Genomic DNA, 54,842 nt, shown 5'->3' with positions numbered 1-54,842 from the left:
CTGTAAGACATGTGTGTCTGTCTGTCTGATGTGCGTGTCCATCTAGCTGGGTGTCCTGCTATGTCTGTCTGTGTGTGCCTGTACCTGTCTATATGTATGCGCAGGTATGTGCCTGTGTGTGTCTTTCTATGGGTGTGTCTATATCTCTGTATATGCAAATCCATCTGCCTCTGTGTGTGTGTGCATCCATCGTTGCCATTTGTTTCTGTCTGTATCTCTCTGTGTGTCCCTCTGTCTGTCTTTCTGTGCGTATATCCTGCTGCCTAGCTCCGTCTGTCGGTGCGCCTGTGTTTGCCTCTCCCTCTGTGTGTGTGTGAGTGTCATTCTGTGCATGTGTGTCCTTCTGTGTGTCTCCTTCATGCTCGCATGCATTCCCTCCCGAATCCCAGCCTCTCGGGTTTGGAAGGATCCCAGCCCCTCTTTGGGGTTCTATTTTCTTTCCCTCCCATTTTCAGCTCACTTTTATTCTGTTTATCTTTGGGGGCGGGGTGGGGGGGGAGTTAGTGGCCACAGAAGTTATTTTAATTTTTTCAGGATATTAAATAAACGCTCTGGCGGAGGGGGTTGCAGGAGGGGGCCTGCATTCCTGATCCATTACACAGAGAAGATGGTTTGATAGGAGCCGGCGATTTGGACGGCGCCTCTTGCTGGAAGACATCAGAACCACCACAGGCCTGGCTCGGCCCTGACGGCTTCCCCCCCCACCTTGGACACAGACCCACAGGCAAAATCCTGCTTGGAACTGCATGTGGGGAAGAGAAACAGGCAGTGCCTGAGGTTCCCACTTCCCTCTGCCAAGGGGTCCCCAGGTCAGCCTTATGGGGTGATAAAGATCTGCTCGCACCAAAAGAGTCCCCAGATTGGGAAGTTTCCCGCCAAGGATCCAAGCATTCCCCTTGGGTTTCTGCCACACTAATATCATCTCTTCACTGTACCATTTGGAGCCAGTGAAGTCAGCTGGAGTCTTTCCATTGAGTTCAGTGGGCCATTGGCCTGGGCCAATCCACAGCATGAGACACTACCGCATTGGCTTTGGTAACCCCAGCGATCAGCTTGGGCTCGGCAAAGAAAGAGGTTCATTAAAAGAGACATTCTCCAGATTAAAAAAGAAATACAAATCATCTCTCGAGGGCAACATACAGGGAGTGTCTGTTAAATGGCTGGCTGGGTCCCAGGCCAGCGACCTTGGAGGCAATTGTTAGCATCAGTAAATGGAAAAAGCTGAGAGTAGAACTCACAATCTACTTCCCTAGGTCAAAGGAGAAGCAGCAGCAGCAGCAGCATATGATGCTCTAGCTCTGTGCCTGGGAGCCTGCTCAGTGTTCAGAGATTTTTAGGAGCAAGCTTTACTGAGAATGGGCAAATGGTGATTTTCAGAAGATTACAACTCAGCCAACTCTAGCAGTATTTTCCTGTGGACAATAAAGGCACCTCTGTGACTACAGGACTATACTCCTCCCAAATTTCAACATCCTGCTTCAAACTATGGTGGTGCTAATGCTCTTCAAAGAAACGGTAGGAAAAATTGCTTAACGTTAGGAAAACAGCCTATTATTTTCCTTAATTTCATTCTCAGATGGACCATTTTTTGCTGAAGATCTCCCAGAAACAGAAAATTCAGCCTGAGGTGGAGAGCAACCAAGGGATAATTCAGCCCAAATTGTTTAAGTCTGGCAAAGTTATACCTGAAGACAGGGACTTATAATGGAAACGTATTAGGTAACCTTAGCTCTAGGGTGTGCTATCAGCTCTGCCTATAATATCTATGGTTCCCAGACCCCGACCACCACTCAGTGCTTACCAACTAATCTACAAACAGCACACGTGGGTTGTTTTGCCTGCCATGGAGATGTGGATGCTTCTGAGATAAACCCACAACAGCTGTTTACCAGCATGCAGCACACAATAGTTTAGGACAGGCAGAGAAGAATTCCTTATCCGCCTGCAGGTGGAATTGGAATCCAGCTGCAGGGGAAAGATTAGGGAAGCAGGATATTATCTGAGCAGGGATTTAGCCAGACTACCAGGGTTAACATCCCTATTGACCAGTGGTTGGGGCACTAGCCTAGGTCTTAGAAGCGCTGGGTTCACATCCCTGCTCCTCCACAGTCTTTATGTGTGGAGCATCTGTGTGTGTTAAACAGGGGGCCTGGGGCAAAGCTGGGGAGCAGCGGCGCTTGTACTCATCTCGCTGCGGTCCAGGTCTTCGGCGGCATGTTGGCAGCCGGGGGACCCTTCAGTCGCTCCACGTCTTCAGCAGCACTGAAGGACCCCCTGCCGCCGAAATGCCGCCGAAGACCCACAGCGACTGAAGGGCCCCCTGCCGCTGAAGACCTGGACCGCCGCTGGGCCAGGGCTCACGGGGCCCGGGGCCTGGGGCAAATTGCCCCACTTGCCCCCCCCCCAGGTGGCCCTGGTGTTAGATTTCCATTGCGATCAAACACCCATTGATTTCAACAGAAGTTTGGAGCCCAAATACCGCTGAAGATCCAGGGTTTCTACATATCTCAGTTCCCTAGTGAAGATAATAGCTCTACCCTGTCGGGTGTTGGGAGGACAATTACATTAAAGATTGCGAGGTGCCCAGATACTACGGTGATGGGCTCTGTGTATGTGCTTTGGATGGATGAAAAGCGCTAGGTGAGACTGATTGACCGTGGTGGGTCAGGTCTTGCCCTGTACCCTCCTCCTTTCTCTCCCCAGCAGCATTCCCAGTGTATCTACCCACGCCAATCACTAGGGGGCAGGCTTGTATGGATGCTATAAATGGCCACGTGCAGCAGATCTGTGCATCACTCCCTACCTTGTGATATCCGCATCACATAAGCCATTGTCACAGGGGCTGCAGCCCCCTCTCCTGCATTCCCAGAAGGCTCCCTCCAGGGGGCAATTCAGAACATGCCTTGTCCCTCTACCCCAGGCAGGATCTGCCTGTTCTGGATAGAATAAGCAGGCATCATTCTCCAGAGCCAAATTCGCTTAGGAAACATATTCTGGTGCTGCCTGCAGGTGGTGCTCACACCTCGCCTTCTCTGATTTCCGTCCCCAAGATCAGCACTGTGGTCACTGTCCCAAGGCCAGCTGCAATGGAAGGGGTGGCTAGGTAACACAGCTGCCCCTGCAGCTGTCTGTCCCATGGCATGCTCAGTGTGGACACGGTACCAGGAAGGTGGGCGAGGTCTGGTCATCACAGCATTTGCAATGGGCAGCCCTCTGCATGAGAGAGAGTCCAATCCAGCCACCGGTTCTAGGCTGGTTCCTCCCTGATTCCAAGCTCAGGGGTCCACTGTGATCTGTAGCGCTGCCCTCAGGGCTACCCAGTCTTGTGCTTCCCCGCTGTTTCCTATGGGGCTTGTTGGGAGTCCCTGGGTAATGCCCCCCACCCCCTCCTCCTTCAGCGCATCCTCATGCTGCTCATGACATGTGGCCAAGGTGTCCCATGCTGGGATTGCACTGGGGCAGAGAGCTGGTGGGACCTGCTCTGCCCCTAGCAGCGAGGCCTCCTGTACCAAGGGATCTAGGGTTAATGCCCTGCCCGACAGCCCGTTTGCTTTGGCATCCGCAACTCTGGATCTGGCCTGATAGCGTGTGAATGTGAGCTGGACCGTGAGGGCCAGATTCTGATCTGTGTCTCAGAGAAGGTGCAGCCCATTCTGGGGTGGGGGTGGAAGTGGCTTATGTCAGAGCACTGTGTGCTTTTGTCATGCCCCTGCTCAGCACCTAAAGCCAGGAGCTAGGCTGGCAGAGCAGAGCTGGCTCAATGTCCAGTCATGGAGAACCCCACACACCGTAAGTCCCCTGCACTAGCAATCTACTTCTTGTGTATGTGGATGTGCATGTCATTGCCCTCTACTGGATGGAACAAACACAGACCATCTGTGTGTCACGGCCCCCATTCTGTCAGCAGCTTGATGGAGATTCTCCTCTAGCTCAGGAAGGAAGAGACTCGAGCTTTGAGAGCAGGGGAATAGAGAGCTAACCCTGCAGTGAAGTTGGAGTGGGTGCAGAAGGCAGCAAATTGGCCACACAGAGTCCTGGCAATGAAGGATTTGTTACTGTCGTTTCACAACATTGCAACACCTCAACCGTGGCATTTTGGCTGCGGTATCACAACATCACACTGCTGGGTCAATACCACATGACGCCCTTGCGCTGTGACACAGCCGGGTCTGGAGGTCGTTCCTAGCCCCAAGCACATCCTGCTAGTCAGGCTGATGGGTCCTGGGACCATCCCACCAAAATCAACCTCTCCTGGAAAGCATGCATCAAGTGATCATCCTGGGGCTGCTTCCCACCCCCAACCCTTCTGTTGCCTCTGCCCCTGCAAAGGGCCTTCTCAGGGAGAGACTCACGCCTGTTCCCTTGCCCCCTCTGCCAGCAGTTTCCCAAGGGCGTGCAGCAGGGCAGCAGGGCGGATAGGGAGGATTTCAGCCTTCCAAAGCCCCCGTGGCTATTGCAAACAGCTCCCCCTGCCCTGCCTGCCCGTCCCCACTCCCCCCCCAACACACACACACAGTCCTCATTGAGAGCAGAGGAATTCCAGCCACCCGGCCTGCCTCATCCACAGACCAACCGGAGCAGCTCCCCGCCTTGACCCACAAGGGAAAACCACTTCACAGGAAGCCGCTTGGACTTTGTAGGGACCTCCCCCTCTCCCACCCCACCACATCCCGGCGGCTGTTCAGGCCCGTCTGTGGTTTGTATCAGGACCATGAAACGCACCAAAGCTGATGGTGGCTGCGACCTCCCTGAAAGCACTCGGCACCGTCCCCATGAAACGGGCGGCCGTGCTCAGAGAATTTAACAGGCTCCGGAGACCTGAATGTAGAGCCCAGCATCACTGGAGCTCGCTGGCTTCTGGAAAAAACTGGCTCACCTCAGCTTTCCAGCTCGGAGCTCCAGTCGTGAGCCTGGTCCCAGGTTTCTTTCACCTTAGTCCGGTCCTTATAGAGTGTGTGTGTGTTTGGGGATGGCCGGTGGGGGGGAGAGAGGGAATTGTGCAAAGGGACAGAAGCCCTCCTTTGGGGTGTTATGGCCTATCCTGCATGCACACTTCCCAGAGGTCATGTTAGCCCCTGATGAGGGCCACTAGCCTACACCCCTGCTTGTGCGGGCCAGCTCATGCGACTAGCACCACGGGGGTTGTGTTAACAGCAACAACTGAGCTACAATGTGCAGCCACTTTGCAGGGAAGACAAGGCCGCTCTCTGAATGCAGGAGCACCCGGAGGGCCCAACCGAGATCAGGGTCAGGCACTGCATAGGCACAGAGCTAAATAGACAGAAAGTGAGTGGAGAAACTGAGGCACAAAGCATAACTGTCACTTGCCCAAAGTCGCCCAGTAGGCCAGTAGCAGAATGGGGAATAGAACCCAGGTCTCCTGAGTCCCCAGCACTAGCCACTAGGTCACACTGCATCAACAAAGACTGCTGCACATCCAGCCTCTGCCCATCCACACTGTCTCAATTCATAACCCACGTGGGGTTTCAGCCTCAGGCACTGCTGAGGGGAAGCTCACAGCACTGGGGTCCCCGGATGGGCACTGCTGTCAGGAAACACACAGCCAAGGACCCAGATGGGAGAAGCTCATGCTCCAGGATCCCTGCCCAGTGGACATTCTCTGGGCACTGCTGGGTGGGGAAATTCACAAAATACACCCCCTTTCTCCTTCCTCACCCTCCTCCCCTGTCTCTTTAATTCATGCTGACTCTGACTGATGTCACTCTCTCTCTCAATGCATCTCCTGGGGAGTAGATAGCTGGGACTCCCTCCTCCAGCACATTAACCATTTGCACATGTCCGAGGCAGTGGCTCTGAGCTCCCTCCCCTCTGTTTGTCCTGGCAGAGGGATGCCAATGGATGGGAGGCCTTTTTTTTTAATCTTTCAGCAAACCAAAAAAGCCCCAAACTGAGACGCCCAGAGATGAAAGGCCTGGCTGGAGCCCAAGGCGCTGGGAAAAGCTGGCTACGCCTGGCACCCCCAGAGCCATGCAACCACCCACTGCCACCTGCTCAGCTCCGGAGGCCCCCAGCTACTGGGTGGGGGGGAGGCTAAGGGAACCCCAGAGGCTCTTCTGTGTGCAGCTCTAGTCCTCTGTCAGCTCAGAGGGAGTGCTACAGGGGAGGCCAGTGGGTTTCCGGGAGGGGAGAGGTGTGGGGGTGTTTAGGGAAGGGGCGTGGGGGGGTGGGAATTAGCAGCTCAGCCTGCCAAGGGATTAGGTGTAATTTCCTCCCCGCTGGAAGGCACCCTGCACCTGCTCTCAGCTAGGCTAAGGACAATCCTGATGCCCTATTAACCCTTTTCAGGCATGGCCAAGAGGCCCCGAACCCGTGAGCATTTTGAGCTACAAGAGCTGGCCTGGGGAGGGAGTGAGAGCGGGACTCCTCGCCCCCTCGTGTGTGATCACAGTGTGGGGTTCTTTGCCTGGTAGCTCTTCAGGACCAGAAGCGCCCCTTCTGCTCTGTCTGGAAAGCATTTAAGGTGATGTGGGGGAAGAGAGGCAATATGGTGAAGTGGGAGGAGCTCGGGACTGGGACATAGGACACCGGGGTTCCATTCTCAGTCTGGGTGACCTTGAGCAAGTTAGTGCCCCGTTCTGTGCCTCAGTTCTCCCCCTCCCCCCACCACTCTTTGTCTGTTCAGACTGTGAGCTCTCTGGAGCCGGGGCTGTCTGTGCAGCACCTGGCACAGCGGGACCCTGATCTCAGATGCGATCGGACAGTGACACCAGAGCAAAACTCAGAGTAGTAATAATAATGGGGGTGCTACAGAAAATCAATCCAATTTGGTTGGGCCAGGACAGAGCACCAGGCAAGCTGGAAGAAGGGAACAAGGCTCTGCGGCTGCTTTGGTGACCCCTGGGGTGGGGGGGTGTCCCAGTGGACTTGACACACGTCTATGTACAAACATCGGCAGGCACATGCATTGACACACGTGCACACACATCCCATGCATCTGCACACACCCACACTCACAATCCTTGCACGCCAATGATCCAGCAGGGCCTCACTGGCTCCTGCTCCAGTTCCTGGCCTGCCACAAGGCAATGGAGGAAATTCCTCTGCATCTCCACTGCTGGGGCCAAACCCCACTCCTGCTTCAGATCACTCCAGATCATCCGGGCACCAGCCAGCCTGGTTCCTGCTGCGTAAGCCATGGAAGGGGCGGGGGCGGGAGGTGGGGGAGTGGGAGGGGCTGGCTCATCTAGACCATGGCCCCCCTGCCAGCCAAGGGGCAGCTTTTTCCAGTCACAGCTCACCTGAAGATCATGGAAGTTCATTGCAAGATGCAGCCCCCTGCCCCCCGACCACCTTGGAAACCCACCCCCTCATGCAAACTGCAGGATGAGGCTGCTGGAAGTTGACCCCCCCCCAGGGAAGGGAGAGGAAGACGGGGAGGGGCTTGGGCACCACAGAGACTCTGGGCTTCGGGGCCACGCCGGGCGCGTGGGTTGGCGTCGGCCAGAAGGAGAGCAGATGTGCTTACCCAGCTGTGCAGCTACTGTGCGCCTGACGGTGTGTGGTCCACCAAGGGCCTTCACGTGCCCCAGGCTGGAGAGATTAACTCCGTGGGAGCCTTTCCTGGGTGGGGGGCAGTGCCCTCCTTCTCCCGCCCCCCCCACCAGATGCCCCACTCTGGGGCTTTCTTTCCCGGAGGAGTAGGAGAGACCGTTGGCGACGTAGCTGGGCAGCTTCCAGGCGTCAGACCCTGCAGCGAGGAAGCTGTGGGGAAGTGAGCCCAGCAGGTCCCCGGCTCTAGGGCAGTCAGGGCCCGGAGCTTTGCTGGGTGTGGGCGACTGCATTGTCAGTGCTGGAAGGAATCTCAAGGCTGTTTGTGTCTCCTGCTGCTTTGGGAGAGAGCAGGGGCAGGCATAGGGTGGGGCAGGCCCCCCCAGAGCAGGGTTGGAGGCAAGGTTGGGGAGGTCTCCCCAGGGCAGAGGTGGAGGGGTAGGGTGGGGGGTCTTCCCCCCCAGGAAGGGGTGGGGGGTAGGGTGGGGGAGGTCTCAGAGCAGGAGTGGAGGGAGGTTCTCCCCAGAGCAGGAGGAGAAGGGTAGGATTGGAGGTCTCCCCAGACCTGGTGGGGGTGGGATGGGGGAGGTCTCCCCAGAGCAGGAGTGGAGGGGAGGGTTAGAGAGGTCCCCCCAGAGCAGGGGGAGAGGAGTAGGGTTGGGGAGGTCTCCCCAGAGCAGAGGGGGAGGGGTGGGGGAGGTCCCTCCAAAGCTGGGGTGGGGTGTAGGGTGGAGGAGGACTCCCCAGAGCTGGGCTGGGGGGTAGGGTGAAGGAGATCTCCCCAGGGCAGAGGTGGAGGGCAGGATGGGGAAAGTCTCCCCAGAGCAGGGGTGGAGGGGACAGTGGGGGAGGTCCCCCCCAGAACAGTGGTGGAGAGGACAGTGGGGGATGGCTCCCCAGAGCAGGGATGGGGGAGATCTCCCCAGAGGCAGATTCGCTGGCTGAGGTGTTCAGGTGTTAGTTGTGGATGCTCCTGTCACTGTGGTGCTCAGGGGACCCAGCAGTAGTTTCCGAGGAAATCTCTCCCTGATGCCGCCCCTGGTGCACTCGGGGCCCGATTCAGGCAAGCACTTCAGCACATAAGTGGTCCCGTGGAAGCCAACATACTGTGACAGACCCAGGCCAGTGGGGTACAGGAGTCTGGTAGAGGGCAAATATACTGGTCACTGGGTGAGTAGTTTTCTGTTCCCTGAGTGACCAGAGCAGGGGCTGCACTAGAGTAATCAGGAACCTGCTAGAGCCAATTAAGGCAGCCAGGCTGATTAGAACACCTGCAGCCAATCAAGGCAGGCTAATCAGGGCACCTGGGTTTAAAAAGGAGCTCACTCCAGTCAGGGAGAGGGGAGTCAGAGGAGAAAGGTGCAAGGAGCTGAGAGTAAGAGGCTGTGCTGCTGGAGGACTGAGGAGTACAAGCGTTATCAGACACCAGGAGGCAGGTCCTGTGGTGAGGATAAAGAAGGTGTTTGGAGGAGGCCATGGGGAAGTAGCCTACGGAGTTGTAGCTGTCATGCAGCTGTTACAGGAGGCACTATAGACAGCTGCAAACCACAGGGCTGGAACCTGGAGTAGAGGGCAGGCCTGGGTTCCCCCCAAACCTCCCAACTCCTGATCAGACACAGGAGAAGTTGACCCAGACTGTGGGGAAGATCACTGAGGTGAGCAAATCTGCCAAATAAGTGCAGGACCCACCAAGGTAGAGGAGGAACTTTGTCACAATACATATCTCCATGGGTACTCACAGGTACACATGCATTGACATGTACAGGTGCATGTGTGTCTGTGCACATTTGTGTGTGTACAAATGCACGCACCTGTACAAATGCATGCACATGCACATATGCAAATAAACACCCACCCACACACAAATGTGTTCATACACAAATGCATGCACATGCTCACACATGAATGTATACAAATGCACACACATACAAATGGCTATGCATGCACACACATATGGACATACACAACGGCACACTCACATTTCACCACCATGTCCCCAGGCCTGCTGTCAGACATGATGGCGGTAGCAACACCAGCCTCTTGTCTGTACTAGTGCTCTGCTGCCCACAAGAGGAGGTGCACAAGGGCTAGTGCAACAGTGGGAAACACAACCATAGAAACCACCTTTCACCTCCCTCAAAAGCAGTTTTAGCTGTGGGTTTATAACAGCCCCAGCTTCTCCCAGCAGGGGTGCTCTAGAGAATGAGGCAGGAGCACTGGCAGTGAGGGGAATTCCTGGCTACTCCAGTCCTGGCCTCTCAGCAGGGGGTGCTGTAAGCAGTGGGGCAGGAGCTCTGACTATAAGGGGAACTCCTGGCTACTCAGTCCTGACCTCTCCCAGCAGGGGGTGCTGTTACACCAGGTTGAGTTTGCCCTAGCATTGCAGTGTGGGGTCAGGACCCAGGGCAGCAGTGCTCAGTCAGGACAGGGGACGACTCAGCGAGGGCTCTAGAGTCACATTCCTCAGGGCTCCTTTGGGATCGGTCTGGCCAGCATCTCACAAGCCAAGGAGTTAACGCCAGGGCCGTCTGGCGTGGCCGCAGTGTTGGCGGTAATCTCCGTCCCTGCCGACGGGAGCCCGTCTCCCTACAAAGCCCCATTGTGTGCTTGTGGGCTGCACAGAAGCCCTTTTGTTCCACAGGGGCTGGGAGCTTCGCTGGTGATGATTTCCCTAACAACAACTCAGGGGCTTTGTGATGGTTACTGCAGTCCTGGGGAAGGTGGAGAGCAATTCCCTCCCTTCGCCCGCCCCACCACCACGCCTGCTTGGCCTCTCACTGACCTCTGGAGCCGGCTCTACTCCACCTCAGGTTCACCAGCAGGCAGAGCCTGGCATGGGGGAGACCCAGCAATGACACAGGAAGACCCTGGCACAGGGGAGGCAGAAGGGCCTCTGCCCTTGAGATGCTCCCTGCCTCGTTTTCCAGGTCCGTCAGCTGTGCACTCCACTGGGTCTGAGGTGCCCGGCTCGTCCCATCAGGGTTTGACACCCATCTCGTGTCAGGGGCCCATTGTGCCAGGTGCTGCATGGACACAGAGCAAGAGACAGTCCCTGCCCCCAAAAGCTCACAGTCTGAATAGATAAGGGGTGGGAGGGGAAACTGAGGCACAAAAAGGCAGTTTGGCACCCACCTTGTGGGTGAGATAATGTGGGACAGCCAGGCCTGGAGTAGAATACAGAGGGCTCTAGCGCATGGCAAGATCTATGGTGTACAGAGCAGCACCACAAGCTAGGGGGCACTGTGGGCTAGTGGGTAGAGTACTGGCTGGCTCTGGACATGTGGGCTGTATTTCTGGCTCTGCTAATGACCTGCTGGGTGACCTTGGGCAAGTCATGTCCCCTTCTCATGACTCAGTTTCCCTTCCCACTCCTTGTCTATTCAGACTGCGAGTTCTTTAGGGTGGGGACTGTCTGACTCTGTGTCTGTGCAGCACATGGCACAATGGGGCCCTGAGCTTGGCTGGGGGCTCTAGGGGTTACTAAAGCCAGAAGACGACTAGCTGAGGGCATTGGGGACCCCAGAATCCCAATATCTATACACCCCTAGCAGCTCTGACCTAGCTCCAAAGGTCTTGCCTAGGTTTGCTTTGAGCTCATGCAAATTTCAGCTCCCTGTGGATGTAGGAGCCCAGCCCTATTAGGGGCTGGTGTTACCCCCAGCACGTACCCTTCCCCCCGACTCAGAGCCAGACGCTGGGCAGCAGGGCATCTAACGATTTAGGTACCGTGTGGTGCCTAATCAGGCCTGCAGCTGGCCTCCACAGGAACTGGTATCTCCTATCATTTCACTTCTTCTTAGGCACGGCCCTCTTAACCGTCACTGTTTTGGGTTTCGTCGGCTTCACCTTGGGCTTCACCGCTTTGGCTTTAGCCGGGTTCTTGGCTACCTGGTGCCGGGCAGACACCTCAGCTTCCTGCAGTACCAGGGAGCCACTGAGCAAATTAAGAGCCATTAACATCTCATGGGTGGGCAGGTCTCTCGCTGTCCTCGGCCTCCTCCCTCTTGCTCTCATTCCATCCTTAGAGGTTTTTAAGGCCCGGCTTGACAAAGCCCTGGCTGGGATGATTTAGTTGGGGTTAGTCCTGCTTTGAGCAGGGGGTTAGACTAAATGACCTCCTGGGGTGTCTTCCAACCCTGATATTCTATGATTCTATCATGATTCGATAGTCTCCCCATTCCTTACTTTCCTTCTTGCAGAGGGTGACTTTTCCTCTTGGTGATTTCAGGAGTGGGGGGAGGAAAATATTTCATTTGTTTGGTTTATTTACCTGCCTTGTGCCCTGTGGGGCTGGGGGTGGGGTTCCTGCCTGGATATCTTTCTGGAAGATCCTTAGTCAGAGCCGCCTTAATGGCTCAATACAGGAGGAAGTGAGAGAAATTCTCTGGCTGGTGTTAGGAGGTCAGACAAGAGGACTTAATGAATCCTTCTGCCCTTAAAATTGATGAGTCAATGAATGATCTCAGGTGTATCAAGCTGGGAAGGCAGCAAAGAATCCTGTGGCACCTTTATAGACTAACAGACGTTTTGGAGCATGAGCTTTCGTGGGTGAATACCCACTTCGAAGTGGGTATTCACCCACGAAAGCCCATGCTCCAAAACGTCTGTTAGTCTATAAGGTGCCACAGGATTCTTTGCTGCTTTTACAGATCCAGACTAACACGGCTACCCCTCTGAAGCTGGGAAGGAACGCATCTCAAAGACGTGCCATTGGCGACAGTGGTCGGAAACGGTAATCTTGTTTCTCATTTGCAGCCTGTGCTACAGGGCCGTTAGGGAGCACACAGACTGTGCTGAAATATTGCTAGCCTGCAAAGGAGAGGACAGATGGCCTGGGGGATCTATCTAGGTGCCTACGTGGACCTTGTCACTGTAGTATCTGAGCGTCTCATGCATTTCACAGCCCTTTGTGAAGGAGGAAAATATTAGCCCCATGTTAGAGAAGGGGAAAATAGAGACAGCATGGTCTACTGGCTAGTGCACTGCGCTGAGCCTCAGGAAACCTGGGTTCTATTCTTAATTCCACCAATGGCCCGCTGGGTGAGCTTGCAAGTCATGTCTGTCCCCCTGCCTCAGTTTCCCCATCTGTAAAATGGCACCGGCACTAAGAACTTTGGGATCTGAAGTGCCGAGCCCTGGATGAGAGCTAGGCACTATCATGAAGTGATGGCCCAGGATCAGTGACAGAGCTGGGAATGCAGGCCAGGTCCACCAAGTCCCGCTCGGCTGCCCTGGAGCGAAGCTTCTCAGCAGGGCAGCACCTTTAGTCAAACTAAAAAAAGCCCTTCATGAACAGCCCTTATGTTGACTGTGAAAAATGTGCCAGTGATGCCGCTGTGTGTTTGAGAGGCAGAGGACACGTGACCTGTCAGGGCAGGGGAATAGGAGAGTGAGGTTTTCTTCGCTTTCTGTTGCATTTTGCAGCTCAGTGGAACTCGAAAGCCGTGTCTCTCTCACCGACAGATGTCGGTCCATTAAAAGAGATTCTCACCCACCTTCTCCCTCCTAGATTGCATGGAGATTTTTAATGTCTGGTGACCCATCCCACACATGCACCCCACCCCCTCCCAGCTTCGTGAGATATGCCATCCTAGCACACCCTCCCTAGCCTCAAAGATATGGATAAAGCACTGGCGTGGGAGTCAGGAGAAATAGGTTCAAGTCCCACCTCTACTACAGACTCCTTGTGTGTCCATGAGAGTTGTGTGCTTACATACCTTTGAGCGTCTGGGCCTCAGATCCCCACCCGTTAAATTGAAATGACAATACTTCCTTTCTTCCTCCCTGCTTTTTTTTCTCTGCCTTGTCTCCAGGACCGAGTCTGTCCCTCCCAATGTGTTTGTACAGCTCCCCACACAACGGGGCCCGCCTGATTATTGGCTAATGAATCCTATAAGCTCATTTCAGACACGGTCTTCTCTAGCTCGCTCTTTCCCGCCCGCCAGATACGCTGGATCTTTTAACAAAGTCACGATCGCAAGGATCCAACGTAGCTCATCTTTTATTACTTAAATTAAAACCAACAAAACCAAAATCCAAACAATTCCATTCCAAATCAGACGGCGGTGAGGAGCATTGTGGGAGGTGAGGAGTGAGGTTTAAAGACACCGTCTTTTTCCCTCTGATGCCAGTGGCGTCGACATCTGCTTATGTCACGGCTCCCACCTTGGGCACAGGCACCAGGGATAGAACTGGGGACTGAAAAGCATCAGCATCCCTAGCTGGAGCTGTAACAAACTCTGTGGAGTGGGCGCGGCTGCACATCTGTGATATACCCTCCCCAGTCAGTTACACTTAGAGCAAAGCTGATTTTTGCCCCATATATTTTTTGCTTGGGGGCAGGCATGGGGGAAGTGTGTTAAAAGTTGAAGGGGGTTGAAATCAGGGAAGCTACTGCAACTGACACCAGCTAAGTCTTTGGTCCACCATGTTACCCTACATGGAGAGAATTAACAGATGCTTGGAGTGTTCAGCTGAATACTTCTGTCAGCTACCTGCTGTCCTCCACTCCATCCCTGACTCTGTGTGTGTTTGTGTGTACGCACAAGCACATAAGTGTGTGCGTGTGTGTCTGAGCAAGTGTGCATACGTGGGCGTGGTGAGTGTCACTTAGCTGAAAAGGGGCACATCATTTTCATCCTCCGAACCCCAATGGCTGGTTCCCTCTGGCTCCCATGTCTCCTAGGGGGGACAGGAAGAGAGATGCACGTCTCACACCGCTCCCCAATTAACAGTCACACATATGGAGCCCTCCTCACTACCTGCAAGCCCCAATGACGAAGCAATCCCTGTTGAGAATCCCCCAGGCTTTTGCCAGAGAACCCACTTCAAACGAAGCGATGCTCCTTAATTAAACGCCTCCTCAATTAGCGCACAGAGATGTCCCTGCCATTAACAGAGGTGCCCTTCCTTTAGGGTGACCTGCAAGGGGGAAGAATGGGCTCCTGCCCCTTTATGATGGATGAGGCCAGAAAAGCTTTAAAAAAACAAAAAAGAAGAAATGTTTTCTGCTTGTTTTTTACATTAAAAAAAATCATCATATTACTATTATTGGTATGAGGTAGCACCCATAGGCCCAGGCAGAACTGCAGCCCCATTGTGCAGGGCGCTGCCCAGCTACAAAGCAAAAGCTAATCCCTGTCCTAACGTGTTTACAGTCTGGAGTTGTCAGGTGAGGCAGTGGGAGCAAACACCCTAACTAGTTTTAAGATGGTGCTTAATTCGTGTATGAAGGGGATTATCTGCCAGGATTGCCTGTGAAAATAGGAGACTGGACTTGATGACCTAGGAGGTCTGTTTCAGTCCTACCTCCCTAATTCAGGTCCTGTCTAGGCTGGAAGACTCTATGGTGACTGGAGAGTTGGTGAAACAGTGACATCACAAGAGCTGAGCAATTAAATAGGTAGGGATTTTCTTAGACAGACTGTGAAAACTCTTGTCTTTGTCAGCACCTGTTTGACTCTGATGCCTAACTAACATTCTGGAGAAAGGAATTCTTTGTTAATAAACCACCCCTTTAACTTTATTCCTGCTCACAGTACACATCCCTGAGACCTCCCAAAGGTCACCTAGCAAAAAATAACACCACGGAAGATCAGACTTTATGACTGAAATTTACAAAAGAGCTCAATTCTTATTTAGGCACTTAAACGTATAGGGCAGGTTGGGTGCTGAGGACTTTACTTATGTGCCTATACCTGTATGGGTGCTGAGCTCCTTTGTTAATCTGGCCTGGATTGTGCATGCTGAAGAACTGGAAATCTGTCCCTGAGCTATTTTTAAAATTCCTGATATTAATAGGGTAAACTAAGGAGAATTTTTTTAAAAAAGGTTTTTAAGAGAGGGAAGGGGGGAATATTCAGGGTTGTTGTATTTTCCCTCCATCATAAAGAAGCAAAAACCAAAAAGAGCCCAAGGCTAAATGCAGGTCAACTTTATCACAGAGGCCCTGTCAAGAGAGACGACTGATTAACAGGGAGCCCCTCGTTAAAAGACGACCCCTCCTGTGTTTTAAACACAAAGGTCTCTTGAATCCCCCCCACCCTGCTCCCTTAACTCATCATCATAATTTAAGACATAAATATAATTCTTACATTTCTAGATTAAATACACTGGGGGAAGGGGAGAGGGGAAGGTGGAAGCTCCTCTTGGTATCTCTGCAGAGTGACTGGTGGCCCTCCTTTGTAAAGTGGGTGGAGGACGACATGGGTTATTTGTATCCTCCCCTGCCCCCTCTGACCTGAGGCCAAAGGTTCTGATGCACCATTTAGGGCCAGATCCTGGTAGGGGCTGAGTTCCAGGGCCCCAATCCATCCATGCACCCGCTGAACACCAAACTCATGAGTAGTCCCATCGGCTTTGCAGGATCAGGTTCCCAGAGCCCAGGATCAAGCCCTCACTGGGTTACCCCAACTGGGAGATGATCCCTCCCACACACAGCTTGGTCAACCTTGAGTAACTTCTCAGGAAGACGGTGCCAGTGGCTTTGTGAGAGATCCCAGCCAGGTAGGACAAAAGGCTCAGTAGGCCTATTCATGGCAAAGAACACAACATGACCTGGGGACTAGGTTCAAATCCCAGCCCCTGCTCCACGTGACTTTGCATCACCGTCATTTAACTCTCCCATGCCTGGGTGGAGCAGAAAGCAGGGGTTCCAAGAGAATCCTGTCCAAGAACCCAGTAGGTGTCTGCATCTGAGCTGCCACTTCCCCCCAGGAAATAAATTATCTCAGTGAGAGGGGGAACTAAACAGGAGGAAGAAGAAGAGGAGGCTGGAGGAGAAGCTCCACCCCAGCTTAGATCTCCAACAAGCTGCTTTGCTCAGGGCTGGTGGTATCTTTGTCGTCGTTGGCGAGCCCGTCCTGCAAGGCCGTGCCTGGAGAGCCACCGCCAGTGGCCGTCTCCTCCCTCTCGGCTTCGCCCTCGGCGGGCTTGGCTGCCCCCATCTCGGTGTGGGTCTTCTGGTGCTTGCTGAGGTGGTCGCTGCGGGTGAACCTCTTGTTGCAGAGCAGGCAGGTGAACTTCTTCTCCCTGGTGTGGGTGCGGACGTGACGCTCCAGCTCGTCTGAGCGGGTGAAGCGCTTGCCACAGAAGAGCCAGTTGCAGACGAAGGGACGCTCTCCTGTGTGCCACCGCAGGTGGGCCTTGAGGTGAGAGGCCTTGCCATAGACCTTCCCGCAGCCTGGGATGTGGCAGCTGTGGATGGGCTTCTTCCGCAGGCTGGCAGCTGAGGCCCCGAGCCGCTCCAACTCCTGGCAGTTGGGGCAATCGCACGTCGAACGACCGGTGGTGCTGCTGAAGGTGCCGCCACGCGGGGCCTTCAGTCCAATCCCACCTTCCATCAGGGAGTTGTTGGCCACGGGCTTGGGCTTGTACATCTCCTGGGACAGCATGTGTTGGCCAGAAGGGAGGAGGTGAGAGGAGGAGGTGATGCCCACGGCCGGGTATGGGGCAGGGTTCAAGGTGGTGAAATCGGAGCTGTAGCTTGGCAGCTGAGGGCTCAGGGATGTCTGGGCCGGCACAGGCTGAAGGGAGCCCTGGAGGCCGTCCGACTGGGGCTGGGCACTCAGCCAGTTGGTATTGGAATGCACGTCCCACCAGGAGGCTGTGGCATTGCTGGAGCTGCTGGAAATCCCAGGATGGATCCCGGCTTTGTACCAGGAGCCGTAAGGGTGCGCCATATCCAAGGAGGTGTAGACGCTGGGAAGGCACTCGGCCGAGGGGTGCCCCTTGGACACTAAAAGGGATGAGGGGTCCTGAGAGCCGGAGGAAGCTGGAAAGGAGTGAGAGAAGGGGCTGTAGTCGTTGCCGTAGGTGGTGGAGGCTTGGGGGCTGGCGGAGGGGGACATCAGCCCGTTCCCACTGGGGAAGGCGGCCGTGTAGGAATCTCCCATGACCTCGGAGCTGCGGAGCTTGGGGCTGGACTGCTCAGCTCCTAGCTGGTACAGCTTCTTCCCCAAAGGGTTCCCCGCTTTCCCAGGCGTGGCCGAATCCCGGATTGGGCTGGAGCCTCCAAATTTATTGCAGGTGGCCGTTAGCATAGCCAAGGGGCTGGAGCCATAGCGAGCGTCTTCCTGCAGGGAGGGAGAAAGGAGGGCAAGGCGTCAGCAAAGGGAGACAGGACCGGCTGATCACGCGCGTTGGCATGGATTCAGTGAGGCCTTCAGCAGCTGGGTTTGTACAGGGCCAGGCTGATTCAGGGGCGTCCTAAGAGCAGGGGCTAGGACATGAAGCAATACAAATGCAGTACTATAGAGAGAGTCTCCCACTGAGAACAATGGAGACTCTCCCCCACCCCACTGAGAACAACAGAGAATCACCCTGCATCCCCAAGATCTGCATTCACCTGACCTACTGCAGTGCCACGTGGGAGTTGTAATTCGGTGCCTCCTGCCCCCATTCTCTATTATGAACTGCCCTCCACAGAGACACTACATCTCCCATGATGCCTTGAGGTCATGGGATTCCCATGATGCATCATAGTAGCTCACAAAGACGACTGAGGTTTTCAATGGGAATTGAGCTAAGCACTCAATTCCCACTGAATTTCAACAGGAATTGGGCAGTTATAGTGTTGTCAACTCTCATGATATTAATCACAAATCACAAGATATTTGCTTTTTATCCTAAAGCCCCAGCTCCTGGAGTCATGTGATTAGGTAGGAATCTCAGATACATCTAAATCCCTTACCCTCCTTTGAAAATCCCAACCTTAGAAAATATATAGTGTGACTCATAGATTCATACATTTTAAGGCCAACATGCATCATTAGATCACCTCCAACCTCCTGTATGTCACAGGCCAGAGAATTTCACCCAGCCCTCTTCATATTGAGCACAATAACTTGCATTTGACTAAAACACAATCCTACAGAGGCAGAGAAAAAATGAAGAGGTAGAAACCAAGGAGAGTCTGTGATGAGGACAGACACAAGGAGACTGCTCCAAGCAGCAGGAGCAAAATGGCATAAGGAGAATGGGGGACAGGAGGCTAATGCTAACTGAGCAGAGGGGCTGAGAACTAGAGTCAGGCAGGTTTTCCCATGTTACGAGAGTTTCTGAGATTTCCAAATGTTTTTCCATTCTGAACCAGGATGAAAAGCTGAAATCTCAAACATTTTTTGGCAAAACAATTACCTGAAAAAATTTCAGATCAGGTCAACTGAAACATTTCATTTTGGTAAGTTTGAAACATTGCAGGTTGATTTTGACCTTTTATTAACCTTTTACTTTTTTTGAAGTATAAATGCACCAACATTTTGAAGTGAAAAGTTGTTTTGAACTGAAAAGCAAAACTTTTCTGTTCAAAAATGTCAATGCTTCTTTTTTCCATTTTTTTTTTCGATTTGGAAGATTTGTCATAATCAATCCTTTCCCATGAGCAGATTTGGTTTTGACAAATCAGCATTTTCTGATGAAAAAACGTTCCCAATCAGCGCTAGTGAAAACAGAAGAAGTGAGATGTGGACAGGGCTCGAATTGGGCAGGTACGTGGCAATACAGCATACTTGTAGCTATCCCAAATTGCCATCCTGCTCTCAAGAATCTTACATTTTCAGTGCAGTTACCATATGTAACTGACACAGCGACATCTGCCTGAATTTGCAGAGAGCCTGAAACAATAGCTGGGTGAGGTGTGAACTCTCTGAATAATATCAGAGGGGTAACCGTGTTAGTCTGGATCTGTAAAAGCAGCAAAGAGTCCTGTGGCACCTTATAGACTAACAGACGTTTTGGAGCATGAGCTTTTGTGGGTGAATTCCCACTTCATCGGATGCATGTAATAATAGTTCTGAGAGGTGTGGGCCAAGCCTATCATGGGAGTGGAACTTGGAAAATTCCCATCAATTTTTCTCTTACTCTCATGTAGCCACTGGATGTCGGGTCAGATATTCAAGGGCTCACCAGAGGTGTCAATCTAAGAGGTGTGACTCCATAATCAGGACCAGATTTCCCATAGAGCTCAGCCCTCAATTTGCACCCGAGCGGCTGAGATCTTTGGTGCCGAAATGGGAGCTGAGATGTCTTGGAAATCTGGTCTAGAAAGTGTGGCAGGATGACTAGGGGTTAATTGGGAACTGGAGCCTAACTGAATGGGGCGGATCTGCTTGTCAGTTTCTTCAGATCTGGGTCTCACCGAGTAGCTTGACTAATTGGCATCACCGTGCCTCGCATCCAGTCCCTGTTCTCGCTCTGGGTGGCGCGGTCCTTCTGATCTTAAAAAACTGCTTCTCGCAAAGAGGGGCTCGGCCAAAGGAACTGATCTGAGCAGCTGCACAAGAGGCTGTGGTTCTGCCCCTAGTCTGGAACGCGACCCCTCTGCTGTTCCAGCCCTGGATTACTCTCCCTGTGCACAGCTCTGCTGATGCCCATCGATCCCTATGGTTTGCTATGGGGCCTTCTGCACACACGCTCCTTAGTCCTGGCTTTCTTCTCCCCACTGCTCTTCCATACCTGGGGCCACCCTCGACACACAGCTCTGCTGGTACAAATCATTGCTTAGTCCAGTCCTGATCCTGAGATAGCTCAGAAGTTAGTAAACAAACCAGAGCTGTCATTTCACTCCTGTGGCCTTACCCAGCCAATCTCCCAGCACGCGCATAGCCTCATGCCTCTGTCCAAGCCCCATTTCAACCATTAGCAAGTTCTACGAATTGACGTTATCCTTGTAAATGAATAACATTCTAGCCAATGTATATTGAGTTTCTGTCGTGTCTTTGACTCCCAAAAGATTCCAAATCGCTTGACACACTTTGCTGCTGCCTAACTTCTGTGTATATCTATGGCTGACTTTACCCCCCCATTAAAATACAGCCACCTCTGGGGTGAGATGTGCCAGGTGTTTACCTACGGACAGAAACACTCATGATAATTTGGGTCAGGAAATGAAAAATACTATGTCCGTTTGAAACTGCAGGTGGAAATTAGGGCAGGAGCTAGCAAAGCAGCTATCACAACAGCTGTTGCTATGCACATGATAAATTAAATATGATTATTATTAATATTGACCTGAGGACCTGACCCAAAATTGGAATCTGAGCAGGACATTAGAGTAACATCTCAGACTTACAGAAAGCGATGTGCTCTGACCATGCAAAGAGTTAATTTTAAGCCATCAGTAGGGTTATTCCTATGCTTGGAGTTGGAAAAGTTCTTAAATCTTGTCAAAATCAGTCTTCATGGCCACCTGCAGTCAGGATCGCTCTTGGATGTCTCATGTGTAATCTGAATCAGAAGGGATGTGTGGTTTGGTTTACATAGTACTCATGGAAGAGTCACTAACAATATAATATATAGAGATATACTTATCTTATGGAACTGGCAGGACCAAGTACTGATTTTGCCCCAGACTCCTAAGTGGCCCCATCAAGGATTGAACTCACAACTCTCAGTTTAGGAGGCCAATGCTCAAACCACTGAGCTATCCCTCCCCCCAGCACTCATGAGTGGACCATGCACCATTTTGGAATGTTCACTACTGTGTGCAATTTCACACCCTGCAATAAGTGTGACTTTTTTTGGAAAAGGGCTATTTTCACATTTATAAAACTATGTGTCTTATAGCTCCCCTAGGAAGCTCTTTGGGAAAGGGACTTTTTGTCTGGTGTTTGTACAGCTCTGAGCACAAGGGGGTCCTGGTCCGTGGCTGGCATTCCCAGATGCTATAACAAATAATACATAACAACAGGTGGCAATGCATTTTGCATGGCGGATGGGGCTCTGAGAGAAGATGAGCTCTTTATGTTTTTGTTTTTGTTTTTACTGGAAAAATTAATGCACCTGACCAAAATTTGCCATGGAAATGGTCCCCTTTCTGGAGTTCAGAACAAAATGTGAAAAGACTTGAAATTCAAGAAGCATTGCATTTTTGTTCCAGATATTTCGCAAACCACTGCTTGTAGCACTGCGGCCAGAGGTGAAATCCAAATCTACTGCAACTGCAAGGAAAATTACCTTTCCCATGACATATAGTAACATACAATCCCAGCTGCCACCCCTCATGGTCTGGGAGGATTTCATTGCCAGTTGTATGTCTGACTCCAATATAGTGGCCTGCTCTGAAACTCTGGTGCTTTTTGGTTTCTGTGCCCCGTCTCTTTATGTTTCTACTGGAGTTGGCTGGAAAATGGAGGGTTTCATGGAAAATTTCAACCTTGTGGGTGAAAAATAAAAATTCAAAAGTTTTCATCCAAAACCCAAACATTATTCAGAAATGTTGCCGTGGTGCCTCATGGGAGTTGTAGTTTCGATGCCTTCTACCCTCTGGGCTGGGCTCCCTGACTGGACTACATCTCCCATGATACACCATACTCACCCTCTTGCTGAGCTGCCACGATGCATCATGGGTGCTGCATAGTTATGGTGTAACATGGGAGATGTTGTCTTGCTGTTGATGGCACAAAGCACCCAAGCTACAACTTCCATAAAGTGCCATTACATCGCTTCCAAATATAAATTTTGGGGGTTGGGTATTTTTTTCAATGAACAGTTGAAAATCTCTGCAGAAAGCAGACACTTTTAGTGAAAATATTTGTTTAATCAAAACCCCAATTTTCTATCTTAAAACAGTTTCAATAGGATATTTTTGAGCAGCCCTAATTTCTACCTTTCTTGTCATTAACAGAACCTAATGAGAAAAAATTGAATAGTCTGAGGAGAGAATTCTGGCTGTTTGCTCAGCCATTTTGTTCTGACTATTGTTGCAGCCTGTCATAGAGGAGCTACACACACAGTGTGCTCTCCAAGCAACTTTACTCTTTAACTTTTCCTGTTGCATTCCCCCCCCCCCCTTAATCTAAAGATACATCACTTTACCCTCAAAGCATCTGGTTGATCCTGATGGATCTGTGCAACACCTTGCTGCAAGACCCAGCATTGCCATGCATGTCATAAAGCTGCATTGTCACAGATAGGCTGCAACCTGCATGAAATCTGGGGAATTTCCTTCACATTGTTCTTTGCATCAAGGTAGCACCTAGAGATTTCAGTGGAGATCAATGCCACATCATGCTACATGTACATAACTTGAACAACAGGGTCTTGATCTCAGTCATGAGTGAGACAGAGAAAGGCAGGATTATTATGCCCATTTTACAGGTGGAGAACTGAGGCACACACCTATTGTGAGTGTTAGGTGTCTGAATACCTTTGATGATCTGGGCCAGAAAGTCTAAGTAACTTGCCCAAGGTCACACACAATCACACCCACCCTCACGTAAATCAGTTTAGCTTTGATTTAGGTTGAGTCAACTGATGCAAGGGGAAAACCGAATTAAGCGTGGGTGAACAACTGAATCTTCTGGGGCTCGGATCAGCTCTCCTCCTGCTGCCTGCAGAGTGAGCACGGTGGCAGCTGTGTGCCCCACTCCGCCGGCTACTGCCACCTCGCTGTGCTGCGTGTGCTGCAGAGTGAACGTGCCGGGAGTCCCAGCTTCTCTCGCTCCATAACACACATGACCCAGCAAGGTGGGGCGGCCGGTGGGCAGGTCAGGGTTGGGTTGGGTGGGTTTGCGTCCAGCCTGGGCTTAAAATTAGGCCTGAGAGGCCTCTACTCTCGAGTTCCAGCTTAGTCACAAAACCACCCTTCTTCTAAGCCCATGTGATGTGACCAAGCCCAGCCCAGGGCTGGAGGCTTGAGAACTCGGGCCCCAATTCAGGAAAGCATTTAAGCACATGCTTAACTAATCCAGCGTTCAAAAAACTCCTGAGTCGGGCCCTCAAAGATCATCATATTTAAGCAAAAAGAAGTGTGATTGATGTTCTTTTTATTGGCTCTCTGGGAGAGGGTTTGGTGGGACGGCCACCTTTTTTCAGCTTTGCTCTGCAGCCACAAGGGCTAGCCACCTCTGGGGCTATTAGCCAGATGGTCAGGGACGCTGCCCCATGCTCCAGGCATCCCTAAGCCTCTGATTGCTGGAAGCTGGGACAACAGGGGGTGGATCACTCGATAATTGCCCTGTTCTGTTAATTCCCTTTGAAGCATCTGGTATTGGCCACTGTTGGAAGACAGGACACTGGGCTAGATGGTCCATTGGTCTGACCCAGTACAGCCGTTCTTATGTTCTTAGTGAGATTCTCGTGCTGCCCCATGACTCCGGGAGCTGGGGCTTGCACTTAAACACTAGGCACTGCCAGACTCATGATAAAATGTCCCGTCATCTGCTTAAGTGGTTTCCTGAATTGGGGCCCGGTGCCAATTTGGGGGAGGGACAGAGACTCTGTTGGAATTGTTAAAACTCATTCAGTAAAACTCTCGTCCTTCCCAACATGCAGAAGCAAGACTATAAATCCAGCTTTGCTGCACTGAATCTCTGCCGTCAGCCCCTTGGCTTCCCCCCACCCCTTGCTAGTCTCATTAGTTTGCTTCTCCGAATGGCTGATTCTCTCCACGCAGAAGCTCACGGCTTCCGAGAGCCTCCTGTTTCCAATCTTGCCTCCCTCTCTTTCTCTCTCTTTTTTTTTTTTATGGCCTTTTAATTGAATTACGTTGTGGCATTTTAAATCCTTCTCTTTCCCTTCCTTAAATGACTTCCTCTTTATTTGCTCCCTTTATGTTTTTAATCTGCTGCTCTGGGAGCTTGGGGCTTTGCCAATTCCGACATGCAATGCATAAAAAAACAGAGCGTATTTCCAGCTCATCACTCAGAGGCTTTGACCCACATGCTAAGCATCTATCTAGATTGTCATCAGAATTTGGAGTGTAAAAACTGGCATTTCCTTCTTCAACATCACAGCTATCCCCTCACCCCTACTGCTGATTTGTAGGAAGAGCTGAAAGACTCTGGAGATGTTTGTAATAGTTTTGCCTAGTTTTGTACATGTGCCACTGCCCTCTGCTGGAGAGAATCACAACTGTTCAGCTATGTGTCCTAAACCCTTTACTGCAAACTGCTGATGGAGATTCTCCTTGAATGCAGGTAGTGGCCCTTTTGGAGCAGAAGAGTTCTGGCTCTACTGTTCCCAAGAATTTTTAGAGGGCCTTAGATTTGTCTGTTATTACAGGAAGGTTGTCAGCTCAGGAATCATATTTTTAAGCACTTTATTTTTCACTATTTGTGGCTTTTAAAAAAAATTATTATGATTATTTCCCTGAGCTATGACTATTTTTATTAGGATTCTGATGTCACCCACAATCTGCTACTCACTTTCCAGACATAACAAGACACAGGCCTTGCATGCTAAAAAAGCTGCACAAACTTAACGAAGAGCCAATTAAATTAAGGCAATGCAAATGCCTAATGCAGACACCCACCCTCACGTAAATCAGTTTAGCTTTGATTTAGGCTGAGTCAACTGATGCAAGGGGAAAACCGAATTAAGTGTGTCTACACTAGCAGTTTGCATTGATGCAAATAGATGGCTTTAAAATCAAGACTGGATGTTTTTCTAAAATATATGCTCTAGTTGAGACAGGAATTATTTCAGGGAAGTCCTATGGCCTGTGTTATACAGGAGGATTCACTAGATGATCACAGTGGTCCTTCATCTATGAATCCATGAAAAAAAAAATAGATCTAAGTTTCGTCTGTCACTTTGTTTCTAATCCATTGCGGTTAGTCAGTTTCAGCTGATCAGTCAACCAGTTTTGTAATGTCCCGGACTTGTCTACACATAGTATGTGTTGTACCAGAGTCATTAAACTGATTCAGTTAAACCAGTGCAAAATCCTGCGTGGACAATCTTATTTCAGATTAAGGGCATCTTATTTTGGTTTCACTTAAACCTGTTCCTAACGGACTTAAACGAAACCACAGTGAGTCTGGTTTAAACTGAAATAAATGTGGCTCTGATTTCGTTCAATCACTGTCATATCACACCTTAAATTAAACTGGAGCGATGCAACACATAGACAAGCCCCTAGAGCGCTCTCAGGGCATGGACACCAGCCAAGAGGAGCCTGCCCCCAAGAGGATCCATCCCCAGGTGTGCTGGGACAGGACGGTGGTTGCTTAGAGTGGATTGCCCATGTAGCGTAGACAGGCTGGACAAATCTCGTAGCAATGCCCCTCGCTGTGGTCTCGGGGCTTTGATTCGAGGGGCAGACCGGGGCATGAGTTTCCAGCATGCTTCCATTCCATGCCAACCCACTGCTGCAGTACCTGAGTGGCGACCCGCTGCCAGGACAACGGGGATTTGCCGTTGGCCGTTGTGACATAGATTCCAGGGGAACATTTTTGACTGGGCATTAAAGGAACTCGCCCCTTCCCAGCAGCACCTAACGTCAAGCCAAATCCGGCCTGAGAGTGTCTCTTTCAGCAGCCTGGGAGGGTCCTGCTGGCTTTGCAATGCAACCACAGCATGGCAGTACCAGGCACTGTGGAGCAATGCACAGGAGCTGGCCCGGGGTGTCCGGCTGTCGACACCACATCGTGCTGCCCCTCGGGCGAGGCGAGAGGACAGGGAGCTGTCTGAGATCCCCCCTCCCCTCCCCACTTCTGGCTGGCAACAGGCATGACCAGATGGAAACATCCAGACCAGAGCCTCAGCTATTCACACAAAACACCCAGGGACTCAGGGATGCGGCTGGGCTGCTCAGTGGGACGTGCCAGACCCCAGGGTTGCTGCCGCCTCAGAGTCTGAGGAAACACGGTGGTGGGGGCAGGTAGAGGGAACAGAATATGCTGGGCCGTGGCTGAGATAGACCTGAGGCATCAGACCAGGCCAAGGGTCCCAGCCCAACTACCCGCCCCCCTGCCGGCCGCTGTCAGGGACAACATGAAACCAGGAGACCAGCAAGGTATCGGCAGCCAGTTGATACCAGCAGCTGAGGGAACTGCTAGCTGGGCTGAGGCCAGAGGCGACCGATCTCTAGGGCTGCCAGGACAGAGAATCCTCAGTGGGAGCTGCTGAGCGTTTATGGAAAACTAGCTCCAGGCACAAGCACGAGTCGGATGTGAACTGTGACCAAGTCAGAATGATTATCATCGTTATTTGTATTTCAGTAGCATAGAGGCTTCAGCCCACATCAGAGTCCGATGGTGCCGGCCGCTGCACAGATACATGGGGAGAGACAGGCCCTGTCCCAGCTGAGATCAGGGTCCCATTGTGCCAGGCGGTGCACAGACACACAGGGAGAGACGGTCCCTGCCCCAGCTGAGATCAGGCCCCTGTTGTGCCAGGTGCTGCAGACACACGGGGAGAGACGGTCCCTGCCCCAGCTGAGACCAGGGCCCTGTTGTGCCAGGTGCTGCACAGACACACAGTGAGACAATCCCTATCCCAGCTCACATTCTAAACAGACAAAGGCAGGAGGGGAAACTGAGGCACAGAGAGCAGCAGTGACTTGCCCAAGTTTAATGGCAGAACCAGGAATAGAATCCAGCTAGGCCAGTGCCCCTTGCCACGAGGCCACAGTGTCTCCTGGAAACCCACTAGCTTTTGCCCTTAGATACTTCCCCATTGGAACAGCTGCTGTAGATGAACTGACCAACCTGCAGAGGTTTTAGACCCAGCATAGGCCATGGCAGTGTCCCCAGCATCCACAGGTGCTAGAACTAAGGGTGCGGGGGGTGCTGCAGCACCCCCTGGCTTGAAGTGGGTTTCCATTATACACAGAGTTTACAGCTTGGTTCAATGGCTTCCAGCCCCCCCGCCAGGGGAGACAAGCCTGGGACTTCAGCATCGACAGGCCTGGCCCTGTCAATCATGGGACTCAGCTGTGCCAGTGGGTTTGGCAACACTGACCCTTGTTCCTTAGGAGTTAAGCTGGGACCCTCCAAACTCATTCCATGCAGGGGCTCCCCAGGGCTGCCCGGGGGGTGGGGGGGGCAAGTGGGGCAATTTGCCCCAGGCCTGGGCCCTGCAGGACCCCCACAAGAATATAGTATTCTATAGTATTCCAACTTTTTTTTAATGGAAGGGGCCCCCAAATTTGCTTTGCCCCAGGCCCCCTGAATCCTCTGGGGCTCCCTTCCCACTGATCTAGGCCACGTTTGAACTGGTGACCTAGCCATCAAATACACCCTAAACCCACCCCCTGTGCCTTCCAGTTATCCCAGCCTGTCATCTATCCTAGTCCATAACTAAGGTCAGGCCTCTGCTCTTATAGGAACACTGCTAGACTATACAAAGCGCTCCTAGTGTGGACACAGTTTACACCAGCAAAGCTGCAATCTCACGGCTAGAACTTACACCCCCGGTCCGTGAGCCAAAGCAAGCAATAACAATAAAAGCACAGCTCTGTCACAGAAACTCCGTCTGCATTTGGGGTTTCTGCCAGCCCAGCTGTATCGTTCGGGTCACACGATTTCACACCTATGACTGGCGCAGTTATGCCGGCAGAAGTCAGGCATGTAGATATGGCCTTTGAGATGCAGGCTCCGGCTCTCCGCTGAGGGGTTTATACCACATCCAGCGCCATATCCCAGCATTAACAGGCTATTAAGAGATAACGGCTAGAGCAGGAATTGTCCCTTCATCTTCACCTGACTTCTCGTGATGCCATTACTATCCCTAGCGCCCTTTGTGCCGGGTCCGAGCTCTGCTTAAATATCGCTGGCTTATGGCCCTTCCATACAGCTTGATGGCATTTCTCTGCTTGTCGATCTGCAATGCGATAGCTTCTGATCACCGCAGCCTGCCCATTCCACAAATTTCAGGGAATATTCCAGGCGTCCATGGGCAGAAACCTGCTGAGTTAGGGGAAATTTGGAGAAAACAAAAGAGGCAAAGGGCGGCTCGTGGCATCAGGTGGGCAAAGCTACTAGCATCCCCTGCCTCTAATTCTCTATAGGTCAAGGAACTGGCTGATTTCAGAAATTAACCCCTTCCAGCATGACAGCAATACCCCTCCTTTCAGCTCTGTCCATTTCCCAATTGAGCTTAAAATGCTGATATCCAGAGAAAGAAATAACTGGGGGAGCACACAGAGATCCTGGCATGGGAGGGAAGGGGGCGGTCACACACAGAGCCCCTCGCCTCTGTAGGGTGACCACATAGCAACTATGAAAAAACGGACAGGGGGTGGGGGGTAACAGGCATCTATATAAGAAAAAGTCCCCAAAAACAGGACATCTGGTCACCCTAGGCCTGGAGGGGAGTTTCAGGGAGCTCCTGGATGACATACAAGGGACTTGTGGGGGAATGGAGAAGCCCCCTGGAGCATGCAATGAATTCAGCTAACAGCAGCAATGAACCATTTGACCCGCCCCCATTATCCTTATTTCACAGATAGGGAAACTGAGGCAGAGAGCAGGAAATGATCAGGTTACACAGCCATTCAACAGCAATGTTAGGAACAGAACCCAGGTAGCCTGGCTCATAACCTTGTGCTTGCCCCCTGCCCTACACATGCAGCCAGCAAGCATTGAATAGTTCCTCAACTTTGACTCAGACTTATTTGCCCCCCCCCACCCCAGCTCTTGTGAGTGTTAATCCCTTTGTTCCCCAGGTGTTGCCCAGTGCTTTTACTTGCAGCCAGTTGGTCTGGCTGGAGTTGTCAGAACAAAAACCCACCACCCACATCTAAGGAAAGCCCCGAATGGGTGCATTGCAAGGGACTGTAGCCACAGGAGGAGTAACTGGAGAATATTACAAAGGGGAACCTTTAGGCTGAATATCAGGAAATTCTTTCTGATGATTGAGTCTGTTCGGCTAGGGAATCTTTTCTCAATGGAGGTAGTAGAAGAACCATCATTTGGGTCTAGAGATGGGCGAACAATCGACTTTTTGGTTCGCAGCAATTCCAAAAAATTGGGTAGGGGGGACGGAATTGGGGATTGGTCCTGCTTTGAGCAGGGGGTTGGACTAGATGATCTCCTGAGGTCCCTTCCAGCCCTGATAGTCTATGATTCTATGAATTAATTTCATTGACCCAAATTTTCAAACTTTTTAGCAAATCGGAAAGTTGCAAAAAATTTCATTTCGGGTCGAACGAAACCTTGTCCCCAACTCCAAACGCAATGTTTCATTTTGGTTTTGAACTCCCCCCACCCTTTTTCAACTAAAAAAATCATATTCAACCTAATATTGAACCAAAAAGTCTGAGGTTTCCTTTCGAAAGCATAGAAACAAAAGGTTCCGACTTTTTCTGAATTGTTTTTAGAGACGTTTTTTCTGACCAGAACCATTTGCAGAAATCGACATAAATTCACAAAATGTTTCAGTTGAATGGAATCTGTGGGGGATTTTTGCCCGGCTTGAATCGGGACATTTCAAGAGAAGGCGCCAGATGGCAGAGAGCTTTTTAACCCAGCAGAGCAAAACGAATGAGATCCAGGGGCTACTAAACATAATCAGCTGAGAAATAAGGTGCAAATTTTTTTGACAGGAAAGGCAATTAAGTATTGGAACAACTTACCAAGGGATGGATTCTGCATCCAAACTGCATTCTAGCTTCACTACAAGACATGAGCTTCCTGCAGGACTCACTAGGTGTCAGTTTCTCTGGGCTGTGTTAGGCAAGAGATTTAACTAGTTGATCAGAATGGTCCCTTCTAGCCAGCACCAGCCTTAAGGGTGGGCGACCGCCCAGGGTGCTGTAGTCAAGAGGCACGAAGCGTGGCAGGCCTGGGGTATGAAGCCGTGGACGGAAGCTCGGGGCAATGGGGGTGTGGGAGGCAGCGAGGCCCAGGGGCAATGCGGGTGGGTGGGGAGCCCAGGGAAGCAGCGGAGGCCAGGAGAGATGGAGAGATGGATGGGGAGGCAGCAGGGGCCAGGGGGGATGGATGGGGGGGGTTGAGGGAAGCAGCAGGGGGATGGGGGGATGGGTGGGGAGACCAGAGAGACAGTGGGGACGGGGGGGGGGGGAATTGAGAGTATCCCAAGGAGGCAGTGGGGGCCAGGGGAAATTGGGGGGAAACCTGAGAGGATCCCAAGGAGGCAGCAGAGCCCAGGGGTGCTGGGGGGATGGATGGGCAGGCAGAAGGGGCTGGGGCAATGGGTGAGGGATTGAGGGAGACAGAGGGGGCCAGGAGCAATGGGGGGGGTGGAGAGCCCAGGAAGCCAGAAGTGATTGGGGGGCAAGCCAGAGGAGGCAGTGGAGGCCAGTGGATCCAAAATACAAGTTCGCCCAAGACGCCATTTTCCCTAAGGCTGGCCCTGCTTGAAAACTAGGCTGGACAAAGGCCTTTGAAGGGAACCAGCCTGTCCTGATTACCCTAGCAAGATGGACTAGGGTTAAGCCATTACAAACCCTTTGCAGGCTTGCATCTGCCCCGAGAACTCTGGGTAAGTACCATTGGCCCCAAGCTTCTGAGGCTTCTCCAGGCTGATTTTTGTTGGTTCCGAATTCTTTCTCTTCTTATTTTTACGCAAGGAACTAGCAGAGCGCCCGCCTGCCTTTGGAAGGATCCTCGCGTATTTCGGCTTATTTGTGAAACAGTTTCTATGGGCACCTACGAAGGCCTTAGACTCAGATACTTTAAGGCCAGAAGGGACTGTCCTGATCATCTAGTCTGACCTGCATGTCACAGGTCACAGAACCTCACCCACCCACTCCTGTAACAGACTCAGAACCTCCGGCTGAGTTACCGACGTTCTCAAATCATGATTTAAAGACTTCAAGATCCGACCTCTCAAGATCTAGCCCATTTTACACATCTTTAGGGCCAAGAATAAGGATCCAACCTGGCTCCCATGAAACTATAATAGGCCTGATTCTAGCATCACCAACCTGGAGGGTTCAAAAACAGTCAGTCAAGCTTTGAAAAAATGCCTGAGATTGGCTTAAAAAACTCATACGCTTTTACAATTAAATAATAAATGGTGGTAAATTCTGGTAAAACGTTTTGATTACATCAGTAATAGGGATGTTTTACTGAGAACCAGCGTCCGGCAGACTGAAGTCACCATGTCATCGCCAGCTGGCACTTCTTGGTGAGATGGCCTGCCTTGGAGATAGAGTCCTCGCACATCATGCCCCGAAGATCAGACGTGAGATTAGGAAGGGACTTTGCCAGCTCTGGACTGGCGGCTAACCTGTGATTAACCTTGTGCACCGCATCAGTAATAACCCTTTAGATACCCAGAATAAATCCATACAACGTGGGCATGCATACCCAGCTCTGCGGCCCTCGCTGTCTGCCTGTAGTGTTGTTTTTCTGAGTTCTGAGCATTTCGGGTTACACTCTGGTCAGTCGCATCTCAAGCTTTTCCTCACAATTACAAGAGTGACTTATTTCTTTGTCTAAAACAATGAGACCAGATGTTCTGGCCTCACCCAGTGACTCCCAGTTCTGGGACTTCCCGAAAAACCACAGCTCGCGAGACTCATGGTAAAATCGCAACAGTGGGGTCCTCATTTACACTAAGGGCTCTTTAAACAGCCACACTGGTGCAAAGGGGGCGCTGGAGTCAATGAGACTCGGCCTGTCGGCGCTTTGCCATTGGCTTAAATCGGAGCCGGATGGGGCTGTATTTGTACAGTCGCATCAGCTAGGGCCTGATCGTAATCCCATTTATACTAATTTCAAGTGGCTGGAACTCCATCCATTTCAGTGGAATTCATTCTGATTTACGCCAGGGGAGGAGAACAAGGACTTTAGATTCTTCCTGTGCTGCCCCCTCACCCCACCGCACCCCGGGCTGGGCGTGTGAGCGAGAACGAATGAACTGGTTTGGGGCTGTGGGGTGAGGGTTTTTTTTGTGGCATGACCCAGGGCAGGGGTTCTCAGACTTCTGTACTGGTGACCCCTTTCACAAAGCAAGCCTCTGAGGGTGACCCCACCCCCCTTATATATTAAAAACACCTTTTTATATATTTCACACCTTTATAAATGCTGGAGGTGAAGCAGGGTTCAGGGTAGAGGCTGACAGCTCGCGACCCTCCATGTAATAAGCTCGCGACCCCCTGAGGGGTCCCGACCCCCAGTTTGAGAACCCCTGACCTACGGTTTATAAAGGGGTGGGTTGGAAGAGAAGGGAGAGTGTTAAAAATAATTAAATGGGGTGTGTGGGGGGGTGTCTGCTTTTGAAGAATAAAGTTGGCTTTTAGGGGGAGCGTGTTTTAAAGAATGGAACTGGGGCATTTGGGGGAGTGTTCGTTAAATATGATTTTTGGGGCATTGTCTGAAAGCTGGGTTTTGGAGGGGGGTTTGAAGTCATGAATGGGGGAGGGGGGTTGTGTGCTTTAAAAACTGCCTGTTGTGGGGGAGTCCGTATGTTTCTCTTAAGAATTCAAACCGGGTTCTTTGTTGAGGGGGGTTTATGTGTTTTATTCCCAGAATGAAATTGGGAGACTGGGGGGGATTAATTGGTTTGGAAGGAGATGGTCTGGAAATTAAATTGGGTTCTGATGGAAAGAAGGCTCTGGCAGGGGGGTGGGATTCCGGGATTTTATTCCAGCTCCGGGAAGGAGTCGTGGTTACAGCAGGGAACCTGAACTCCTGGGTTCCAGCCCTACCTCTGGGGTGCAGCATGGACAGTAATGGAAACGTTGACATCGAAAGACTGTGGCGGCACCAGTGCAGGGCTCTGCTGCCGACGTCTCTGCCCGCTGACTCGGCCAGTTCAGCCATCACAGACAGACGGTTCCCCTTCCAGTGTTGGGAGAGAGAAACTATTCAGCCCAAATTTCTGCCCCTGATCACTGCCCGTTTGCATATCCTTAGTGGCTCCCTGGGCTTTTCCTGGAGTCACAGCTGGAATCGATCTCTGCTGGCAGAGCTAAGGCCCAGGGCCGCCCGGGGGGAGCTAGTGGGGCAATTTGCCCCGGGCCCCGCAGAGGCCCCCAGAAGAATATAGTATTCTATAGTATTGCAACTTTTTTTTAATGGAAGGGGTCCCTGAAATTACTTTGCCCCAGGCCCCCTGAATCCTCTGGGCAGCCCTGCAAGGAACTGGCCCTGGGGAGGTGTTACACACGCCGATGCGGATACACTGCAACAGCGCAAACATGTAAACTACGGTAACACCTATGCACCTATGCAGTCGTGATGGCAGACCCCAGAGACCTCCCAAGCCCACCCTCCTACAGCTTGAGCTAAAGCTCCAGCCTGCACAGCTAGGAGCTGTAAGAGATCCATGTCCTCTGGGGCTCAGGCACAGCGGAGGCCAGGTAGGCAGACCTGTGTGCTCCACATCTGAGGTTTGCATCAGTGTGACGCCACCGCTGTCCTTCCACAGGTGCAACGCTCCCTAGTCCGGACAAGCTCTATGATGGAAACTTGATCTCTCAGCTCCGCGCCACAGGATTGTACCCATCAATGCCTTCCTGAGAGTTAAATAAAGCCAGCCGGCCCGGCAGAACAAGCCGCGTGAAATCCAGTGAGCGGGATACGTGAAACCTAGGGGGTAGACAAATGTGATCCAAGGACCCACCACTAGGAAACCACTATCCCGCTTGCTAATAGTGCGGGAGGAGGGCGGCAGGGGGGTGGGGACAGAGGGCAGCTTTGATGTCCTTCCCTTCCTGGGAAAAAAAAAATCCTTAATGGGTTCTCCCTCTGGCCTCTCCTTCCACCCTTCACAGCCTCCAGTCCTTTGGGGAAGGCAGAAAATCTGGGGTCAGGACACCTGTGTTCTATTCCTGGCTCTGGGAATTAGGGCAGGGGATGGGGAGCCAGAACGCTTGGATTCTCATTCATTACTGCCTTGCCCAGGGGCTATTCGGCACCCCTGAACCAACGGCTGCACCCGGGATGGTGCAGCTAGAATGAATTAATCCCCCCGAGCCCTGATTCCATTCTGGACTCTGCCGCTGACTCTGCCCGTCCTCCAGCAGGTCACTGTTGTGACAAGGGGACTGACCAACACGGCCCAGCCTCCAGGAGAGGGGCCAATGCAGCTTTCGGGCCTCTGCATGAGGGACCCTGGGAAAGGCCTTCGAAACCACCGAAGTAAAGAGATGTTAAGGGGAGCCCCGGTGCATGCTGGGAGCCCCGGTGGCCTTTGTTCGGGAGGCTGGTCTTCATGCGGAGGCGCTTTGCGCCACACCCTGGTGCAGAGCTGCAGCAGCTGTGCCCAAAGGAGCTTGGCCCAAAGGGTCTTTAATACGAGGGAGAAGGAATTTCTTTAATTGGTCCGACTTGCTTGAAATTACTCCCAGCACCCTAAAACGAGAGCAAATTTACCCCCACCTGGAATCTCGGCTGGTTCGAGCTGTGTTCCTAGAAGGGTCAGTTCCACCCTTCCCCCAGCGCACATACAGATCTGCTCCATCAGCATCCAACGTGCAGCTGGCCCAGGTGGGACCGGCCTCAGTGGCGACGCCAAGTCTCGGCCCCTGGCATGCACATGCTCCACGCCCTCCCAGTGCCGCGCGGCACGCCTCGGCGAGGCTGGCTGCAATGCTATGCTTGCCCGCGGTGCCTCTGCCTTTTACAGGACTTGTTTAACTTCCCTGCCAGGCACTGCGGGGAGGTGCGAAAGGGTGATTAACTCTGTTCTACAGGTGGGTAAATGGAGGCAGGGGGAGAGGACGAGATCTGCCCAAGGTCACCCAGCAGGTCAATGGTGGAACCTAGCCCCGTCCACTAAGCACTAGGCAATACTCTCTCCCTGAAGTCTCACTCCCCTGGCTTGATCACCCTCAAGGAATAGAACACAAGTATCCCAGTCTAACCATTCAATTCCCTCCCAGTGCTGGAACAGAACCCAGGGAACCCAGGCCCCTGCTCTAACCACTCAACTCCCTCCCCGAATAGAACCCAGGAGTCCTGGTTCCTACTGCCCAATGGGACACCCACTGCAGAACTGCAATCCCAAGCCCACCTGTGCCAGGATCTGGGAGCAAGCCTTTCTGCCTGCCACCCCTTCCCCTGCCACCCCTGGCTCCCCATGCATGGATGGCAGCTTAGTCAAGCAAGGGGACCAGCACATGCCATGGCCCGGGAAGGCAGCTCTTGTTTTTTTCCAGCTGTAACTTTCCTCAGCCCAGGGCTGTTTTGACGGGGGGGGGGGGGGAGGAAGGGATGGAGCTGACGCTGGGAGGGGATGAGGGGGGGAATTGACTGGGCCAAATTAGAGGCAGCCCCTTTGCTCAACCGTTTCCTCCCCCTCTTGCCCCGGTGAGTCCATCCTGACTGAATCCCTCCTCTCCATAGGAAATATATACCGATTGAATCAAACCTTTGCGAGACAGAGCAGGGAGCAGCCGGGTTAACCAGCCCCAGGCGGACAGACACGGGACTGACCACAGACAGAACAGACCAGTGTCAGCAAAACATCAGGCAGAAGACTCAGGAGCGTGGCAACCCCCTTTGAACCAGCTCCGGGCCCAGCAATGGGCCAAGCTTAGAGACCAAAGGCCAGATTCCTTGGGGATTAGGCACCTAAATACCTTTCAAAACTGTCCCCAAGTATTCTCAACTTACAGCAAAGCCGAGACAGCTAAGGGCGAGCGGCACAGGAGGGATCAGGCACAGAGGGAAACTGAGAGGCTTATATCTGCTTGGAAACAGTGGCCATCTGGGCAAAGACATTTGTGTCTAGGCCACTAGCTGGGATGACCCCCGGCCATCTCCAACTAGCCTCTTGGGAGAGACCATAGCTGGGTTTGCGACAGTCCCATCAACGCACCATGGGCCCAATCCTGGGAAGCCGTGAGCACCCTCTCATACGGTGCCATGCCTCTGCATCGCCACATCCCCGGTGGGGAGTCAATCGGCATCGCTCTGCACAGAGACATCGATGCCGATGGAATGATGCCAACTGGGGGTCTGGCCCCACTGACTCCAAGGGAGTGACGGACGATATACACCCATTGGGGAGGGTTTGCCCCATTGCCCTCAACAGATCAACTCCAGGAGCGGCGCCAGGGTTTTTGGCGCCCTAGGCGGGGGTCCTTCCACGCTCCCGGTCGTTGGCAGCAATTCTGCAGTGGGGGGGTCCTTCCGCGCTCCCGGTCTTCGGGGCACTTCAGCGGCGGGTTCCAGAGTGAGTGAAGGACCTGCCGCAGAATTGCTGACAACGACCCAGAGCGCGGAAGGACCCCCCGCCGCCGAATTGCCACCCTCCCAAATCCTGGCACCCTAGGCGACCGCCTAGGTCACCTAAATGGAAGTGTCGGCCCTGATCGACTCTGATTTAAACCAGCCCAGGTGCTTGCCCTTACTGTTGCCAACTGAGGGCCCTCAGGCCCTTAAAGGACCGATTGCATCCTGCTCTTAGCTAAGCCAGCTGCCTGAAATGCCAAGTGCCCGATGCCAGTAGCTGGGTTCCAAGAAGCTGAAAGCACCATTGCTTTAACAAGATCCATTCCCCCCACTTTCATCTTTTTTTCCCACACTGCCAAGCGGAGAAGGGCAGGGGGGTTAGCGGGGCGCTGGAGAGTTTTAATGTGGAACACGTCCTTATTAACACACCTATCGCCAGCTTTGAATCTCTCACCGCGGCTGAAATTTCAGCTTCAAATGACTTGTTGAGTTGTGGGTTTTTTGAAACGTTCATGCTTCAGGCCGCTTTTATTTTCCATCTCCGATCATTATTTCCTTTTCTTTTCATTAAAACCCCCTCGTTATCTTCTTCCCCCTTCTTCAAAAAACAAAAAGCTGACTTCAAAACCTACCTGACCCCCCTCTTTCAAAAAGAAAAGATTGCCAGCCACTTTTTCACTGCACGATCACTTACGATCATTAAAAAGGATTTGTCTTTTTTCTAAAAAAAAAAATAATAATAATAATCTTAAAAACAACCCTTTAAATAGCAGCTCCGGCCAGTGAAATTTCTGTAGCCAATAACATCTGAAAATAGCCCTGAACTGGGAGTTTGTCCTCAACCGAAACCTAAATATTTGTGACTATAGCAGCCAGGCAGTTGGGTTTCTGAATCTTTCCCAACCTTTGCAATTGCTGCTTGTGAAGGGTGAGGGTGGAGAGGCTAGAAAAAGTTTTCTCTTTAACTTGATTCCCCTCTTCCAACTTCTGCCTTTCATCTAAACCAGGAAAACACCCCTTCAGATTTAAAAACCATACCCTGTGAAATGGGGCACAGTCCTGGGTGGGTTTTGCAGAACTCTATACACACACACACACACACACTCACACAAACTAAACACAGATGACACTGAAATCCAGGGCACCCACAATCAGCACCCAGGCGCTCCCACTCCAGAGTTTAGAGGAAACATCCTTGATCTCTATCCCTGCTCCTTCCTCTTGGCAGATTTCACCCCTTCTTAAGATTGGCTGCCCAGAACTCCCCGCGCCCAGTTCTTACAGCTTCACAATGGATTTGATTTTAGGAAAACCCCCCACCCCTCCCAAAATAAAGAGAAAATGCAAAGAAAGAAAGAAGGGGAGAAAAAAGAGCTTCTTACTTTTTTCAGCTCCTTGGGGTTTAGCTTCCACCTGGCTTGAGAAAACCCAATTGCTGCTAAGTCAGGACTCTCTAAGGCCCCTGAGTGCATGCAGTGGGGAGATTACCTCGAGCGCTGGAGATGCCATCTCCTGTGTGTCCCAGCCTGGGGCGAGTGCGGCAGATTTGGAGGAGAGACAGGGAGAGGGAACTAGTTGATCCGCAGTTAGAAGGGACTGGGGGGGGAAGCGCCTTCCCTTTGCACTAGGATCCACCCTCTAATTACAGCCTAGGAGCCTTTGAGCACCCGCTAGTATCCAATAAACGAGGCGGGGAGGGGGTGGAGTGGGGGGGAAGAAGTCAACATTTTCGGATTGATCCTTGTTTCCTCAGAGGTTAGAAAAGAAAGAAACGGGGGGTGGGGAGGATGGAGGGACAGAAAAGAGGAGAAAAGACTGGAAAAGAACAAATGAAGGAGGAAAGGGAGAGGGGAAGCAAAGAGAGAAACAGGGAGGGGGAAAGAAAAGAACGGAAAAGGGGGAAGGAAGTGGTGGGAGAGGGAAATGGTTGAAGGGAAAGAAAAGAAAGAGAGGAAGGAAAAAAAGGGTGGAAGGGAAAGAGAGAGAGGGAAGCCAACGAAATAATGGCAGGAAAAGAACAGAGAGAGAGAGGCTGGAAGAAAAGGAGAGAAGAGAAACAGAAGGCGCACAAGAAATAAAGGGAGAAGGAGAATGGAGGAAAAGAGGGAAAGAAAAGAAGGAGGGAGAAAAGCAAGTGGAGGAAGAGAGAATGAAACAAAGGAGGAAGTCAGGAAAGGAAGAAGGAACGACAGGAAAGAGAAGGAGGAGAGGAGAGGGACTCTGTAGGGGCTGCAGCCCAGCTGCTCCCCACATCCCTGATGCCCGCTGCTTGGGGTTTGCTGCGGCTTGGCCTCTGCTTTGCTTTCCCAGGGTTTTCAGGGGCTCTGGAGCAGCATCCTTCTCTCCCAGTCAAGCAATGGAAAAGGGGGGAATAGGGAGCCGGGCGACCCTTGGGAGGTTGGGGCTGGGTCTCTCCATCAGGGCACAAGGCAATGCCAGGGGTTTTGGGGGAGGCTGCATCTGCGGGATGGATGACGGCTAACCCTGCAGTCCTCACAACCTCTCCATTACTGCTCAGGCCCAGAAGGTGGGAGTGGGGTAGTCTGTAAACAGACTGAAGGATCAGGCCCAAATGATTCAACACTGATCCTATTTAAGTCCCTAGGAGTTTTGCCATCGACGTCAAAAAGAGCAGGGTCGGGCCCACACGTGGAAACAGACTCCCAGCTCAGGTTCACTCCCACTCCTTTTCCAGGACACGCTCACTGGAGGGCTGATCTGATTCCTACTGGGGAGCGGGGGGAGGCAATCCAGCCTCCTGCCGCCCTCTAGGCAGATGTTTACACAGACCCAAAGTGCTACCCGGATCAATGCAGTGGCCAGTTTGCCCCCACGTTTTGCACTGGGGACACAAGCCGCAGGGCCAAGGTGCTGAGGGCCCCTGAGTGCAGGTGGGACAAAGACAAGGGGTATCACAGTCCGGGGATCTGTCCGGCTGTCAGCCAGAGGATCAAGGAGTGAGGAGGCACGAGGAAGAAAAGGGGACAGGAAGGGAGAGAACTGAGAGGAGAGAGAAAGCAATGACTGTACAAAAGAAAAGAGAAGGGCAGACAAGCCAGGTCAGCAAAGAGAAAAGACACAAAGGAAAAGGAGAGAATGTAAAAGAGAGAGACAGAGAGTAGGACTGGGACAAAGGCGCTGGGAGTGGCTTTAAGTACTGACAGGCCAAGGGGAGGTGTAAATTGCACCGATTTAGTCCCATGTAGAGCCAGAGTCTGATCTGCATTTACCCTGGTGTAAATACGGAGTCAGCAGCCTTGCTCTGCATTTAAACTGGCGTAAAGCTGGACTAAGCGGCACTGCTGTGCATTGCATTTACACTGGGGTGAATCTGGAGGGAGCAGCGGTGCCCTGCATTGACGCTGGGATAAATCTGGAGCAAGCAGCCTTGCTGTGCTTTTACTCAGGTATAAATGAGAGCAGAATCTAGCCGGATTAGATGGTCCAGCGTTCGCTCTGTGTGGCATTTGGAACATAGGATTTGATGGTAATTTGCCTGCTTCTAGCACATAAAATGCTTAGCACCGACGGGGTCCATCTCCAGCATTACCCCACAGGTCTTTGCACTTGCTTTTGAAAGGTTGGAGACTTTGAGACCGTTGATTATGCTTCACACCCTCGTAGCACTTAAGATCCCATCCTTCCCGGTGCTGAACGAACACAGCGTGAGCCACAGGCCCTGCCCTGGAGAGCTTGCAGTTTAAACGGACAAAGGGTGGGAGGGGAAACTGAGGCGCACAGTAGGGATGTGTTTTGCACATGGCCACCCAGCAAGCCAGTGGCAGAGTCAGGAATTAAAAACCAGGGCCCCAGCCTAGCGCCCTGTCCCTGCACTACACTCACAGAGGCCCTGCGATGGTGCAGTGCAAGTATCATAACCGTTTCACCAATAAAATCAGACAGTCTTTCATCTGCTGAGTCCCCCTCCTCCCTACAAGGACAGGACTTGCACTGGGTCTGTTCAGACCTTTCTTTGACTGGATTTTCCTTTTTAGTTAGCAGGGGGGAAGCCACTAATTAAAGATACAGCAGCTCGCTGCCTATTTGGAGGCCACATTTGGAAGTATTTATTTTTTGTGCATCTGAAGTCAACGGGTGTGGGGTGCGGGGGAGAAGGAATCAGCAATTGGTAGAAAGGGGAGTGGGGAATCAAAGACTGCAGTGGCATGCGCTCCTGACCTCAGACTGATTTTCAAATATGACATTAAAGACCTTTTTAAAATGAACGTAGCCAGAATGGCAAAGCCGGGGGAACTCGTCAACGGAGACGCCAGCGGCCGGGGAGGAAATAAATTATTCTCCCGTTTCCAGCCTTTGCGTCTCGCAAGTGTGTGACAGAGGGTCAGCGCTCAGAGATCCTGGCGCATCTGCTGGGAGATTGGGCTGTGCAAGGAGCTCACAAGAGGGACTGTTATAGGGCATGTTAGAAACCGAGCTGGGCCTGCTAGGGGAGGCAGCCTGGTCTTTTGATTAGAGAAGGGAGCTGGGCTGCAAGGATTCCTGGGTTCTATTCCCAGCTCTGGGAGGGGAGAGGCAGTCGGGGCTCCTGGGTTCTATTGCCCACTCCAGAGGGACAAAGCGTGATCTAGACGCCAGAGCAGGGGGTGTCTGGGACTGGGAGTCAGGCCTGCTGGGTTCTGTGCCTGTTGTGCTGGGTGAACTTGGCTGGAGTCACTGCCCCACCTCGTGCCTCAGTTTCCCCATCCCTACAATAGGGGGTGGCGAGCCTGCCTTTGAATGTCTAAGATGAAAGGCAGTAAGGAAGCACCAGGTGTCATTGTTTGGAGCCTGCCTAGGGCTGATTTAGTGCTTCACATTGAAACCAAGTGAAGCTTGTATTTAAGCTTTGAAAAAAACAACCAAAAAAAACCCTAATCACATAAAAGCCAATGGGTTGAAGCGAGCTTCGGCCTGAAATCGGGAGCAGGGGGGCGGTTTTGCATGGCCCTAAGGAAGAAAAATGCAGCAGAGCGGACCCTTGTGCAGCCCAAAGGAGTGAGGGAAAGAGCATGTCTAACCCACTGGGGAGAATGTATTATGTATTTCAGAGCCTTCTCTCAGCCCAGTTCACAGAGGATACGTCTCCTACAGCCGGGAGATATGTCCTAGGTTTGCTCCCCAGACTTTGCATAGGTCTATGCACTCCACTTGTTCTCCCCCCGGCTTTGCTGGATATAACATACAATGGTCTCTATGCTGACACAGCCTTGCCCCGACCCTGCCTCCCACAATCTTTCGGAAATGACACCCTGGCTCGTTAGCTCAAGCTTGCACTGCCAGGCTTGGAGGTCCCTGGTTCAAACCCCTGTGTGTGTGTAACAACCGAGATAACAGCTGGGAAGCTCCAACTCTTACACTTCTGGCTCGAAGGAGGCTTCCATTTGTTGGGGGGATTGCTCAGTGGTTTGAGCATTGGCCTGCTAAACCCCACAGTTGTGAGCTCAATCCTTGAGGGGGCCATTTAGGGACCTGGGGCAAAAATCTGTCTGGGGATTGGTCCTGCTTTGAGCAGGGGATTGGACTAGATGACCTCCTGAGGTCCCTTCCAGCCCTGATATTCTGTGATTCTAAGGCCCCGTGCACCCAGCTATGGAAGGTCTCTTGCTAAAACCTTCCCCCGGACCATATCAGGGATTCTGAGGGAGAATTTCTCATTTCCTGAGCTTGCAAATTATAGTGTTGCCAACTCTGCTGGGTTCAGGGATGTTTCTTAAGGCCCCGTGGCCAGGGCCGCCCAGAAGATTCAGGGGGCCTGGGGTCTTCGGCGGGGGGTGGGGGGAGCTCCCCACTTTGGCGGTAATTCAGCAGTAGGGGGGGTCCTTCCGTCCCGGGGCGGAAGGACCCCCGCCACCGAAGACCCGGAGCGGAAGAAACTCCGGGGGCCCGGGCCCCACGAGAGTTTTCCAGGGCCCCTGAAGTGAGTGAAGGACCCCACTCCAGGGGCCCTGAAAAATTCTCATGGGGGCCTCTGCAGGGCCCGGGGCAAATTGCCCCACTTGCCCTCTCCCTGGGTGGCCCTGCTCGTGGCTCTGATTTGAGACAGTCGGAAAATGGTCGTTGCTTTTGCAGAACAAAATGAAATTTTCTATCCAACATTTTTACGTTTTTGACCCCCTCCAAATAGTCACCATTTGGGGTTTTCCCCACCTCTTTTCCAGCAGCAAAATGGGGAAAGCAGAATGTTTTTGATTTTTGTTTTTTTGACCAAAAACAATGGGACCATTTTGAACAGAATGAATATTGATGCTGTCAGGAAAACAGCTGGTTTTCGATTGGGAAATGTGTTTGAATGAAAGAGTTGAAGCTGTTCTCTTGTTGATGCAGCATGCAGCCCAGCCAGAGTAGCAGCTTGGTCCCTTTGTCACTGTGGGACAGCCTCCCCCATGCCACACTGAAGCCTGCTGGGAAACGTGGAAATAAGCTTCACCGTAATACGGCTTTCTCTGGGCATTGCCATAAAAACCTCTCCCTCTCTGCCTGATGTGGCAGTGCAAACACAATAGGGTGTTGAAATCAACGCTGCCTGATGCTTATGATATTTGGTGTTTGCCTGAAAGACCCAGCTCCTGGAGTCTTGGGACTATGTGAGAATCTCAGCTTGTGTTTTAAAGAAAATGGATGTTTTTAGCCCTCATGGCTGCAGAGGAAACTGGAAAATACAATACCAGACAGTGCAAAGAGCCAGCAGGCAGATGAAAAACCCCTTCAAATTTATTATGGTTAAAAAACCTCATGAATTTGAAGCTGATCTCATGATTTTTAAGGGAATCTCATGACTTTTGAATGGCCTGACTCATCATATCGTGAAATAGACGCAGAGTCGGAGTCCACCAAATGACACACTCCCTAGCTGATCCCCTTCTCTCAGATTGCCCCAGATCCAAACACTCTCCATCTTCGGCTGTGGGTGAACTGGGATCTGGGCTCTGATCGCCCCAACACCACTGGAGCAACTCCATTGACCTCAGCAGTGCTTACATTGGCATCAATACTTCTCTCAGGACTGTGGAAAATCCACCCCCACCGCGAGACATTGCTAAGGCGACCTAACCCCCAGTGTAGACAGTCCTGGGTCAATGGAAGAATTCTTCTGCCAATGCAGCTGCCATCTTCTGGGGAGGGGTCTGCAGTGAGTGTCTACATCAAGGCATTTTAAATGTAGACATGCCCTTAGATTGGAAGTTTTTTGGAGCAGGAACCATCTTTTTGTTTTGTGTATGTGCTGCACAGTGGGGGTCCCAGGCGCTACCATAATACACCTAATAAATAACATACAGGGCCTAGCACAATGGGGTGCCTAGGCACCATCATAATATGCCTAATAAATAATGTACAGCACCAAGCGCTATGGGTCCATGACTGGGGTTCCTAGGTGCTACCGTAAGACACCTAATACATAATTTACAGGCTGTGCAATGGGGTCCTGATCCATGATTGGGGCACCTAAGCACTGCTGTAATATACTTAATAAATAATAAGAGGCCAGGATCCCGTAGGTATCCCTTAAGCCAGCCCCTGGCCTGGCCACTGGATAACGCACCATGGGCAAGTCTAGATCCAAACTGTGAGCCTTGGACTAAGATTCTCCCCAGATCTGTCCCATTGGCAAGATGCTGGGCAAGGGTCAACTTGTAAACAAAGGACAAAGCAGGTAGCAGGATCTTTCCACTCTCCTCCTCCTTCCCCACCTGCTGATGGCAGGATACCCAGCAAACAGGTTCCTCGGAGGGCTTATCTGCTAATCAATTTGATCCTCCCTCTCCTGGCTCTCTGGGGGAGGGGCAGGGCAGGGCATGAATGCTGAACTCGATTTACCAATTTACCACGCACCTTCCTTCCTCCTTGTGAAGCCAGTGGGGTCACGACCCCATCCCCTTATGGGTGCCGACCCCAGTCAGGCCCCTATGCCTGTTGCCACGCTGGATCCTGTCATTCAGATCCACTCAGCATTCACCCAGCTTTTCTGGTTGTCAGATTTGCAAAGCGATTGTATCTGCAACAGGATTAGGGTGACCAGATAGCAAGCGTGAAAAATCAGGACAGGGAGTATGCATGGGGGGGTGGGGTAATAGGCACCTCTACAAGACAAAGCCCCAGATATCGGGACTGTCTCTATAAAATGGGGACATCTGGTCACTCTAAACAGGATGTTGGAGCTGCTGGCCCTGGAATCAGACTCAAGGGCTGATTTCACAGATGTCTGGGTTTGTCCTGCTGCAACTATGACAGCTAGGGGCATGATTTTTACCAATATGGTTTTACCAGTACAAACCCTAGAGTGGACACAGCTATCCTGGTATAGCTTATTCCCCTTCCAGGAATTCCTGTATTGGTATGAGCACATTTATACTGCTGTAACTGTGTCTACACTGGAGGGACAGTCACACTTGAAGTAGGCTGATCTGAACCAATCCAAACCTCTGAGTATAGCAAAGCCTGAGAATGTAGAAGATAAGGGTATACATCAGCAAGGTCCAAAGACTGGAAGTTGAAGCTAGAAAAATTCACACTGGAAATCAGCTGCAAATTGTTAACAGGGAGGGCAGAGCTTCCTGAGGAATAGGGTGGATTCCCCATCAGTCGGTTTTAAATCAGGACAGGCTGTCTTTCTAAAAGTGTCAGTTCAGCTACAGGCTATTGGAGTAGATGCAGGGATCACTGAATGAAATTTTATGGCCTGTGATATTTGGGCACTTTTGGAGGGCGGTGGAACAGTGTTATTTGGGGGCAGGGGATGCTGGAACAGTGCTAATTGGGATTTTCAAAAGAGTCCTCTTAAAGTATTATTTTTGTTGAAATCAAGCATTCCGACACTTCTTTTCTTTTAGGACTTAAGCACTGGTAAGGATCTGACCTTAAAAGCTATTGATATGAGCAAGTAGATGAATTCATTATAGACCAAATTATTTGCAGCAGAACTGAGAACCAAGTCCAAGCAAGGTCGTGGAGAGAAACAGACTCAGTTTTGCAAAGAAAAGGGGCCATTTTCAGGGCTAGTGAAAACTGCCTCCCATATGAAAGTGCTAACGAGCAGGGAAAGAGCAAGAATGCAGGTGCCCATCGAACTGAAAATGCAGAGAATATAAAGGCAGTTTCTTGGGCTGAGCAAGCCGCTGAGAACTGATCTGTCTGCAGTGCATGAAGGCCCTTTCACTTCAGTGCAAAGGAGTGCGGCATAAAGGGTTAGGTTTGCAATACGTGTCACAGATGCAAGCACAGGTGCTGTGGACTGGTGGCTTGAGAGTCAGGATGGAAAATAATGGGTTTTTCAGGTCAGGAGCCAAAGTGAAAAATTCGAAAAATAAATCAGTTTGATGATTCAAACCCAAACGGTGTTTTCAACAGTTTTTTGTCGAATCGAAAAACTCAAAACCATTTTGTTCTTAATCAGCTGGAACGTTTCCGGGCAACTCGGCATGAATTTTTTTTTAGTTTTTTCAGTTTGTTTCCAGTCAACCGAGATGTTTAAATGAAACTTTTTTTTTCAAGTGTTTCGTTTTGATTTGGTAGGTTGGGGATGTTTTTCCCCATTTTGAGGGTTGTTTTTAGACTGACCAAGTTAGACAATGAAATGCCATTTGGAAGTGAAAAGTGGAAATAAAAAAGATCCATTATTGTTGGGAAGAAAATTCAGTTTTTCTTTTTCAACCACGACTAGTTATTAAATTTGACCTGAATTTGCCAATAATTTCGGAGCCCCCACAATCTATTTTCCATCAAGAAAATTTCACCCAGCTCTAATCAAGACTCCTGGGTCCTATTCCTGGCTTTGTCACAGGCCAGCCACATGACTCCACTTCCCTCCATTGCAAGCTCTTTTGGCAGGGGCTGTCTCTGGGGCTCTGATACAAGTTAGTTGCCTGGAGGTGCTACCAGAATGGCAGCGATTGCTCACCCGTGAGGTTGGACTCTGGGGAAGCCAACCTGCCCAGAGGTTCTGACTTGCTGTGTGAACGTGGGCAAGTCCCCTCTCTCTGTGCCTCACTTTCCCCGTCTCAGCCTTGTGTATTTACACAGTGCTTGGCAGAAAAGCCCTAGTTAAGAACTGAGCAGCATCACAGGGACAGATCAACATGGCACATGGCTTTCCAAAGGCATGGCCTGCCCTGTCTCCATAGCGATGCCCCATGCTGTTCTGGAAGGTCCGACAACCCACCCCTGAGGATAGGATGGGAGAATCTTGCATCCTCGGGCTGCTATTGTTGAGGGTGAAGACAAAGGCTCTGCAGGTGAGACAGGCCAGGACAGAAGGGGCCTGAAAAGAATGCATTCCTGCCTAACGAGGGGGAGGATCTGGGAGCAGCTGGACCCTGCCTGACAAGCTCATAAATGTTTGGATGCTTCTACTCCCCAGGTAGAGCCACTCCCATCAAGGAGGGCACGGACCTGCCACCAAGGCAAGCAGCTTTTGCAGAGGTGGGCTGGGACGATTTGTCTCACAGTGCTGAATTTATAGTGGGATCTCCCCCACCACCGCCTCTGAAATGCAGCCACTTCTGGGGCGGGGCAAGTGCTGAACAGCAGCACACAAGCCACACTACCCCGAGTTTAGGAAAGGAAGTGAGCAAGACTAATAGGAAGGCAGAATATTATTTACCAGAGGGCAATTTTCTCAGGATACCCGGCCCAGCAACAGTAGAAAGTGCCATGGGATTTGGCCACAGGGTCTTCTATCTACGAGATAGCACCTAAGCTTATGAGGCTGAGGCTGGGGGGGTCCAGCACTGAAGCAGTGCCTTCTGCTGTAGTCCAATCAGCAGCAGGACACGGCCATGTGGCTGTTGAATGGGTTGGACTCCCGCTGCTGTTATGCCTCAGTTGGGACTCAGGCCAGGTAAGAGCAGCAGGAGGTAATTTGTGGGTGCACAAGGTACATTAAACCCCTGCCCATCCTTACGGGTCTCCCATCCAACACCTGCTACGGGCTAGTCCTATTTAGCTTATGAGAGACCCAGTGCCCCATTACACAGCTGGAGGCACCTACCTCATCCCCTGGCTGGGTAACCCCAGCCAGGCTACACCTCTGGGCTTTGTACAATCAACCACCTGGTCATCGCAGGGACCCGACTTCTGTTTGCCAGCTGCTTTCCCCAGGGTCGCCTCCCCTCCTAAGGCAGTGGCTTGGCATGGGGCAGCTACATGCAGACTGCTTTGGATTGCTGGGAGCAGTGAGATCTGGGAGTGGTTAGTTGGCAGAGCCCCCAGAGGAGGAAAATTCTGGGGGGCAAGAGGCAGCCGTGCAGCTCCGTGCACACTGACCGGGGAGTGGGGGAGGCAGCCATGTGGCTCAGTGCAGAAGAATCAGCAAGGAGCAGCCCCACTGCTGCCCACATCCCAGGCAGGCGGGGGGCCGCTCACTAGGTCGGTAGCGTCTCTCGTCACCGTCACACACACACACCAAAGGGTTAACCCAGAAAGCCGCCCGGATTCCGGGTCCGAGGGCAGCGCCTCGCTGCAGGACCCTTCGGCCCATTCAAAGACTTTGCGGTCGCCCGACCAAAGAAAGCGCACAAGGGAGAAATGAAAGGGTTATAAATAAACACGCCATTTAGGCCTCGGCTGATTACAGGGCAGAGCCGGAGGCTGGCTGCGCAGGAAACTCGCTCTCTTATTTTAGTAGCTTGCGTTCTGGGTGACCCGGCTGCCGGGCCACGATTGAAGCTGATCACAATTATTGGTGTATTTATATTGTATTGCAAAGGGCGTGGCTCAGAGGGGGCGGGGGGGTGGCTCTGAAGCTGATGAAACTGAGGGTGAAGGTGCAAAGGAAGAGACAGAGCCCCTGCGAGCCCAGACAGCTGGCTCAGCCTGGGGAAATCCAGCCACCTGCCCCTGGATCTGTGGCCCATCACACTAGGCAGGGAGCTAGGGGCCCCTGGGTTCTGTTCCCTGCCTCTGATTAGTGAGGTGACCCTGGGTGCATCAGAGAGGGTGAATTCCTCCCCCCACAGCCCTGGATTCACCTCCCTACAGGGCTGTAGAGGTTCTTTAATCAGTGTCTGTGGCACGCGCAGCTCTCAGAGGCCAGGGTGGTGTTGTGCTAGGCTCTGTACAAAAGGCCCCCTCTGCCTTGCATCCTGTTTGTGGAAGTTGCAGATGCAACTTGGGTCCTTGCAGAACAAGAGAGTGTAATTCCCAAAATCAAGGGTTGGAAATGCAGCGTTAAGGGGACATGAGCCGCATAACCTTAACTTTTCTCCTTTGAGCGCTGCCCTTTGGGAGATCACAGTGCCTTACCCCTCCCTCAGTCCACAACAACGGCCATAGTGGGTCAGGCCAATGCTCCATCAACCCAGTATCCTATCTTCTGACAATGGGCAATGCCAGGTGCTTCAGAGAGAATGAACAGAACAGGGCAATTATTGAGTTATCCGCTCTCTGTTCTCCGCTCCCAGCTTCTGGCAGTTGGAGGTTTAAGTACACCCAGAGCTGTCCTCCATCAACGTATCTCACTCTTTTTTGAACCCCGTTATCGTTTTGGCCTTCACAACATCCCCGGCAATGAGTTCTGCAGCGTGTCCAGTGTGATCTCTGCCAACCAGCAGCAAATGAGTGGTGCAGACAGGTGCAGAGAGATGACTTGGCCGCCTGATGTGGGCACACGTTACATGGCAGCTTGTATTAGGGATAGGTAGGAGGCTGTGCCATTCCCAGATCCATTGGGCGCCCTGATGGGGGCAGAGTTAAGGCTGTGTGGCTGCGCTGGGGGTGGGGGGATGGTTTGTCTTAGCTCTGCATTTCCTGGTTTGCCAGCCTTTGGGAATGAAGCTGTTGAATTGACCCAGGGAGCTGACGCACCGCCATAGACCTGGTTGAAAAGCACACGCAGACGTTTTGCTGCCAGATATGCCTGAGAGATCCGTCCACCCCCACACCTCTGGCAGAACCTGAACTGATTACTGAGAAAGAAGTATGGTTAACGCAGGAGTCTGGGTGCCTGGGGCCTGTTCCGAGCACTCAGAGAGGGGTGTAGCCGGTGGCAGAGTAGGATACTGAGAGCCAGGACACCTGGGGTTAGTCTCATCCCGCTGCTTCCCGGGGGGCTTGTGAGATTTCATTCATAAAACCCTTTGATCCCATTGCCTAGCAGGTTCTAGCTCAGGGATCCCCACTGCACATGTCCCTTCAGGGGCTACATGACAGGAGCTCAAAGCTTGTTTTAAACGGTGGGTCAAATTCAACCTGGGAGATTCGCTTTAAAGCCATTGGCAGCAATTGATGAGCTCTTTGGGGCAGGGATTGTCTTTTTGGTCTGTGATTGTACAGCGCCTGGCACTGTGGGGGCTTGGTCGGCAACTGGCACTACCAGGCCTGGCTCCCGCCCCCAACAAACAGACACTCAGCGTGGTGGCATGTATTTGTCCACCTGCCTGTAACGTGGCAACTTTTTGATGCCACATCTGATCAATTCCAGAATTTCTGGAGAGGTTCTAGGCATCGCCTGGCAGAACCCCATTGATGGGTGGGGGTGGGAATCAGGAAACCAGAGGGTGATAAAATGGTTTCAGGTTCTGGTTCTGGGCAGTCATGCCCGATGGTTGGAACCGTGGTCAAGGCCAGATGTAGGGTCGGGAGCGGGCTGGGGACAGGCTCTGGGTCAGAAGCAAGGACAGAATCCCCTGGCAAGTCAAGTCAGGATTGCAGTCTAGATGCAGGCCAAGGGTTGGGGCCAGGTGGCCAGAGGGGCTGGAGGTCAAGAGGTGGATGCAGGGCTGGAGCGATATCAGAGCATGGCATGGACCAGGCTGGGGCGGGAACAGGAACCAGATCAGGCTGGAAGCCTGGGGATCTGTTACACTACACGGCAGCAGAGGGGTTCCTAGACAGGTAGTGCTGTTGCCCAGATGGGCTCACCATGCTGGCGGGATCAGTGAAATGCCTGTGTATGGCATTTCCCTGTTGGCTGCTGCAGGGTACCTGAGGGCTGAGTCACGGGGTGCTCTGTGGGAGGGATGAGTCATGGCAGCGGAGTGAGCAGCCCTGGTCCGATCACACATGGGGGACACATGGAGCCCCTGGCATGGGATTCGCACAGCCACCAGCTTCAGGCAGTCAGCTGCAGATCAAAGAACTGGTTGATGGCAGCTGTTACATCCTTCCGGCACAACACCCATGGGACGGTGGCACCCAGGGATTTGGGGGCGGGGCAGAAATGGAGGGTGGCAAGGTGGTGGGTGCAATCGACAGAAGCAACACGGTGTGCAGCCCCCTAGTAAACACCACTGCCATTGATCAGTTTTCCTAAGGCACCAGCGGAGGATCAACCCCCCAGAGTGTACCACCCCCCACAAAAGCCCCGTGCTGTGGAGCTACGTTAACACCGTTTGCTAGCTCGGTAGCAGGCTGCTGCACTTACTGGGGCCAAGCACTAGAGATTGCTTGAAAAAAAAATGGAAAAGTTTCACACACTCTCCGTTTTCCCGCCCCCTTTTCAAATTTTGACCCATTCTGGAGTTGGTTGGGGTGGGGGAGGGGGAGGATTTTGTCATCAGCCCCCCCCCCACCCAAGAATTTTTCTTCCACATTTTGAAATTTAAAACCATCGCAATGGCGTCAGAATTTGGAAACCCATCAACCCGCTGCAATGGCAAGCACGCGCTGAGCTGGGGACAGCTGGTCCCGCCCCTCATGGCCAGGTGCATTATGGGATGCACCTGCATTTCTGTTGGGCTCTGGAATTGGGAGCCTCTCACATCTGTGACGCTGATGGGCTGTGGTGGACCCCTCCAGTGTAGATATTATAAACACCCAAGGGCATCGCCAGGTGCTCGGCTATGTTTGCCCTGCAATGAAGATGACTTCTTGGTTCCATGAGACAGTATCATTATTGGACCAACCTCTGCTGAGGAAAGAGACGAGCTCTCATGCTACACAGAGCTAGTCTTGTTGGCTGTTGGTCAACCATGATTGGAAGAGAAATACTTTGGGGATAGGTCATGGGAGAAACGACACTGACCGGCAAATGAAATAGCTGGAACAACTGATGCTTGGACTAGACAATACCATTAATTGATAGATAGATAGATAGATAGATAGATAGATAGATAGATAGATAGATAGATAGATAGATAGATAGATAGATTGAGGGGGTGGATGGAGATAGATAGATAGATAGATAGATAGATAGATAGATAGATAGATAGATAGATAGATAGATAGATAGATAGATAGATAGATTGAGGGGGTGGATGGAGACAGATAGATAGATAGATGTGCAAGAGGATGGAGAGATAGTCTCCTTAAACTTTGCTGCTGTGACCCGGCAGCTCCCAGTTCCTCCCATTGTCTCTCTCTTGCAGTGTGTCTGTAGCTTTAAAAGTTACAAAACAAAAGGAGGAACCTTCTGTCCCTTGTGAACTTCTTCCCAACTTGCCAGTGGCCCCATCTGCCTGCCTGGCTGGGAGCTGAGGAGGGTGCGGGCCCCGGCCCCGGCCCCGGCCCCGAGTGGCATGATTGGATGGAGAGCACTGCGCTGGGTATACTTGGTAAATTAGATTTCTCGTGTAATCCAATTTGGAGCAGCCAGACAGGGCCATGATTATCTGCACCTTCCAGTGTACATCTGGGGAGTCCCCACGGGACGGCCCAGCCTCGGCTGCTTGGCCTTCCTTCCAGGCATATGGATTTCATTTAGCTACCCACCTCGGCTGCCTGCTCCTTGGCTGCCTTGGCCCTGTGTCATGGTGATTCAGCCCAGCCATGGCCTTTTCTTGTGCCGGGGCTGTGATTGGCTCCTGTCTTCATCAATCAAAAGTGTCAGCTGGGATGGGGGCAGGGTGTTGAACAGTCACTAAACATGTTGGTTGTCCCATTATGATGCTGGCCAGCGATTGGGCTGGCCCAATGGTTAGGGTGCTAGTCGTGGACTCAGGATATTGGAGTTCATTTCCCTGACCCATCACAGGCTCCCTGTGTGACCTTGAACAAGTCACTTAGCCGCTCTGTGGCTGTTCCCCAGCTGTACAATGAGGATTATTGTCCTGCCCTGTCTCACAGGGGGTTATGAAGATAAATCCATGAATGATTGTGAGGTGCTCGGATAGCGCAGTGATGCTGACCAGATAGGTATCTTACCTACATAGACAGCCAGCGATTGAGGAGCGAGAACTCCTGGTTTCTATTCCCATCTCTGCAACTAACCATGGTTCTTTGCAGGGGAAGACGGAGGATGGGTTCCTCACCCCAGCAAGGTGAATGCAAAGGAAAGGCAAATAGGAAACAATCAGAAAGAGATGCACATTATCTTAAGAGCTGGATTCTCTTCCTGGCCCTGCCACTCACCTGGCCCTACCACTCACCTTAGGTAGGTCACTTCCTGGCCCTGTGCCTCAGTTTCCCCACCAACTCTTCTCTGTTTAGAGCATGTCTCTGTGGGGCAGGGACTGTCACTGTGTATACATGTACAGCACCCTGAACAATGGGGTCTCAGCTGGTACTACTGCGATGCAAAGCGCCAGATTGCCTATCCCCTCGGCAAGCATGGGAACGTGCAGTGGAACGTGACATTGACGAGTTAGCAGACAGGTGGCTGGACCAGTCTGGGCAGCTATAGAAGCTATAGACTGTCACCCCACCAATTCATATGAAAGAGAGGGCCTGGGAGACAGTCACTCTTCTCTAAACTGGGTGAGCTGCTGGTACCCCGCCCCAGGCAAGGAGAGAGGGACACGCACTCCCCTACATTCTCCACACCTATATGGAATCCCATAGCTTTTTCTTGGAGGCAACTCCTCTGCCTGTCCCCCAAATACCCCTCCACCACGTCCCACTCTGCCCAGTCAAGAGCCAAGTCTAGGGATTTCTCAGGGAGTGTTCAAAACCTTATGGGGGGCAGGGAATGAGGAGGATGCTATGGATTCAGCAGGACATCTGGATCTCATCGACCCCCACAGCACTCTGGGTGCCCCATCTGGAGCACCCACAGAGCCAGGACCTGCGACCGCATGCAGCCCATGAGGGCCGGAGCACTGTAGCCTTTGGCGGCAGGATGTGCTGACTCCGCCCCTCTCGTGAATCTGCAAGGAACCTGGGCTTTCTAAGGATGAAAAAATGAGCCCAGATAGTGTATGTGAGTCTAGGGGGTTGGCTAGTTCAGTGGCTGGGCAGGCTGGGACTTGGGATTTTCCCCTCCAGCGGGCACTTGGGTCCGATGTGGCCCCAGCTCGCAGGGACTGGCTGGTTCAGGGGGGCAGGGAATGGGACATGGGGCCTTTCCCGTCCACGGAGACCTGGCTCTGATCTGGCCCCAGTGGCTCAAGCAGAGATGTATTAAGATTTCTTGGGGCCCTGGGCCAGAGCATGTGTGGGGCCCTCCCCACCCCTTCCACCTCCAGTCCTGCCCCATTCCGCTGGGGCTGCAGGGGGGAGCAAGAGTGTCAGGTGCTGGGGCTTCCCCCACCGCCTGGTGTTTCCGCCAGGGCTCCAGGCAGATTTTTTCTGGGGCCTCCCAATTGGCCAGGACCCCTGGGCACAGGCCCCATCAGGAATGGGATATGGGGCCTTTCCTCTCTAGCAAGTGCCAGCTCTGATCTGACCCCAAGGTTGGGGGACTGGCTGGCTCGGGGAGGGCGGAATGGGATATGGGGCCTTTTCCCTCTAGATAAATCTGATTTACCAATCACATTTTTTTGTTTGCTTTATTACAATTTCTTTCCCACTTACTGAAATGTTGGTGGCTTCCCCCAACCCTGAGCCTGTAATTAACCAATCACAGGGGCCTGTGCTTCTGAAATAAGGGTGGGTGTGTGTGTGAATTTTTCTCTTTTGTTTCCTTTTCCACCCCGCCTGCCTTCCCTCCGTTTCCCGAGACGAGACGGATCAGGCCCATGCTCCCCCTGCCAAACTGGAGGCCGTTTGCTTTTGGGTTGTTTATTCACCTAACACAACACACATAGCTGAGGTGACACTTCCATAGACTCAGGGAGAGCCAGGAGAGACCATTAGATCCCCGGGCTGATTCCTGCAGAGGGCTAATCATGCCCAGAGCCCCACAGATCCAGCTGTAGCATCTAGGCCTCCCGTGTTGCCATGGCGTATGGTAGCAGGAGGGCGACCGGCACTCCTGGGCTCTATACCTGGTGCTGGATAGTCAAGAAGTGACAGCTGGGTGAATTCTAGTCTCTTTCATAAAGTGTACTTATGAGATATAGTGGTCTAGTGGCCAAAGCACTAGAAGGGGATTTGTGAGACCCAGGTTCTATTCCTGGCTCTTCCACTCTCCTGCTGGGTAAATGTCTGCGCCTCAGTTGCCCCTCTCGTGTCTCCCCCACAAAACTCTTCTCTGTGTCACTGTGTTGCACATCACAGCTGCTCCCAACTGACCAGCCAGGCTGCACCTCAGTCCCTCCAGGAGCTCAAGGAGACTCGCCATCCTGAGGAGTGGGATACGCCGTTGTGACGGGGCAGGAGGAGACCCACACACCAGCCATCCCAGTGCCCTGTTTGCTATTGGAAAATGCTGATTCAGCTAAATCCAGACATTCCCTGGGAAGGTCCATGGTTTTGATGGCAAATTATCGTTCG

The 54,842-nt window shown here is 52.1% G+C and overlaps 1 protein-coding gene across 1 annotated transcript; it reads right to left on the bottom strand.

Annotated features, from left to right (window-relative positions):
• Positions 1-15,703: 15,703 nt before the first annotated feature.
• Positions 15,704-37,792, bottom strand: SP7 (Sp7 transcription factor). Its single transcript, XM_030558390.1, has 2 exons — positions 37,703-37,792; positions 15,704-17,582 (listed from the first exon to the last, which is right to left on the bottom strand). The coding sequence occupies exons 1-2, from the start codon at positions 37,790-37,792 to the stop codon at positions 16,305-16,307; spliced, it is 1,368 nt and encodes a 455-aa protein (XP_030414250.1). The 3' UTR covers positions 15,704-16,304.
• Positions 37,793-54,842: the final 17,050 nt, after the last annotated feature.

This window comes from Gopherus evgoodei, chromosome 3 (assembly GCF_007399415.2).
Source record: "Gopherus evgoodei ecotype Sinaloan lineage chromosome 3, rGopEvg1_v1.p, whole genome shotgun sequence".
Classification (NCBI taxonomy): Eukaryota; Metazoa; Chordata; order Testudines; family Testudinidae; genus Gopherus; species Gopherus evgoodei.
The sequence above is the reverse complement of the archived record's forward strand: the minus strand, read 5'-3'. Positions and strand labels throughout refer to the sequence as shown.

What these genes read in the sequence shown, in the direction of transcription:
- SP7 (XM_030558390.1), bottom strand. Translation starts at nt 37,792, where the DNA reads ATGCACTCAGGGGCCTTAGAGAGTCCTGACTTAGCAGCAATTGGGTTT. An exon ending in ACCCCAAGGAGCTGAAAAAA is followed by an intron (nt 17,583 to 37,702) that starts GTAAGAAGCTCT and finishes CCCTCCCTGCAG; the next exon opens with GAAGACGCTCGCTATGGCTC.